Source organism: Pelecanus crispus, chromosome 3, assembly GCF_030463565.1.
Source record: "Pelecanus crispus isolate bPelCri1 chromosome 3, bPelCri1.pri, whole genome shotgun sequence".
Taxonomy (NCBI): domain Eukaryota; kingdom Metazoa; phylum Chordata; class Aves; order Pelecaniformes; family Pelecanidae; genus Pelecanus; species Pelecanus crispus.
Window position 1 is genome coordinate 45,245,300 of NC_134645.1, and position 72,089 is coordinate 45,317,388.

Below are 72,089 nucleotides of genomic sequence, written 5' to 3' on the forward strand. Positions count from 1 at the left end.
ACTGAAATCTTTTTTGTGTTATGACTGAAGAAGAGTATTGCAGGGTTTGGGGGTTTTTTGTTTCCCAAAGTTTGCTGGGAATCTTTAAGATTCTAAAGGCCATCTGGTAATAGGATTTGAGGTAAATACATTTAATTTAATCCAAAACCAGATCAGTATGAGGGAGATGCCCCTGGAGAATTAGTCAAGTGGTTTAATCAATTCCTAACATCTTACATTGATTAATGTTCTTTTATCTGATAGGGAATATTCAAATATATAAACCTATAAGCCTATAATATAAACCTATGCCTATAGGCATATAGACAAAGCCACATTCATGGCTCCTAGTAGTAGCTCTGTGGTTCCTCAGAGGAATTTGAAAAGCCTAGATGTGCCATTACCGCTACCCAAACTTTATTATGGTCACTAAACATGAAATGTAGGATGACTTCTAAAAAGACCTTTCTTGGAATTCTCAGCCATATAGAAACTGAAAATCATATTGGGAAACTGTTTTGTAAACATGTGAGTGAGAGGTGTTACATTTTTAACATATGTATATCTGGAAGATATTTCTGTTTCCATGAGAAATCGATGAGAGTTGAATTCTCTAAGGTTAGGCAAAGTACCTATCGGTCATTGTAACCACCCAATTATATCCTGGACTGATCATGCAAAAATATTTTCATTTTCTATTATACTACAGAAACTGGTAATACTGACAGAGAGTTGGCAGACTCAAACCTTAAGCCACCTTCTTTTCCTACATTCATCTGTGAAGCTCAGAACTGTGTGTTTGTCTGTTCTCCAAAGAAAAAAATATTAAAAAAGACCTGTGCCAGAAACCCAGCACTCACGCAACCCTTTGCTAGCAACCTGCTGCCAATGAATGGCCAGTGGGACTGGTGACACACTTCCTTTCCGAGCACCGACAATACGGAATTTGAATAATGCATTGCATAAGCTGAAGATTTGCATTCAAAAAAGTAGAGTAAAAGTTGCGATGATGAGCAAACTGAAATCCAAACACCCAGAGTATGAAATCAGCTATTCTCACAGGCCAATACAGTTTGAAAAAATTGCCAGTCTTGCTGCCCCACTCATTTTCCCAAAACATGACAAGCAAAGACTATCTTGGGCAGACTTCCACCGTCCCATTCTCGAATGGCTAAGCACTATTACAGCCGGGTATGTTCTGTGCATCTTTTTATATCTATATATATATAAGATATATAAACATACAGGGTTATAATTTAATGTGATAAAATCCCGTTATGGGAAATTAATGCTATAGAACAGTTTTCAGATTCCCCTCTTAACTATCCATAATACACATATGAATCCATCTGAGAGTGCAAAATTCATTTACACATGCAAATTGCATAACTGATTGAACAGTTACCAGACTTGTGTGCTCAGGTGGGGGATTATTTTAACATCTACCTCAAATTGTGTGGATGCAGTGTAGGCGTTCTGCTGAGTTTATGACTAATATCCCTCAGGGGAGAGCTATGAAAGGGAGAAAATAATCTGTCAAGAACATACTTAACTTGATTAGTTTGAGCCTAAACATTTGAGCAGCCTTTGAACCTGAGCCAAGATGGTTCCAGGAACCTTCTCTAAGACAAGCGCCTCTGACTGCAGGTTCAGGATTGGTGTATCTTCCTTATTAAAGAAACATACTGTACAAGTAAAAGGATATTATGCTGGATCTGGAAAATATTTTACAAGTATGTAGCAAGTGTGTGTTTAGATACTTAAATACTACATGCACTACTTTCAGATGGTATTGTGTATTTAGGGCATGACCCTGACTCAGGAGGCTACCTAAGGCAGGGTTTGCTTGTTTTTCAGTTCCATTGCTTTTTATGTTACTGCCATGTAACATAACAGATATAATAGACACTGTCATGTCTAATTGTTCCTCTTGCTTTATACATCTACTGACTTCATGCTTCTAAGAGAGTGTAGGCAGTCTATCTCTATGCAAAGAAGGGACAAACAGTTTTGGGGTTTTTTTTAAAAAGCGTTCTTTCTCCTCATATGCTGGACCTTGAGAGGGGAATGTACCTTCAGAAGTGAACAGCGCCCTTCAGATTCTTATCTAAAGGAATCCCACAGGAAACCTTGGAGCTCTTACAAAAATTTGGACTGTCTGTTATTTATCAGATTTACAAGGACACTAGTCTTTGGCTATCAAGCCCTCTTGGAGCCACCAACTGTACTCTCCCCTTCTCCTTGCTTTTAACAGTAGAGGTAAACATTGACTTAAGTTTGCTTCATGCTATCAATCTGTAGTACAAACAGGTTAACTATAAATGCTGGCAAGATCTTAGCTCGGTATTAGCCCTGAAGCCCTGACATCAGCGCCTGGTTATGTCAAGTTACAGGCTCTCTAGCAACTGACAACAAACATTTGGACCCAGCCTTTACTGGGTGGGGAAACTGTAAGAGCATCTTTCTTACCAGTGGTCTGCTATCGCTTCCCTGATTTGTTATTCAGAGCCTTTAACAGCTGCACATCTCAACACCAAAATAACATCATGTAAAGCCACGACAATATGTAACCTGACATCATGATGGTGAGGTAAATTACTGAGAATGACAGTGACAGAGAATATTGTCCAGCAGGAATAGGAGGTGAAACTCTCATGCTCCAGTCCTGATGGATTCCCTGGGCCTTTTCTTACAGTCCTTTTCTTGCTTCCTTTTCCCTGCCTGCTTTTGTTTTACTGGGTTTTTTTTTAGTTTTGTGACCTAGGGTAATTCACACAACCATATCAGACCTGCCTGTGAAAACACATTCCCACAACTCAAAGCTGTAGTTAGTGCTAAATAATGCTTATAAATTAATTTGGGACTATTAGATAAAACGTATAAACCCACTGTATTTCTATTATTATATTAATTCAAAGACCTTCTGATGGTATATTTTTTGGCCAAATCCTGCTCTGTTTGCAACTCAGAGCAGGGTAAAAGCTTTTTCAGCCCATGATCATTTGGTACTACTTCCAACTTGCTGAAATATGTTCTGTCCACAGCTGAACAGTTCCTGATGAATCCAGCCTGTTTTAACCTAAGAGTGCTTGAGTTTATGATGTGGTTATCTGTACAAAAGTAGAGAGACCTACATGGTTGAAGTTCACTGTTTCAAACACTATATTTTCACACGTACTCATCCCCATCTTTCTTAACCATATAATCTGAAGTGCTTTAAACAATGAAATTATTATGGCCACTGCACTCACAATTCATTTTTCTACATTTTTACCTTGAGTGATATCTTGCGCACACTATTCTATAATAAACAATCCACGACCACAGAGGTTAAGAGAGTTGACGACAGAGATGGGGGATATAAATTAGTCCTCAGCTGGGGCATTTGCAGCTACTTCTCTGAAATACAAGTTTAAATTGAAGCTGGGACTGGGAAGAGCATCTTGCTGGCACAGAAAAGAGAGCTGGTGGTTCAGAAACAGAGCTGGTGGTTCCTCTTTTTCTGGCTGGTTGAAGGAGCACTGTTCATCTCACTGACTCTCTTTCCTTCAGCTGGCACCATGAGACTTCCTCTCCTCTTCCACACTTCTGCAATTGCTGACACCCTTCTGAGAGCACAGAGAGCCACAGTTTCTGTCTTTGAATAGAAGTGCTTTTCAGTACTTTGGCTCTGAAACACAGGAACCCAAAGAACTTCTGTAGTCTCTGACCTCCTTGCCATAATTTTTTTTTTAATTCTTTAACCTACACTAATCTCTTGACAATTTCAATGTTTTTCTAGGGAAAAGGAAACAATATTTGCTTTGTGAGGAAGCTACAAGGAGTTTAGTAACCTGTATGGTAACAGATTCTCATGAAAAGAACCTCTCCAGCCTAGCATGAACAAATTAAACTTTCAGCAATAAGATACAAGACACAGCATTTTTAGGAGATTAGAGAAGGCCTTGGGCTGATCTGGTAAAAAGAAACCGAAGGATGACAGGTTACAGCCATTTGGCTAAGCCAAACAACATCCAAGTAGTATGTGGTTCACTATGTGAAATGTCTCCATTTTTCAAAGGAAAAGTCAACCTTGGTCATTTTTTCTGCAGTTGTGATGGCAGTGACATGATCCATTGGTAGACGCCAAGAGGAGCCCTGCTGAGCCTGAGGCATTTGGAGTGAGATTCACTCTGTTGCCGCTCCTCCACTGTGCCCATCCCTTCCGGTAGCACCCCCCCCAAGGTAAGAGCTGTTGCCAGCACTGTGGTTGCAGAGAGGAAGCACTCAAGCCTGGAGCTGGAGCAGGTGGAGGAGACCCTGCAGGGGCCCACATTCAAAGCAACCTTGTTAAGCAGCACGTGTCTGCCGGCAGTGGCATGCCCTGTGCATCTCCTCCGCGCATGATCTGACATGCCCAGTGTCAGATCACGTATAGGAGCTGAGATGTGGGCATGCATTCTCAAGTGATGATTCCCTCTGACCTCCTCCCCTCTCATGTGATGCAATTACCCGGAAGCCTCACTGTTCCAGGCTTTTGACAGTTCAGAGGTCTGCAAAAGGGTTGAGCCAGATTCGCTTTGTATTTAGGATGAAATACGTCTGGGAAGATGGTTAGAATAAGACCTGTCTGTCTATAAGACCTGGAGAATTTTAGAGGTATGGAAGGCTGGTATCCATCCTCTGCATAAACAGAATTTCTTTCAACAGATAAAACAGGTTCCTGTCTGGACCAAGAGGAGAGGAAAAATCTGAAAGAATTAACAGGGCTGTTTGTTTTTCAATGAGATGCTTGTCGGTTTTTGCTTGTCCTATTCCAAGATGCTATTTTTGGAGAAATCTATTTGCTTCAGCAAGTGCTCTTGGGTGCCTTGACCCATGTCATCACAGCCACTGTACTCAGCTGAGCCTTTTCACAGCTGATTGGAAAGGCAGACCAATGTTCTGTGCCAGGCACCATATATGACACAATGTTCTGCTAGCTATCACTGCATGTAGCAGACACTCAAGAGGGAACACTTCTGAATAGAAATTGCACTGTCCAAGCATGAACAATGTATGGAGGTGGACCACTCAAACAGGACAGAATGGTGGTGTAAAAGCTTTCCCCTGACATAGTAGTTGCAACCTTCATTCTTTGTCTTCATAGTTCAGTAGGCACAAGGGCTTCGGTGGTCCTTTGCAGACCGAGAAGAAGAAAAAATAAAGATCCCCACTCCTCCCAGATAATCTTTAGCTCTCTTTAATCAAAATTCTCTCATGTGCAGAAATATAACACAAGAGTTACATTCCACTTAGGGCCAACCTGAGGATTAAGTAGAACTCAAGTGCTGTATAAACTGTATCCTGGCCCTGTACACAGGGCTGAAATTCACTCAGTACTTTGTGCTGTGCACAGTCCTTCAGTGAGAAAGTCAATACCAGGAATCAAGAATATACCAGTATTACCATTCTTATCCTATGTATGTATCTGGTTCCAGTGTCTTCCCTGTTGGCTCAACAAGTGTTGATACTACAACAGAGGCAGCTTATCCAGCTAGAAGATGAGCTGGCTGCAGGACTGGCCATAGAGAAGATACTGTGAGAAGAAACAGAATATGAGAAACTGTCAGAGCTCAATGGGAATAAGTTGCGTGCCTAAAACTCCCCTCAGAAGAACAATAAATCTTTCTGGTTTGGATGACTTTTTAGTATAGAGGACTTTATAGCTCAGCTTTGTGAATGTGGCTGTTTCAGCTGAGGGTTTTGTATGTCGCAGGTGGCCTGTGTTGGTTTCAGTGGTTTTTCACAGGTGCCTAAAAGACAATTTGTGAGTTCTAATATATTGGCTGGAAGTGGCCTCCCATATGTGAGATAATACTTAGTATTACAGAAAGATCTGACTTCTTGTGTCCTGCATTCCAGTTCATGTGGAACATCACACTCTCATTTTTACCTACTTTACCAAAATATCATTTGGATAGTTTTAAGAAATATACATGTGCTGGGAGCGGGGAAAGCTCTACTGACTTTTTCCTCTATGACAGTGTAATGTCTGCCTTTCTGTGGAGCTGAGTTTAAATGTTGGATCAGGTGTGCTGGAATCTCTTCTCCTACCCAGCCTGTTTAAAAACAGGCATAAATAGTGTAAAGAGACTGACCAAAAAAGGCAGAGAACTGGATATGCAGCCTTGAAGTTAGTTCAGGAGAATATCAGTCATTCTTTCCATTGTTATTTGAACACTCTCTTTACTGCATGGTACAGTGTATTCTTTGGAAAAGAAGAGGAGTGCATATGGGGGAACAGATAGGACAGTGTTATAGTGTAAAGTTATTTGCTATTCACTCTGCAAGGTACAACTGAAAACATAATTCACTGCGGTGACTAACTGAAAGGTGCATACTGCTTCCGTACGCACTGGCAAACTGTCAAGCTGCTAGTGTGAGCTCTTCCTTACCCCTGCACCCTGGCCCTGATGTGGGGTGTGCAACTGTTGTGAAAAGCCTGTGTGGAACTGCAGAAGTCACACATAGAAAAGACCGAGAGGTTATTTGATCCGTCTCCTTAGCAGTGCCAGATTGCACCTTTTATATTATTCAAGGCGTTTTTCTCTCTCTGCCACTGTTTGAAGGTATTACATCCTGCTATCCACACAGGACTGAATTCAGGCTTTATGTCTAAACAACGATTGGTACAACAATAGTAGTTTTCTGATATGGAAAACTGCTGGACTCGGAGGCATTCTCCACGAAGTGGAAACCAGAAGGAAAGAAAAGGTTCAGATTTGGATTGTATCTTAAAACTTGGGATCTATGTTCAGAAACAGATATGAGCTTGCATCAAGATTAAATGGAGAAAAGACATTTTAGTTTAGTCACTCCAGATATGAAAGCAAACATTTTTCTGGAAAATAAAAATGATAGCCGTAGCATCTGTTCATTGTGTGGCCCTGTTGCCTACAACGCGTTCAGCGAAGGCCTGCAATGGCAGCCAGCCTGCACAACCCTTACCGTAGGCTCCAGTGCCATCCTTTCTTACAGTGCCCGACCTACTGCAGCAGCAGTCTCCCCACTGCGCCTTGCCAGTGAAGGACCATATCAGCTTTTCCTGCTCCTCTGTACTGGTGACATTAGGTATCAAAATCCCCTCTCTGCTTTACCTATGAGCCCCAGTAATGTCCTTCCCACACTGCTCTGTTATTAACAGGTGCCAGATTTCCACACATTATCATGATAATGGATATTCCAATTGTAATCTTTCCACATTGCTCTCCAAGCAGATTTAGATGCCAGCATTGCAGCATGCCCTGCAAGCAGTCCAACTATAAAGAAAGGCAAAGGAATTTAATCTCTCTAGATTTCATACAAGGCATCTGAACGCTCCAATAGAGAGCTGCAAAATAACTCACTTCCCACTGCTGAGAATAATTATTTGTTAGTTAATGTATAATTGTGTAACTAGGGCCTTTCCTGGCATTAGAAGGAAATTTCAGAGGCAGGTCTTCAGCTGATACATGCGCATTTAATGATCTTGTCCCAAGTGCTTATAAAAGACCAGTGTTGAGACAAGCCCAGAACTAAATGAGGCCTTGTTTATCAAGCAAGGCTGCTGTATTTGCACCAGACAGCACAGCAGAAGACGTTTGTGACAGTTCTTTTATTCAGCTGGCTTAAACATTGCTTATTTGTCATGTTTTAATAGCTTTGTGTCAATTATCAGTTCCTTTAGTCAAAATGAATATTTCACTGACATCCGTTTATCATAGCCACACACTGAAATAACATACAACACAGTTAACGTCAGCTGTCAGGTTCTGACCACTTCTGTTTAGTGAGAGCAGCACGGCTTCTTCAACTCAGATAAGCAAAGTCATGTTTCCGGTAGGGCAGAGGCAGCTGTCGTGTGGGCTGTTGTACCCGTAGTACAATAACTTCAGCAAGGCAGCCCGAGCCTGTCCATGTGCTTGTGACACAGTGGCAGCAATGCAAGACTGTACACTCCAGACTACTTTTAGACTTATCCTGGAAGTGGGGGGGTGGAGGGATGGGGGTGTTGTAGTTTCTGCAGGACACATTTCTGCACTGAAAGACGGGCTGTGGTAATCAGATCTCTCTTATGAGTATTACGGGCTTCAGGCTTCTTGGCCTATTGCCAGGACAACCTTAACTTGGGCAAAATGTTGCTGCCTCTCCTTCCCCTGTGAAAATTTCATCACAAAAGATGGTGATGCAAATTGCTTTATAGGATCACAGACACACCTTTTATTAACTCTGATTGTCATTGAATTGCAAAAGATCAGGGATGAAAATAGGGAGTGAAGCAAGGGTAGGAGATGAGGCAGACCTAAGAGCCAGGCTCCACAGCCTGGGGAATCTTTATTGTTACAACTATCCCCAATCAGTGAGAGTTCTTGAGCAAAGGCTGCTGACCTGAGTAAGTGTTTGCAGATTGGTCCCACTATTTGCATACACTTCCTTGTTCCAAAGAAATATTAAACACATGCAAGGAAAGCACTGAATTTTCTGTCCTGACTGAAGCAATGCCATCTACAGAGTTTACCCATCTCCTTACTGACTCAATCTTTTAAAATAAACTACCCCATGTAGTTTTTATTTCCTCCTCCTCCCTTTTTCTCCTTCTCTCTTTGGCAAAAAAAATAACTAATATTCAAAGGAAATGAGTTGTGAAACCTCTAACAGCCTGCTAACCATTAGTTTCTATAACCCATGTTGGCAATGCAATATTCACTGGGGACCTCTGGCTGTCTCAGGTAGTCCTCTTGAGTGAAAGAAGCAGCTAGGGATGTTCACCTCTGTTTGGATGGCCTTAGAGAGCACCACATCACTTGATGGGGTCAGTGTTCCCTTCCCCATCCCTCTTCTCTCCCTCTCCCCACCGACTGCTCCAGAGATTTTTGCAGGTGTACCAGATCCCCAGGTATAGTTAGGGGTTGTCTACTCTTATGCTCTCTGCCTTCCCTCAACTCTGATTCCTGCCAGGCCTCTCCCACACCTCATTGCTGGCACTGCTGTAAGTCCAAACTGGGTTACCAGGACTTCTCCATGAGCTCCCGAAAGAGAGCAGCAATGCGGGCAATTTGAATCTGCTCCCATTCACTCACTGCTTCCTCAGTTTCCCCAGACTTTGTTCCAGTTCTGAGACCAACAGGCCATTGGACAGAATTAAGAACAGAGTGCTGCTGAGGTGCTACACAATACAAGGAAAACCTCCAGCATCTACCTTGCTTTACTACCTCAGTCACAGGTTGTCTTGCAATTGACTGTGACCCTCCACACACATCCCTGAAAAGCCATTGAGAGCCAAGAGCATGGTGCCCACCGTGAGACCAGGACCAGCGTAAGTTATAACTTGCAGGCAGCTTTTATGCTTACAGCAGTGACAACAGTCTAGCTGTTGACCGAAGCACTATACCAGGTGGATTTTTTTCCTGATGTTCTAACTCAGTCATTTTTGTGCCAAATTGCCTCCCTAGAGTAATATCTGCTAGTGACCTGGCTTTGTTTGCTACTTCTACACCAGCTTTTGGCATGTGGGAGGCACCACTGGAAGGCAAAAAACACTGAAATACTAGTTTCCTCCAAACTCTCCTAATATTTCTCCTGATAGTGGTCTAGGAGGGTACAAACCATAAGTTAAAAGGCACAAATAGCTTGCAAGCACTTCACTTGCAGGACAGCTGTGGGTGTTACGGTTCAGCCTTTGCTGTCTTTTTTCCCAATACCACACATGATGGAGGAGGGACCACAAAGGACCATGTAACAGGCAAAAGGGCTGTGGAGGTAGACTATGCCAGGAACTCTTGTCTTCTTGCAAAACTCTTTAAGCATAGAAGGAAGAGGCACATGCCTGGAGACAGCGTGGGCCATGACACTTCTTTCGCTCTGGGGCACCAGGCACAAAAGCAACTAGTATCCACAGAAAAAAATTATTTGGAATTCATACTCCTTTAACTGTATGTAGCCAACTTGCTTGCTTGCTTACTCGATCTTTTTCCCCCCCAGATAAGACCCAAGCTAATCTTGCAAGCTGTTGCTGCAGGATTTGGAACAGGAGAATAGATGATAAGAATATGATCCTTTTCAATGTTTTTAGGGTGTATAGCTGTCCTCATTTGTTATGCACAAGACTATTCAACCAAGAGGGGAAAAAAAAGACAACAACATTCTCTCTGCCTTTCCTCTGCCAAAATTAATGTGGTGACTTTGTTTCTATAAAGGGAAGAGGTAGGTGGGAACAGCTCTTCAGGCATGTTGACTAACAAAACATGAGCATTACACGCTGGGCATGGAAGGGAGCCCAATGTGGATGTGGGAACTGCCCGGTCACACACAAGGCCCTCCATTGCACAACCTGGCACACAGACATGCAGCTGCACAACCCAACTGGGAGATGGGGGAGGCCAACAGCTCCTTGAATTCTCCCTGTAATTTTCCCCTGTCACATTCAGGCAGATGCCGTAACACGGGAGAAGACTTTTGCACTGCGTGACCTGAGATTGATAAAAGTTAATTTAAATTTGTTTGGGAAACAAGTCTCAGAGCAATGTGCATTCATTCATCCATATTACTGCACACAAATAGAATTTAACTCCTTCTTAATGACACAAAAATAAGACTCGACAGAGATGTTTTACATAACAAAATAACAGATTGTTGCATTATTCACTGATTCTGTTACCATGGTGCTCAGCTAGCCTTGAGCATACTATCTAAAATAGTAACGTGCTCCAGGTATCATGATGGTAAAACCCAGCCCAGGACCGACATTGTCTCAGCTGGGGTTTTTTTTGCAGCTGTATGCTGAACTGTCTAGGTCACTGACACGAATGTCAGTGTGAAGGACTATCATAAGCATTGGGTACCACCAGTGTTTGTCTGCAAGACTGAGGCCATGGTGAAGCAGAAAGAGAAGGCCAGAGTCTTTCTTTGTAAAATATTTTGTTTCTTTGCAAAATATTTTGAAGGAAACCACATTTCATCATCCAGTTCTGAAGATCCAGTGACTGCTGTGGATGGCTGAGGAACAAGGCAGTCAAGGAAATACATGCAGAAAAAATGTTGAAATACCTGGACTTCCTGATGAAGACATTTCTCTTGAACACTGCAGGTATCTCAGTGAAAAACAGATAATCCAAATACATATTTTTCCTTGAACACATTACAGCCATTCCACACAGGTATTGTACTCATCACCAGTTATTCATTAAGCAGTATGACTAACATCTGTCATGTGGTGTTTGTTCACTCATTATCTGTCCATGGGTGAAGAAGTCTGTTGCAGTGGTATGCAGGTTGTTTTGGTAAAGGTTTTTATTCTTTTTTTGTTATTATTTAGTATGTGTTACTGTACTTGCAGGGCACAAAACGTGCTATGTGTAAACACTTGGGCCAAGAGGTGTGAACAATCCCATGGAGAATTTTTGAACTTTCTACAAATGTCTCATATAAACTTCTGCATCATCTGCAGACCGGCCTTACCCTTTCTGTACGCACTGGACTGTACCAACAAAGCAAAAAGCAAAACTGCTTGTCATGATAGCCCACCCGTCAACTTACTTAGCATCATACATGGCTAGGTGTATAACACTTGAAAGCAATGTTGGAGGTGTCCAAATTTCAATGGATAAAGAAAAGTGAAAGACACAGAGTTGACAGGCATCATCGAGAACAGAGCCATCAGCCAGCCAGAAATAGGCCTCCAAGTGAAAAATGACAGAGGCTTGAAGAGACACAGTTCATACTCAGTACAACATGCAGTCTTTGCCACTTCATGACAGGTTTCCTTTGCCCAAATAATGTCTTTTATTTGCTCCACCTAAAACATTTTCTGACATTTATTCATTAATTTCAGGCTGTTCTAGGAAACATCTGTACAGCAAATGTGTCTTAGACATACAGCTTGGATGAAAGAGATTTCCTTTTGCACTGGACAGCCTGAAATAATGACCTATGCAAATAATACAAATGATTGATACTTGTGGTATTGCTCACCACAGTCCTATCTGCTGTTTCTCCCCTGATTTTTTAATGCGATTTTAAAGCCTTTGAGTGAATAGCCCCAGCCTTTTCATTAACTTAGCTAGCATGAAAAGCTGTGGGGCCTATGTGGCAGGTGCTGTGGGTTAACAATAGGGGTACTGTTTAATCCAAGGGAAACAGAGAGTAGAAAAGGGCCATGAATAAAAGGATATGGGATCTTTTATGAGGTCAGGAGAGGCATTTTAGATCAGGAGGTGCAAATAGAGGCCAGCTACAGAAAACATTCCTTCTTGCCACACGCACTTGGATAGCAGCGTGAAATTATGCCTTGTAATTTCTTGTGCAAAAGACAAAGGAATCAAAGTGAAATACCTAAATGCAAGAAGTTTGTTGATACTCAGAGGATAAGCTCTACTTGCGTAAGTAGTTGGCTACAGTTCCCTGGGGAATAAACTATTCCTCTGGATGGTGTTCCTTACCAGGCTCACCTCTTTGAAACTCAGAGAAACACAAGGAGACAGTCTAACAAGTGCAATAGCATTTCAACACACAGGGAAAATGGTATGTGATTTACAGGTCTGTTTGTTTTTAAACACTGACTCAGTTACTGAGAGCACTAATTATGCAATCAGTGATTGGGAGTTTAGAGTGGAAAGGAGAAATGTTGAATCAAAATTGCAAACAAACTTTCTATAAAATGCCTGAAAGTGGTTTTGCTCTCATCTGCGCTTTATAATTGCAGTAGGTTCAGGGTCATTTGTGTCATTCCTTGTGCCTTTAAGATAGTATTTCAGTGGTATAAATGGGCCTTTAGAGACAGATGGAGAAGAGTACTGTTTCCAAATTTAATCAAATACCTTCTAGTTACGAAGCACAGATGTTCAGGGTCAGGAACACACAAGTGTAATATTGCTATAACGTGTCAGGCTACTGGTGCTGCTGTTGGAATAACCTAACCATTTGCAGGTGACTCAGGAGGTGTGAGAAACCAAATGGAAAGTTATATCGTAGTTTGCCTGTGGGAATAGTTCTTCCTCAATACTTTCAGTCACTTGCCATAAGTATTTACATACCTTACAGTTTTTAACTTTACTTTTAAATCAGTAAGTGAGGCAATGATGGTTGCTCACATTATTCATTTATGTGGCCAATGGCTTTTCAAGTTTTGCAAAGGTCTTGGGCCAAGTGATAACACCTGGGAATAATTTCCATGTGGTAATTACACATCATGAAATTCTTCTTTTCCTTTTAATTAAAAGTTCTGGCTTACGACTTCATGAAACATCCCCTATTTTTGCCTTAATAAAAAAAGGTTACTGTAGTTTCTCTATGACACTTGTTATTTTTAAAATGTTTATTATGATGCCTTCTACTTGATCTCTCCTTTAGCATATATAAATACTTTTTCTTTTTTTTGGCCACTACAGTTTGGCAATCCTTTTCTCTTCTTAATGTTTCCTTTACATAACTGGGGAATCCCATGCAAAGACAGTGATGCTGATTGCTGATCACGTAACATGCTTGTGGATTTTGTGGTTTCTCCAGTCCTGCTTTAAGGCTGCCAGGAACATCTTGCAGATGTATTTTCACTGAGCACTATACACGTTAGTAGGAAGGACTGCTCAAGGGCCATGTAATTTTCTGTGGGCAATCTCAACAAGAGCATCCATTGGGCATGATTCAAAGTTTTACAGATAGATGTCTGGATACCTCCTAACCGAGGCAGTCCTTTGCCTTCCACATGCTCTCCTTTTTGTTTTCTCATGCTCTGTTGCGTATTTTCTACTTGTTTCCTTCCTCCTTCTCCCTCCTCCCATTTCAACTACATCCGCATGAGAAATTTCAGCTGGCTCATCTCAGCCCTTTGGTGTGTGGACTCCAGCTGACATACCTATACATCCTCAAATCCTTAGTGTTGATGCAGTTGATATGGACGACTGTATTTTTGAGTGTTTTCTTCCTGTTGGGGGGAAGGGGGCTGGAGAAGGCGGAAAATAAGTTATCCCCACAAACAGAGTGTTTTCTAAGATGAACCGCGTCCGCACCACGAGCCCTTTGCTGTGGTGCATAACCAGTGAATAACAGCGTGCTCTCTCCTTGACCCATTTAACCCCATTTCTAGCCCCATTCATTCAAATCAGTTGGGTTGCCTTCCTTCTGCCTCAAAGCGCGAACACGGAGGAACGTGCACTTGTGCGTGGCCGTAAGCTGCTCCCGGGGAAGAGTTCATGAACGTGGTGAGCTTCAGGAGACCTTCTGCCCAGATGGGGTTTCGAGGATCTCGTGGAAAACCACTAGCCGGGGTCTCTCCCTCGCTCCCAAACTCACAGGCGCGCACATGGGGGCGTATAGGAACATTTATTTATTGAACGTACGAAACGCATGACAGAAGGGAGATACAGTCGCTGCTGTGAAGGATCCGTAACGCACGCGTGCGGACACCACCTCGGGGAAGGGGTGAAACCTGCCGGCAGCCCCCCTTCTTTTCTCCTCCGAGCTCCTGCTTGCCTTCCCCCGTACGTCGCTGGAGCCAGGGAAGGCGGCTCTCGCTTCGCAGCTCTCCAGCGCCGAGGAGGAGAAACTCCGCTGAACCTGGCAGCACGAGGGGCAAAATAAAATAAAAAAACGGAGGGACGGTACCCCTTCTTCCCTTGGCCCAAGGGAAAATACGGCGGGGAAAACAGGGCTCCGGGCGCAGGGGCCAGCCCGGCTCGGGGGGGAGTCGCCCAGGGCCGGGCTCACCTCGGCGGCCCCACGCCCGCTCCCAACGGCCGCGCGGGCAGGGCGGGAAGATGGGGAGGTGGCGGCCCCGCTCCCCGGCCCCCAGGCGGCCCCTGACGGGCGGGCGATGCCGGCGGCCGGAGCCAGCCGCCGCTCTGCCGCCCCGCGGGGCCCGGCCGCCCCTCGGCGGGGCCGGCAGCAGCACCCCAGGGCGCCCCGCCGGCCTCTCCCCCGGCGGCAGCCCCGCATGCGCGGGCGGATCGGGGGAGGAAGCGGGAGGGCACCAAATTCAAATCGTTGCTGAGGAGGGAGGGGAGAGGGCCAGGGGAAGGAGGCAGCCGGGGGGAGCGGAGCGGAGCGGAGCGGAGGAGGGAGGAAAGGAGGGAGGAGGAGGAGAAGGCAGTGGGAGGGGAGTGTGGAAGACTCTAAGGGAACGCGGCAGAGGCCGGGAGAGGAGGCACGGCGGACGGCGGGGAAGGCAGAGGTGTCAGGGGAAGGACAGGGCGGCTTCGGGCACCCACGGCCGCAGCGCGGGGCAGCCGCCCCGGCCCGCCCGCCGCGCTCCGCCCTCCCGCCGGCACCATGGTGGACAGGGGCCCCTTGCTGACCTCGGCCATCATCTTCTACCTGTCCATCGGGGCGGCGATCTTCGAGGTGCTGGAGGAGCCGCACTGGCGCTCGGCTACCGACGACTACAAGCGGCAGAAGACAGAGCTGCTCAAGCAGTTCCCTTGCCTGGGCCAAGAGGGGCTGGACAAGATCCTGCAGGTACAGCGGGCGCCGCCGGGGCGGGGGCCGTGGCGGGGCCGGGGCCGGGGCCGGGGGGTGGTGGTGGGCAGCGGCGGCAGCGGCAGCGGCGGCAGCAGCAGGTGCTGCCGGGCGCCCCGGAGCGGAAAATACCGCGCCTTTGGGCGGGCGGGAGGGGTGCTGCCGGGCCGGGAAAACCCGACCGTAGCTGCGTCCCCACAAAGCCCGGTGCCTCAAAACTGCCCCTCGAGCGGGAGCGCGGGGAAAGCTCTTAATCATTCCGAACTGCTCGGTGGTAGAGTGATTAAATGGGTCCGCGCTTCCTTCCCCCCCCCCCCCCCACCTCCCCCCTCAAGTGGTAAAGGAGCTCGGGGTTGATTTCGGTTTTAGCTGGCTGGCCCTGGGGGCTGGGGGAGCTCACGCACGCAGTGTGCTCCCGCAAGCCCGTCTGCTGCTAAACCCGGTTAGCCGTGAATGCCGCTCTTGTTTTAGCACCCAGGGTGGTTTCTTCTGCCTCAATGGATGTTGTGTTACGAGGAAGGGAAGGTGAAGCCAAGCGTCTTGATCCTCTTCTGTTTGGTCTGATTTCCTTCCCTTCCTTTTTTTTTTTTTTTTTTTTTTTTTTCCCCCCTTCGCACTGAATACTCTCGTTGTGAGGAAGACGTGTCTGGGGGTCTGACTGCGGGTCCCGGAGGTCAGTCGGGGTAACCGAGGAAAAGGCTGAATGGCTCGCACGGAGGGATGCTTGCAACTCTTGTGCTGTTATTTTTACTTTAGGAGAAGGACTTCTTTCCAAGCCATAAAGAGCTCATAATAGTCCTATCTCGCTCATCTGGCAGAATGCCTCTTCAAAACTAATTATTAATCAATAGCATGTATTAACTCATAGAGCAGTATAAACTTGGTTAGTGCCTTTTTATGGATGTGATATCCATTAAAATGTGGTATCAAGCAATGGTGAACCATGAAAAAAAAGCTGCCTGGATACGTGGGGCTCCAAGGGGTGAGAACGAGTCATTTGGGACTTTTATTTCAGAAATGTTTATATTGACTAGATCTTCTGGTCATTGTGTATTGGGGTTTTTTTTAATTATTATTTTCCTTTTAAATTCACTAAAAGTCTACTAAAATGCTAAAATACAGAAGACTGGGAGAATGGCTCATTAGTTCTATTGGTGTAATCGATACTGTGCAAGCTTAGAAGAGGATATGGTTCTTGATCCTAAAAGTTTGTGGTTTAAATTCTCTTTCTTTATTTGGTGGCTGCTTTCTGTCTGCTTCAGATAGCAGAGCTTTCTGGTGGTAGTGTCCTTATTCTTACCATCTTGCTACCCTATTAAATGTGTTTTTGTGGTATACAGTGGAATGGGTGGATGGAGGCTTGAAACTATAAAGGGATGTTGGAAAATGAAAGACATGCTATGTTTTTTGAGTATGCTTTTGCTGTTCTGAAATCTTACTCTAGGTTATATCCCAAACCTGTTTTAATTAACATCCTCAAGAAAAAGCCCTTATTTGGATTGGGATGTATGTTAAGCCTGGCATGCTTAACTTGCTGTAGACATAACGCAGAATCTAGGTTCTGGCTCAATTTAGGATTAAATTCATGTTGGTATGAGGGAATCATTAGTTGTTGGTTTGGTGGGATTTTTTTTCCCCCATGATCCTTATCACAATTAGTGCTAAAGTAGCAGAAAGGTTTTTCTTAAAATACAAAATGACAACCAAAAAAATTATTGGGCAGTTCATTAGAATGGACTGTACAATAGAGCACACTGTAGAATGGGGATGGGTGCAGAAGCAGTGAGGAGACAAAAAGCAGTATAAGGCAAATTATGGCCAGACCAAAATATTTGGTTTGAGTATCTCTCCACAGCACGATGTGGAGGGCCTTCCCTCTTCAGTGTCTGTTAGCTCCTGGTGATATTCTCATATTCATGTGATTTCAGTTTTGCCTCTGTGCTACTTCCAGTCATACCTTACTTTCCATGTCCAGTCTTGCTGCTCTGATGATCCCTCATAGATACTCTGTTGTCTTAAGCTCAGGTTAGCTAAAATGTCTTACCTTGCTCTTATTTCACCCTGCGTAAGCTGTAAAGTATATCAGAAATAGTCTTTGCAGTTGTCCTTTCTCAACTGCTATCCATGCTACTTCTGTTGGGTTCTGCTGAATCTTTAAAACATTACTAACATCTGTTCTCTTTCGGCATATCCTGATCATCCTGTTTTCATATTAAACCTCCAAATTTATTCTCTTACAATACATCCAGAATGTTGTTGATTTGAAAACGTGCATTTCCATCCCCCGCCTCCCCCAATCGCTACCTCTATTTTGTTCCTCTGAGCCTCTTCCATGGACTCCCTGAACTTGTTCTAGGGATTTTGCGTGATTTGACTCATTTCAGTGCTCTTTTTTTTTTTTTTTTTTTTAATAAAATGGCGTTAAGTCTTCGTCTTAGAGACTTTCTGCTTGTGGTCCCCACTGACACTCATGCAACTCTACAGAGCCACACTGAGCTTTGCTATTGCTTCACTGATATTCTTTTTAATATCCCTAATTAAAATATACTGGATAAAGTTTTTCAACAAATATCACCAACTGTAGAATTTTAAATGGTTGTTAGTAAAATGCAAAGATGCCAAGAAATGTTCAAGTTGAACTAACAATACCAATTTTGTTTCCAGAAGCAGCCTGAAAGGTGACAAGGACTCACTTATTCAGAGACCGATCTCTCTGCTGCCCTTGTTCCCCGCCCGGGTTAGCTCTTGTGTTCATCTGAGCCTAATGTTAGCTGTAAGTGCAATGGAAACTCTGTGTGGAATGGCTACAAAGTTAGATCTGTAGTGTGATCTTAACCACTTAAAAACACAAGTAGGTTATCAGCACAGATTCTCAATTCACATACAGACTAGTATCTCTGTATGAACAGTTTAAGTGATTATTAAGTAGGCTGTATTAGGTCAAATACTGTCTAAGTTTATAGTCTGTAGTAAAGATTTCACAACACATTATAGTAGAAATACACTGCAATAAATGTTTATCAAAATGTGTTTAACGCACTTGCAGAAAACTCGCAAGCTGAGTTATTGTAGGATATGCTAGAAAGCAAGACTTTTTTTCCCCCAATCCTAAGAAATGCCTAAAAATAAACTTGTTTAAAAACATCTTTTGGAAGTCTTTTATGTGAAGAATCCATTTGCTTTTGTTTATTGCAAATACCATATTACTTATCATAACTATAAGGGGGTAAATAAAGTACTTAAACTCTTCTTGGAGTAATGCTACATAGACCCTGATTTTAAAGGTGATTCACTATGGACAGTGTATAGGCTGGTTGCCACCTGCCCATGGTCTTCTGCGTAAAGCCAATTGCTCAAATGAAAATGTGGCTGAGATGCTTCACATGACAATTTATGTAGGCCTCCAGAGACACTCAACCACAACCATGTATTGACACAAGGAACTGTGTAATCTCTCCTCGCTATGTACAATTACCTTGGGATAGAAATGTCTTGTAACACTGCGGAATATCTGCAAAAATAAACATCTTTAATAGTGATGTAACTGGGCCATATTTATCAGCATTGTAGAATCTTAAAAGTAGTGTAACACCTCTGTCTGTTGATAAAAGTCTATGGCTTGTCCTTGCCACTTCCTGCTGTGGCCTGAAGTCCTGGGACTCTCTAGGAAGACGGAGAAGGCTGAGATTCACAGTAATGACACCTTCACCTACCCTGCAGTAGGGATGAGTTTTGGAGACAGAAGCAAATGTAAAGCAATTCAGTCACTTCCCTCTTCTCCAGTTCCTTACTTTTACTCTTTATTGCTCCATCCTGATTGTGAAACATCAACTTAATGATAAAGGAGCTATTCATGCAAGGAGGAGCCCTCTTGACCTTCATGTCACTATTCACATGAGCAAAGGTTTGCAACACTGGGCCACATCTTATTTACTGGGAAATCTCTTTTACTGGCCCACCACAGCCATCAAAAAATGAAATGCTTCCCATTGATAAACATCAAGGCTGGTGAAAAGAAAGGGAAGAATTTGAAGATGAGTGAAAATGGTTACTTTCAAAACAGCAATAAAATGAAAAGAGAAACTGCTGGCTCCATTTAGGAGAAGCAGACAAACATACCAACAAATAATTGATGTCTTTATTTGAAAAACATACAAGACTCTAAACAGGCCTGAGAGATAACTTCAGAAACCTAAACGTTTAGACTTAAAGCCTATGCTATGAACAAACATTTAGAAGACTTTTAAGTAGAGCTTCTGCTAGGATATACATGGCACACAGGAGGATTATGCTAAAGGAAATAAGTGGCTTAATAGTAGTTTCTCCCCTCTTTTAAAGTCAGGATGTCTTCTCCACTCACAAATACCATCAGGTGCATTTACAGGATTATGGTTTGTGTTTGAGGATGCTGAAGTTTGCTTCTAGTTTTGTTTATTCTTGGAGTTTGTCAGTTTTATTATGAAACTTTAAAAATACTCTCTGATCATGAGCACTGTTTCCCTCAATGCTTTACTTCCAAGCTTGTACCTCAAGGTTTAAATCTATGTGCAATACTTTTGAGAGAGTTTGCAAGCTATAGTTTTCTTAAAAACTTGAGCTAGGTTTTAAATGCTTTTTCATTAGTTCAACATTCAATAAAGAGATTATGGGTTTTGGTTATGCTTTGTGGAGTGATTTGTTTTCCAATGGAAAGTTAATAGGGGCATAATCTTTCCCTTCCCCTGTGTTCTTCAGGAGGTGCATAAATGAGGTTCTAGACTACTAGGGTTTGGTTTGTTGGTCTTTAACCTCCTGATCCCTTCCATCTAAGGTATTGAAGGTGAGGGAAACAAATTGGAGATGGAATTCCTTCGTTGTAATGCCAGATGAGCTGTCCCTTTCAACACTAAGACTTTTGCATGGGCTGAACAAAGTAAAGCTGAGCAGCTATCAGACGAGGGCAAGTGGACTGCCAGTGGAAAATATTTTAACTGCAAAGTTAATAACTACATCTAATACCCATTGTATAAAAACTTGACAGTGCAAATTAAGGCTTATGCCTTAGAAATAGGTATCGCTAGATTTTCAGATGTGTATCTTTAGTTATGCACCCTCTAAGTTCAGCAGGGATGAATGGAGATGAAAATGTAGGATCACTCTCCACAGTGCCCTGTGGCATCTCAGACTATGAGTTATGGATATTGCCACTGCAGCATTAGGAGAGGAAAGCTGAGGATAGGCAGTACTACATTACTACACAGCTTTTCTCTGTGTGTTTCTACATGCAAAATCATATGTAAGCAGGCATGCTTTTCTATTGTGGTTTTGGTTTTGGTTTTTGGTGTCGTGTCCTTCTCCCCCCCCCACCCCGTTTAACCATTAAATTGTTTAAACTTTCTTGGAACATAGTTAAACAAAGCTGATAGTGCATACACTGCAACTCTCTCTGCTGATGGAGCAATAGCAATCGATCAGAAGTTATAATTTTCCTGCTGTGGGCTTTTCCTTTCTCCTGCTATGGACTATTAAGTCCTTGAGTGCTTGTAGTATGTTGTCCTTCTGTTACTTTAGGACAGAATGTTCGTATTACCTGACATGTTACCTTCTGCTACTAGGTGTGGTTTTTCTGGCAAGCTCTGCTTTAGAGATCATGGCATGCAAGCTTTGCAGGTTATCAACAGCTTGTTGACCTAAAAGATCTTGGAACCCCTACTTTGGTTCACACTGTATATATGGTTATTGCAAGATACCTTCTGTAGCCAGTGAAGATACAGTGTAATGATGACTTTGTACAGATTTCCTTTTTCAGAGTAAATTGGTTTTTTTGCTATTAGTACTAATGAAACAAAATTAATTGTTTTGCTTTTCTCTGAATGTTGTTGACCTTCAGAGTAATCACATTTCATGCTGGTACTGCAAGTAGATGTCAACATAGTAACATAAAACCAGAAACAAGCTGGTTTGCAAGTGGCAGTCAATAGTCTGATTAGCAGGGGAGCAAGTGAGAATGCTTTTGTGCTTTGGTGCTGTAGACCTGCTGATGACAGTGCCTATATTTGCAGGGATTTTATTTTGTGCTCACTCTTGTGTGAACCTATGGATTGCATGCCTATGAGCAAGTAGTTAAATTTCTTCATGGAGTATGTCTTTAGGTTTTGTTTAGTCCAAAATGAGTTCACCTCATAAGCTCTGCGTCTGCTCTGTAGTATGAAAAAAAACCCCACAGTAACAGGGGACAACCGGAAGAGTTACAATCTTCATCTAAATTAAAATAGCGCAGTGGTCACACCTGAAGTTCTTTATGGTGCTATAGACATCCTCAGGAGAGCCACACTTAGAGGCAGAGCGGACCCCTAAAATATGGCATGCAATATGAACTCTGCATTTTTACTAGCTCCATTTATTGAAAGGATGGCTTAGGCTTGAAGGCATAACTTGATCATCCTTTATTTCCTGTCTTCTTTCTGATTTAGGCTCCTCAACAGCACCGCCTGTTCTAGTGTTACTAGATCTTTTCTTTAAAACACCAGGTTCTTTAGCGGGGAACTTCAGACTGGCAGTTTGTTTTGTGTGTCTGCCCATCTTATTTTATCATGTCTTTATATTTAGAGGTCTTAGATATTACTGTGTTATGTGATGTACTTATCAACATTTTAATTATAGGCAGGAAAGATCCCTCCTAGGCATGCCTTGCCTTAGCAGCTATATTTATAGATAAATCAGTAAGGAAGTCATAATTTCTTTTTTTTCTTTTTTTTTCATTGTGTTGTGTGAACTCTAGTGGATCAAAGGCATTGTTAGGTGCAAAGTAGCTTCTGAAATGTTTTAAACTCAAACCTTGTACACTGTTTTCTTAAGAGAAAGAAACATGAGTGATGAAAAGGGAGTAGGAAACTAATAATAGGTTGTATATCATAGCCTCTGTTGAATCTGAAATCAGCGTGTATCTGGAGTGTTTTGTGTGATGGACCTGTTTCTTTAACCCCTGTTGTAGGATCGGTTGCTACAGATCAGCCCATCTGTAGGATGGTATTTCTGCCTTAATGAAAAGGTAGATGTGGATCGTGATTGAGCAAATACTAAATTGACTTTGTCCTGTGCCGGCATCTTACAAATATCATGTAAGCAGGTCCCAGCTGCTGAGAAACAGAACCCAGTCCTGTGTGTCTCTGAGGTTGCAACAGGTGCAAAAAATGTCCCAGTTGGACCTATCATGGGTCTCTGATCCTTCTTAACAACAAAGTTTTCAGTTATTTAACATTAATTTGGATGACAAAGTAAGTCATAAGATTGTCAGATAATTGCAGCTAATGAGTGATAGTTAATGGAACTTGAAAATAATTCTGCACAGGGTTATGAAGGTCGTGAGGTGGAAAGCATAGTCACAGTATTTTTGGTGACTTGGCTAAAATCTCAAATTCATCAGTAATGACTTCTGTGTGTGACCTCCAAGTACTCATGTTGCTCCTCCTCTTTTCTACTCCTAACCCACTCCAAGGGAGTAAAAAAAGCTTTGGAGGAAAGTTGCTCAAGGATCATGTGTGGTCTCTTGCTGGAGAAACAGCAGCTCTAAGTATGTTTGTTCTGGCCTATGAGGGAAGCAAGGCTGATGAGCCTTCTCCAGGCACCAAAGAAACAGGGGAGGTGTTTGAAGCCAAGCAGCTGTATAAAGAGAAGGGGTCTAATCAAACTCACTGGTGGTAACAACTCCCATGCCTTCTCTTGCAGCAGTCTGGCTGGAGCCCTCACCCTACTACATGCTCAACTGTGACAGTTGCTGCTAACCAGCTTTACAGACTGTAATGCAAATACGTTAAAATCAAGTTCAATAGTTGGACTGTGATAACTTGCCAGTTAAGTTAGAATTTCAACCTTCAGGCCTGTGTACGTGGTGTGTACGTGACTGCAGAACGACAGAGGGCAGTTCCATAATCAATGCTTGCCTTGGCGCAAGGGTTTTTGAAGGGCACTGGAATTTATGCTTAAAAAAATCACTCTTTCTTATTGGTATCAGTGAATTCTGAAAGCTTTTCACCTGTGTCACTATCAATTTTCCTTTTTAAAATAATACTTGCATGTTTCTGACTTAATTTTTTTATGGCTTTTGGGGTGGAAGGCAAGAGAAGGGAGAGGAAGAATGAAAAACTTTGATGTTGCTTCTGTTGTAGCAGCAAACCCAGTAGCTAACCTTAGTGTGTCTCTATGTGATTTGTTACAGTAATACTAGATTTTCAAGGTAGTATCTTAGCTGGACTGTGACTGTAGGATAACTGTACTTTTTCATGAAGTTGCTGTGTAGTCTTTGCAAGGTCCTAAAGCTGTCAACTTGATTAATGAAATGAGCATAGATGCCTTTATCTTACATTTAAGAGAAGTAAAATACAGATCACACTCTGAGAGTGCTTTGGCTTTATTTGTATGTGTTTTAAGAATGCTTGCTCAGCTCTGCTACAATTAGACAGTTGGTTATTTGGACAGATGTCCCCACAACTGGCTGCTTGTTGTTGTTTCCTGGTGGAGAAACACTGCAATAAAGTAGTTTCACGCTAGGCATTGACTAGGTGCTTTCCGCTGAATTCTGTGCATCTTTCTTAGGAAAACAGTCTCACTTATTTGAGGTAACTGCAGCTTTTCTGTAGTTTTGATGACTTCCTGAGCATCGTGGATGCCGAGCAGCTTTTAAGCTTGAGGATTCTCTACTTAGCAATGTGCAAGTGCTTCCGCTGTCTCAGCTTCTAAGAAAGTAATAGGTGCCTGCTGAACAGCTAGAGATTAGAGATGTCAATTGCAGGAAATCGAGGGAAGGAAAAGAGCATAAAAACCAGAAGGCAGCAACTACAGTGCTTCCGCCAGCTGATCCCTCTTCCCTTTAATACAGTAGCAAGAAGACAGCAGAGCGGTTTGGTTTTCATACATCCTCAAGGATGGGACAGTTGCGAAGTGGCAGGGCACAGAGTCCATTAATTACCTGCCACGTGTCAGTGCTGTACATTACTCTTTGCCTTCAACTTGTGTCGTGTTAGATGTTTAGGAGTGACCTGCAAATATATGGGGAACTTTACAAATCTGGAAGCATGCACAGTTTGGTAGTCTGAAAGCTGAAAGATTTTTCAGTTGACTACAGTTGCTTTTTCACTTATTCAAAACACTTTCTACAGGATATATGCAATGACTTGTTTACCATCATTTTTTGCCCAGGAACTACATGTGATACGGGACTGAAAAGATTATTGAAGAATTATTGAAGCAGTCTCTGCTCTCCTTTTAGTCAAAGTTATTGATTGTTATTGATTGGAAGCTCTCTTGGGAAGAAAGCCACTTCTGTGTACTTAGTAATATAGTGCTGAACATAATTAAATAGCAGAAGACTGTGTTCCAGTGTACATGTGTTGTGTGTGTGTGGTTTTTAATATTGTACTATTCCTGCAAAAATTGGGTTTCTGTGTATGCTGACACAACTTTATTTTAAGGAATATTCTAATGCATAGGCAGCTCTTACCGGCAAACTGATGCTATTACCAGTCTAATTCACTCACCCAGCAGAAGAACCAAGATAGACTAGGCAAGTTACACTATTACAGGTCTGAGAGTGTCTAGATCAGACTGTTTCCCAGCGTGCTTATTGTAGTTACTGATCGCACTTCTTTCTGTCCTGCCATAACTGTGCTGGCAGATCTCTGTATCTATATTTGAAAACATTTGGCCAGAGCAGCCTCCTCTCCTTCCCCAGTCCTCCTCAAAAATCAGTCTTGAGCTAATCTAGTGTTGAAGGTGTTTGTAGTAAGTAACATAACAAAATTTTGTTTCAGGTTAAGCCCTGGGTAAAGTTAAATACCTAGCAACAGAAATCTCAAAGCAAATAGCGCTTCTGTGGCAGGTTTTTCCCCCTTGTTACTTCTCTTAACATAAACCCATCACCTTGCTATTCATACAACGCATGCTGTCCGTGTTGACATTGGAAGTCTGCCGTCGCCTCCTCCTGCTGTCTGATGGACCAAGACAGGGAGAGAGACTAGCGTGGTTGAGGTTATGTAAAGTTTTTGGTTGGCCCTGGAAACTTCCTTTGTTTGGCCTAACAAGGTGAGTTGGTAAAGGTTCTACCCCAAAGAGTTAATAGCCAACAGTGTGACTCTTTCTTGCTCTTGTTCTGTAGTTCAAAAGCTACTTGATTAAAAATGTCGTTACACTTAGTACTCTGCTCCACCCAACTCTGATCACTTTTAGTTTTGTTTCATTGATTTGATGCTGTTGGGACAAAAAAGATTTTTATTCTAGCATGTGTAAGCTCACTGAACTGTCAGACAAGTAACAGTTGTTTTACCAGGACCTGCTTTTTATTTTTAATTGTTTGTTGGGGTTTTTTTAACTTGTTTCTCCTTGAGATAGGTTGTTAAATAGGAAATGATATGCGTGGTGCTACTAGCACACTTTGGCAGCAGCTTCTAGTTTGTCTTCTGAAAAGCAAGACCTTTAATGTTGTATTGAAATTTGGGGATGAAATACAAAAACGCTTGTGAAACCAAAAGCCTGTAACATTTTGGTCCTAGCTACTAAGAAACCAATTCCAAACAGTTTTTAGGGTGTTCTGACAAGGTGACTTTCTGTGAATTTCTTAATCTGAAGCATGTTTTTATGCATGGCTATAAATGGGAGAGAGCATAATATGCTTCTAAACGCAATGTTAATTTATGCTGCAGCTCATTCACTGAGTTGAAAAGTTTATTTAGGTCTCTGTAAGCAAAGTTGTCAAGCTTGGATCACCTGTGTTTTGACTTGTCCTAATGAACTATTCTTATAGACTGAAAGCATGGGGGGCAGCGGGGAAGCTTCATTTTAAACTCGGCTTCCCCTTTTACTTCTCCTGTGTAGTATCAAGGCTTTTCTGTCAAAATATTCCAGTTTATACCATTTTATGGGTGGATGAAAATCTGCAAAGATTAACTAGATTGCTGGGTTGCTGCTCCAGGTCTTGAGGCCTTGTTTAAATAAGCGGGAAAAAAATTGCAACACTGCAGAGATATGGTCCAACCCCTCCCCATCTAGTAAATTTACCTCAGTAAACTGTTTTTATTGACACTAGGATTGTTTTGGTTTAATTTAAATCTACTTAAATCAATTGCAGCTAAACTGAAATATATTATTTTGGAAACTCAGACCTGCTGCATGGGTTAGCATCTGCTTATGCAATCAGTACCAACTCTGTTCCAGCAGTCTCATGTAAACACTGGTTCTAACCCTGCTTAACATAGGTCACCAACTGGTGTGAGGGCTTGATTAAACTCTTGACTCTTCTTCTTCCACTTTCTTATCTCTAAAATGGGGACAACAGCATTTTCCAAAGCCCTTTTAAAGGGGAGTTGGCTACATTAGTCACCATGTATGTATTCAGATAGGAAGGAAGCCTAATCTGCTATTATAGATTATTCCAGTTTCTTAATTTCAGCTCGTGCAATGTAAAAGTTGTTGAAATACTTCCCCCCACCCCAACCAAGGAAAAGGTGTTATAAGCGTATTGGCACAGAAGCCCTCAAAATTAAGCTGTATTAATGAAAGCTATGAAATTGTCTGATAGGTTTTATTTCTGAATGAGAGTAATCAGAGGCCAAAGAAAAGTTGGGGCACTCGGCATCTGCAGAACAGCTGCAGTTCTCATGCAGCAGTAACCTTTAGTTAATTTGTCTTCAAAACATGTCTTGGGAAACTGAAAAGGAAACAGTTCTATAATTGCATTAATCACAAGAGCAAGGGAATGCTGGTAAAGCACTGAATATGCTTTTCATCAAAATAGTTTATTAACTAGTTCATTAAACTGGAATCTAGTCCTGAAATTAATAGGGGAAAAAATCTATATCAACTGTTAAATTCTGTAGTCATGATCTGTCAAAGCAGCCAGCTGCCTTTTCAAAACTGTTGGTGTTTATGTCCATTGCACATAAGTGGAAAGGAGAAATAAAGTTAAGCAGCATTAGTTCATTCAAGCATAGGATCTACAAGTATCACAAATAGGTAAGCTTCAGCATTCAATGCTGCAATGACAAAATAGTTCCAGTTAACTAATTTGCTGAATTATGAGTTTCACTTATTATTTAACTCTGCAGAAAGCCACAAAAAGGAAATAACCTTGTTGATCTCTTTCCATTAATATCCCTCACATTGTTTGTCCTATGAATTATGACTTATAGGAAAATTAGCTGTTCAGGCTATACATCATACACAAGCAAGTCTTAAACAGTGCATGCTGTAAAAATATTGACATGCCTCCAAGAGGTTAATATCCCTACAAATTAGAACTTTTTTCCAGAGGAAACAGTAACACCTATTTGTACTGCAGAATGGAAGTAGAGCCCCATTTGTTCAAATGATTTTTTTTTTTTAATGGGCTCTTACCACCTAAGTCTCACTTGACTTTACATTTCATCCTAAATTAGAAACTATTCCAAAACTTGGGGGTTTATTGCAGAATTAATTAATTCTCTCATTACAATAGTTTACCCTTAATCTACTTTTTCACACATCTGGGCTGGGAGATCACCAATAAAGCATGCTGTTAGCTAGCTGTTATGGCAAAGAGAAGGTTAGCAGCAGGACAGCAAGGGTTGGTAGTGAGAGGAAACTCATTCAACTAATGGTCCAATTTTCCAAAACCCCTCAAAATTCACCATGTAGCAGCTTACGACTGCTTGATTTCTGATCAAACAGTGGCTTTAAATTCTTCTGTGCTTTCTTTTAGGGGCTTGATTGCATGCTTGATCTCATTTCTAAGAATGAAAACTGCTGATGTATGCATGAGAGAGTTCATTATTACACACTCAAGGTATAGAAACGGCAATAAATATTTCTAAAGACCTGAATACTCACAGCTTTTCTGTCAAGTCACGTGAGCAATGCTGGCTTGGCCTCAACTTGCCATGGTAAGGAAGAAGGGGCATGTGCTTAGGTTGAAACCTTGTTTGGGCTGAACATCCTTCTGTGGCCTTATTCTTGAATTGACTGTGTGAAAACTGAAGCCTCAGACTTGGGCATTCGTTTCAGTAGAGGTAGTTTGGGAAAGCAATGGGGAGTTTCCATGAGGATGGAGAAAAAGGCAAAGCACAGAACTTGTTGCAGACTGTGAAATCAATAAGCATTATCCAAATCCCGGATGGGCTGAGTACAACAGGTTTCCACAAACACACATGGACTCAGTGTTTTTAGAAAACACTTACATGTCTTTTGACTGAAAATTTCTCAGACTGCCTATTTTTAAAATACCGTTTTGTAAAATAGAGGTTTATGATGGAAAGCTGCAAGGATAAATGTAACTCTTGCTTTGCTTTTTACAAAATAAAAGAACAAAGACCTACCCTTCTTCACTCCCCCCCCAGCTGTGCAGTGTTTCTGCTGCAATCTTGATTAGTGCTTTTTCCATTATCAGCTGGAATATTTTCATGCAAAATTTGCTTAATCTGAAGAGGATAGCTCTTGTGTTATATCTGTAGACGTAACAGCCATCTGTAAACCTTCAGTAGAACAGCACTTTGTGCAAGTAACGAGTGCAAATTATCATTACAAAATCACTAATCTTGATGTACTTCTCTTAAACGTGGCCTTAAGATGAGGCTTCACAAAATCAGTAGCGCAATGTGTCCACTTCGTAGAACCACTAGTGTACTCAATAAAGGAATTTTGTATTTTATGTATTTTATGATGCTCAAGCCTTATTGAAAGACCTTTTTAAACTCTTGTTAGAAGTCTGGCAGGAAAATATATACATTAAGCTGGTGCTGCAAAAGTTTTGGTGTTCTGTTTATCAGTACAGTTGTTTCTTTCCAAGTAATTTGTTTTACTCATCAACATTTATCTCTCACCTACTCTGTATCACGTCAATCCTTGAGGAACAACCTCTGCATGCCTTTGAATGGTGCCCACAGAAAATGGTGAAATTCTTTACTCTTTCTCACAACTTCTGGCTGAAGGGCTCCTTCTCTCTTACTAAGAGGATTTTACTGCAGGACAATAATATGGTCCCTGATGCATTATAATTGTAATAACAATTTCAGATACAAAGTCTTACCTGTAACACCACATTGTAAAAATATTTACATTAAACTAAACCAATCACTGTTAAGCTGTTTAGACAAGGAGGTTCATCTACACTACCATGCTAAATGCTTTGATTAAAATCTATTGCATAGGCTGAGAACCTGTTTTAATTTACAGCTTAATTTCACTCATGCTTAGCTTTTTTGTTTTGTTCTTATACCAACACTGGGTTTTTGTTTAAATGGCTTTTGTTTGTGGTCTTATGTTACAGTTTCTGATGTAGTACAAAAGAAAGCAATGCTATCCCTTCTCAGCCTTTATTTTTGCAGTACAAATTGCTTTGGCTGACCCACAATAGTCTCCTCATTCTTCTAGCCCTTGTCTGCCTTTTTCCATTTCTTGAAGGCGGATGACCAGAATTTTAGAAATCGTGCCAGCCAAGTTTCACCAGTGCTTTGCAGAATGACAGCAAGACATCAGGAGAGAGATTTCAGACTTCTAGCTGTTCCTTGAAGTTCTTCCCCCTTTGTTTTTATTGATGTGCTTCTGTTGTTGAGATGCCTAAACTGTATGACTGAACTGATGAGATGTAACAAAAAAAAATGTATTCCCCTTGCATTTACTGCTGTAGGTTATGATAGCACTTTTATGTCAGAGAATGGGAAAGGAGAGGCAGAATAAATTGCAGTGGGTGACTAGGACATCTCAAAGCTAATTCTAAAAATACCTGATTTTTGAAACATGTTTCTTCATTAAGATATGTTATCCTTGAAACTAAGCAGTAATGATTTAGTGTACAAATGGCCAGGACTGTTTGGTGGCCTCGCAAATCAGCTGAGCAATAAATGTTTGAAAAAGGTGTTTGTATGTTGAAGGCATGTCAAAGTCTATAATGTCACCAGATTTACAGGGTGCCCAAGTACATGGGTAATATGAATGAAAGGTCTGGTGCCATCCTTGCTAATGACTGAAATGATGCCAGTAAATGACTCTAAAAGATACAGCCAGCGTGCCAGCTGATTGCCGTCTCTTACTTTTTTTACGCTTACAGCACTGCTAGGGCTTATCACAGCCCATGTACTAGCTGTATAAGGCCTTATCTTCTCTAAATAAAATTGATGACAAAACCTATATTGCTTTCAAGGGCAACAACATCCAGTTTCAAGATACAGAAGTTCTGGAACTCTCGTCTTTCTTCAGGCTAATTGAAAGAGAGATTCAGTTCATAGCATAGACTGAAGGAGGAAATCATGGAAACTATATAAATTTTAAGCTGTATTTTGCCAGTCTGCTCTCTCTTGTGGAAGGATATAATTCAGCTAAGTCAGATGGTTTTCCAGTGGTTCTCTTCTACAGGCAGGCATTTTCTGTTGTTAAATCAACACCCTTTCCTGAAACTACTGTTTTTCTATTAATTTTCAGATACTGCAGAAGTTGGGAAGCTAGGAGGGTTAACTGGTACATTTGTTCCCCGCCCACTTGTTTGTCCCACAGGAGATAATTCTCTTGTCATGTCAATGGTGATTATTTCCCAGGATATTTTCCATTAACTTTAAAACTCTTAGCCCTTGTTCTCTATGCCAAGGAACAACAACGAAAAACCAAACCCAAACCAAAAAAGAGTGCACTTGCATCTTGGGAAACATCATGTCCTCAGGCAAGGTCTCTCAATTAGGTTTATTACTCAGCTGTAACTTTCCATGCAAAACTCAAAAATATCAATACATTTTGTGAAGCTTGTGTTCACCGTGGTGGGAATGAAGAGGTGATGGTGCTAGTTACCAGTGCTGATTGAGCAGGTAATCTTGCAGTACATTACAGCAATACTAAGACTTTGTTTCTCCAAGTAGAAGCAATCCTAAGGACTTGCTGTAGCTAGAGTAGAATTCATTGCAGTGAGTAGCATTTACATCTATATGAACTACGAAAATGGTCAGCACATGAATGTCTGGTTTTAATGGGGGGGGGGGCAGTGCAGGAGGAGGGAGGAGAGAAGAATATTCAATATATCTAATGCTGGCACTATAGAAGTGCCCAAGATATTTATGCTCACTTCTTCTGTATCCTGTTTCATCCTGCTCATGCATTGTCTAATTTTGATCATCTTTCCAAGCAGGGAATAGCTGGCACAATTATTTACCTTCTCTATTCCCAAGCAATAATATGGAATTAATTTGACTGTAGACTCACAAATTGTTTCAACTGGACTGTGTCCTGAGGCCTCCAGACTCATAAATATTAGCCACAATTAAATTTTTTATGAGTCTTTCAGGTTCAAGCAAGTACAAAGATGGTTCTTGACATCTCCTCTAAATTCATGATTTATTGCATGACCTTCAGATAACAAGCTAAAACCAGGGTAGAGCATGTATCTTCTAATTTTGCATGTAAAAACCTTTCCCCCCTTCTTGTCTCTGAGTGGAGCTATTTCTAGTTAATAAATTGAGATTGTGCTTGAAAAGCATGATTTCTTCTGTCTAGTATGGGTTAATTAATAGATTGCCTTTCTAAAGGATGACTTAATCTGGTTAAATTGTAATCGAAAAACAAGAAAACAAATGAGCGCTTGATAAAGTGAAATAACAAGTGTTCTATCTGTGACAAATATGCATTCTCTACCCTGCTTCTTTTTGCCAGCTAGGAAGCCTACAGAGTGAGAAAACAGAGCGGCAAGAAGAGATGCCTGTGCCTGTAGTACTGTCTTTACTGAGAATACTCTTTGCAGGTTAAACAATTTCCTGTCTTCACTGGGTTGTGCGTGTCAGCAGTTACGGATTATGAAAGCTTGATGCTTGGTCCCTGTTACAAATTTATCTTTTTAATATTGTTCCCACACACACATTGCACTTGCAAAAAGGTAAAACAAAACCCAGGAGAAAAAAACTGAAGAACCCAGACTAATTTGTCTCCACTCTGTTCCTTTTGAGACTCAGTCCACTGAAGAACTTCCTGCATTGTTTAACATGCATAATTGGTGATGTGTTAAAATAATGATGCTGTGGGGGGGAAGTGCTGTCATCAGTGCTTGGGAGAAGGTAGGGGAAAACTCCTTTCCACTTAGCAGAACAGTTAAAAAGAAGGTCTCTTCTGCAAGGTCAGGATGGATTTTTAGGCCACTAGCCTCATAAAGGTAGTGACCTCTGACAGTATTATTTCTTCAGTTTTATTTATGATGGCATTGCATCCAAATGCAAGTGCTTTTGCAAAACTTCTCTCACAACATTTTTGGGAAGTCCTGGAGTCTGTATGCAGTAGTACACTAACCCATAGCAAGGATGCTCTTGTTTAAATCCTTTCTGTACATACAGGTTATTCTGGGATTGGGTAGTGTGAATTTTTAAAAGAACAGCTAACCTCATATAACTTCAGGTGCAAATAGGAATTCATTGGCTTATCCAACAAACTGCCTCTTTTGCAGAGATATCTTAGAGCTCACTATCAGAACTACACTAAATGGCAAATATTTTCCAGCGTAAAAGTATGTGTGTAGGGTTAACAAGTGAATGCCTTCTAGTCCCTCCTCAAGCTCAGTCATGTTCTTCGAAGGACATACGCAGGCTTTCTTTACAGCAAAGTGATGCAGTTATTTAGACAAGAGTATTTTCCCTCTGCTGAAGACCACTTCTGTGTTTCTTTGTGGTTTGTATCTTGTATATCTTGTTTGCCTAACTGTGTTTAGTGCTGTGATCTTCAGGTGTTCTTACTAGACAGCTTGTTCTGCTTTCCTAGTTAATCAGTAAATTCAAAGGAATCCTCAGCTCTAATCCATGGCTTTCTTCATAACATGTACTTAATTACTTTCATTGGAATCTGGTTTCAAAGTCCAGTACAAGACAGTGTATCCTACTCTGTGCTTTCTCCATCTAATAAAACTAGCAAGGCTGCTTTAAAAAAAAAAAAAGTGCTAGGCGCATTGAAGTCTTAGGAACAGAATTTTCCCCAATACTTAAAAAAAAAAAAAAAAAAATCAATAAAGAATTGTGACAAAACAGCCTAATTAAGAAATCAAGACCAAGAAGCATGTAAAAAACCCTCTGGGTGTGCTGTATTCTAAATTAACAGACACAAATGATGTCTGGTTTGCTGTCCTGTTATATAACAAAACTATGCAAAGTGAAAACCAGGCATGTATTTACGTGCATTCTTTAAATATCAGGCTTAGATGTAGGGACAGCTCTGTATGAAGTGGCATGTGCTGGAGGCTCTATTAGGTAAGAAGAGGTATGCTTAGATGGAAGTCCAAGTTGCTGACAGACCAAAGTTAAGTGTAATGAAGGGAAAGCAACAGAGTTTCTTGGTTCTGTAATTCATTTATGCATTGAGAAGCACTGTTGCATGGATAGAATGAAACACTGAGAAGTCGTCTGGGTAAACCAAGAATCAACAAGATTAGCTAAACTTTCTCTGCAGAGCAAGTTCAATCTTGTTTTATAGTCTTTTGGATAAAACATGGTATCTACAGTGCATTTGACCTATATATGTACCTTTCTATTTTGTATGCTAAGATACTGGTGGATCATTTAAAGTCACTTTTAGCAAATTTAAATAACTTTTGTAATTTCCTTGTTTAAAAAAAAAAGGGTATGTTGAAGCAGTCAAACTTTATCCGAAGACTGTAGAAAACTGACAAGAGAACGTTCTGTCTGCTGTATCGGTAGGAGTGTGAAAATACCATCTCATTCTGGATTAAATCTTGCTATTGCTGGAAAGAAAACCCTCCCCTTAAGTATGTAAACATATTTTGCCAGGATTTTTTTTCCCAAGTGGGAATTTTCAAAAGTTTGCCCTTTGATAGGAACTGTATTTTAAGATTAAACTGTTGATTGAAAAATGCAAAATATGTTTTTACTTGCAATAACACCTAATCAACCATTTCATAAATGCAGTGTGTGACAGCAAGGGGAAAAATTGTCCCCTGCTGTTTGTAGTTGATCTATGTAGGAATGTAAACACTGGGACTAACACTCACTTTCCAGTGTTTGATTTTATTTTTGTTATGAACTGAAATTCATAGATAAGGGGGAAGGAATCCTATATACCCGTATTGATCTCTCTAGCTTTTCGGGTAATGTTTGTGTATGCTTTTGGTTAGGTTTAATATTTACATCTATCAACACCAAATGTGAGGGTTGTGGGTTTTATATTCTTTTAGAAGTAAAAGTTAACATTATGCCTTGATGCCTACTTCCTATTTTTTTTACTCCATTTCAACTTTGGCCTTGTGATAGGTGGCTACTGGCCATAACCCCATTTGCTATTAGAAACAAGCTGTTTCTGCCTCAGATTTTACGTTTGTTAAAATAGACTGTACAAGTTCTAGGATTAGTGAGAGTCTTGGAAAACCTAGCAACTCTTAGTATAGGCCAGCTGGGAACAAATGCCACGCACAGCAGTTGAATTAATTGCGGATTCCCTCCTGTATGCTCAGTTGATTTGAAATCAGACTTGTGTTGTCAACTCATGTCCTCTTTAATAGATGTGGAATTTATTAAACCCCACCATCCTTCTCTAATGCAGGTGGTGCTGACTCATATCCTCCACCTCTTGCCCCAACCACCTTCCAACTCGATTCTCTGCATAGGTCAGTAAAGGACAGTAAAACTTTCACAGGTTAGCAAGACACAAGGGTGTTGCCTGTTAGACCGAGACAATGTGGTTCAATTGTCTTATTTTTCTTTCTATAAAAAAGGTCGCAAACCATTCCCTACAGAAGTGAAGTAGGAAGTCCAGAACTCAGCTAAAGGACTTCTTTTTACATCTGGCATGGTTCTTGTCCTGACAAACATGAAATTCATATTGCGAACACAGATAATGCTGAGAGGGAAATGAAAGGTCAGATATCCTAAGTCCTGCTGATTAGCATAGTCCTGCAGAGACTGTCAAGTGGCTAAGGCAGCCTGAAAGGCTTGTTCGCTTGGCCCGGTGTGCTGGCCCTGGTCATACGCCAGCGCGATGCAGTCAGCTGGGAGCTTGGAGTCCAAGAGAGCAATCAGGATAAACCTGTCATTGCACTAGAGATGGGGGTGAAAAAAAGGATGTCAGGACCCACAAATGTATGCTTTTCTGGTTACTTTGAGCTGCTCTGAGGGGTGGATAGTTACTACCGTCCTTGCCTGAGAACTCTTGGCTTGTGATTACATACTAAATGTGCTAGGTGCCAAGTGGTTGGCAGAAATATGTGTGTCCATATAGGGTGCTGCCGTTTTGTATTTTAGGCTGTGGCATTTTTTGTATTCTAATCCTCAAAGGATTTCTTTTTTTGTCTCCAAGAAGTGATGAGCTTTTGATTTCTCTGTGCACAGACAAGTGTATAGCAGCACTCCTAAAGACGACATTGGAATAGCTGCTCTTTCTACTGCCTTGATCAAATCATTTAACCTTATGTGTATTCTCTGATCTCTCTGCAGCTCTGCCATGTTGTGTCTCTGGCTACCAAAGTGAGCATCGTGGCATAGCAAGATTTTCTTAGCATTAGTGCAGCTGTCTTTGGAAGTGAGGGTTGGGAAGAGAGGTGAAATATTTTAGTCTCAAGAATATATAGGTTAATGTGAAGGTTTTGGAGAACTCACACAGAAAATTTTAATAAATCATTACATGTACACACCTCATATAACTAGACATGAAAAGTAATTGGGGGAAAAAGTTTCTTTGAGTTTTACTCATTGGTAAAACTATTAGTTGCATAGTTGGCTTCTCTTTCCCTTTCCTTGCCCAAACCCCAAGCTGCCAAGATATTCTAGTGAGGAAAATATTTTCTCTGATGCGCAGTATCCTCCATTCAGTCAGGCCATGTTAGGGGGAACGGGGTGTTGGGGGGGAGGCAGTTGGCTTTGAATCTCTTTTCTTTTTTTTTTTTTTTTTTTCTCTTTCTCCAGGTACTATAACTCAAAACAATAGATTATGGCATTTATTATTATATTAAATATATATTTGCTGCTTAAAAACTATGACAACTGTCAGCCAGGGTTAACATATTCCTAGTTTGACTGTGAATCTACTACTTTTGATCTAGCTATAAAGTACTTACAAATTCAGACTGTGCCTGTGAAATAGCTTCTGCTGCTTTTAATATGCAAGCAGATGTCAAAGTGCAATATGCCAACGGGGCAGGAAATTTCTGGCCATGGCGACTGTGTTGCCTGTTTGCATGATGAGGCTGAGGAAATTATTCTGTCAATCTAGCTGTGACCACCCACAGACTTTTTTCCTTCAACAGGGATACTGACTGAGAGGGTTTCTTTTCTCTTTATTTACATGTAATCCTGACACAATATAATCTAGGTCAGCAGAACTTTGTGATGTATATCTAACCTGGTAGCCTTAACATGTGACCCAATTTTTTTTATTATTGGGAAGATAGACATTAACAATTAAATATGTTTTGATTGCATTTAAAAATCTGATTATTATAAGCAAATGACTGCTACTGTAACTTTATAGTTGGAACGAGAAAACCCAGGTAACTGCAAAAACCATGGGGGACAGGTAGAAGGGTGTGCAATTTGCATGGCATGGATTTTTATTTTAAAAGCCATGAAAAATGTCCATACAGCTTCTTGTACCGTTTCACGTATCTGTTTTGCTCTGCTGCTGCTGGCTTTGTTTAAAATTAAAATCTGCTTTAAGATGAACAGCAGTATAGAGTTTCATCTGATATTATAAATTTAAACCTTATTACCCTAGACAATTTTGTTATGATTAGCTAAATTGTCAGTATTGTATGTACCCATGATTAGATAACTACTCCAGGGTTTTCTGGTTTCTTCAAATTGTATAAAAGATTTGGATGTCAATGTGAAAAGAGATTGCTGTTGAAGCTTTATTCCATGTAGGAAGGTCTCTAAAGTACTTGGCAGATTTGTAATTCTCAGTGTTTTTCTGTGCAATAAATGTTTACATCTTCGATTAAAAGAACTTGAGAAAGAAAAAAAAATTACTTCATGTTCCTTCAGTTAGGAGTCCTGAAATGATGCATCAGCGATTGCTTTAATGGACTCTGCTTTTGGATGCAGCAGCCAGCTGAGATTGTCCTTTATGCACATGGTAATACTCTGAGAGTAGAGTGAAAGCCACTGGTTCTGATTTCAGGCTTAATAGTTCAATTACATTTCCTTTCTTATGGAGAAACACAGCGTTTTCAAAAGAGAATTGTGCATACCACTGGGAGAAGCTTAAAACTACCATTAGACTTAATGTGTCAGATCTCCAGGGAATACTTTGGATAACATGGGACACTTTATCCTCTTCAAAAGAGACGTGGCACTGAGCAATATCCGTCTGTTCTTCTTGTTTGTAATAGGGTGCCTGTGGGGTAGGATCTCTTGCTGTATTTTACATAGCCTGTTTATTGTCTTGCGTCTTTAGTCTGGCCTACCTGTCTGTCTGGCCATAAGTACCCCAGAAGTCCTTTTTCTTTCCTATTACACATTGTTATCAGACTCAGCTAATCCTTATTAAAGTGTCTAGGATTTCACGCCAAATATGAAAGTATTCCTACTTGATATGCAAAACCATCACAGCTTTCTTGCAGTCCTTAACTCTTAGAGTAACATCACTACTCACATGTGGATCCATGCACCAACACATGCTGGGGGCCACCCAGCTGGAAAGCAGCTTTGCAGAAAAGGACCTGGGGGTCCTGGTGGACACCAAGTTGAACATGAGCCAACAATGTGTCCTTGCAGCAAAGGTGGCTAAAGGTATCCTGGGCTGCATTAGGCAAAGCATTGCCAGCAGTTTGAGGGAGGTGATCCTTCCCCTCTACTCTCGACTGGTGAGGCCACACGTGAAGTACTGTGTCCACTTCTGGGCTCCTCAATACAAGAGAGACATGGGGCATGCTGGAGAGAGTCCAGCAAAGAGTCATGAAGATGATCAAGGGACTGGAGGATGCTCTAGTCCTCATAGCTGGGACTGTTCAGCATGGAGAAGGCTCAGGGGGATCTCATCAGTGTATATAAGTACCTGAAGGAATGGTGTACCCTGTATATAAGTACCTGAAGGGCGGGGAAAGAATATTTTCTTCTTTTCCTAGGAAGAAAATAAAGCCTTGTGCACTTGCTCACACTTACAGAGGCAGAAGGTGATAGTTCTGTCCCATTTTTCCTTCTTCTGAAGGCCAAGAAGCCAAAGTAAAATGGCATATTCAACATACTTATTTAGACAGTCTCCAATGTGCTTGTTCCCTTAGTTTTATACCCTCGCATTACTTCTGTAGGGATTAAATGTCATTCTATTGTGAACCATTTTACCTTGCAGTGCTATTGATCAAATTTCAATCTTAACCATCCCTCCTGCTAATACAAAGACAAGGGCAGCTAAGATGGGTCTGCTGACTATTGCAAGCTTCTAAGCCACCATAGAGACTTGCCCTAGCAAACCTTGTCAGGACAGTAGAAAAAAACAATTTGAACAAATGCATTAGTATGTGGCTTCCCAGTTTGGGAAAACCTTGCTGCTGTTCTGGGCTATCCCCAGCAGAAAATGGAGAAGTAGAATAAATAGAAGTAGGAACATATCCATAATACCTATGTGGGTCAAGGCTTCTCCTTGCTATTTTCAAATTTGTTTTGAGAACTTTTCAGCCCAACTGTTAGTCATATAGGGGATATGCAAGTGGCATGTACCTAAAGCATTGGAGAGAAACTCCTCTCCTTTGCCCAAGATAGAGGAGGTTTTAACAACTAGCTCTTGTGATATCTGGTAAATCTTTAGTGAACCTAGTTGTCAGAGGGTTAATAAAAATGTCACCAAGCCCAGGAAGCACAAGGCTGTATTGGAGCAGTGCTGGGGTTTGTCTGTGGGGAAGTACCTTCAAATGGAGCAAATTGTCTGCTTTATTATGATCAAATGCCTACCCTGGGTTCTACTTGTGTTAATGTCATCAGACGATGTATTAGTTTTATGTGTGTCTTAAATCTCCTTCTGCAATTGCAAGTCTGTTTACTTTCAGCAGTAGCTCCAGGGACTCTAGATCTTCTTTTCCTTTTTTGTTTGCCAAAGTGAAGAATTGGGGTGATGGGGTGGGTGAGGGAGAAGAGGAGGTTTGATTCCTGTGAGTCTTTTGACTGAAAATAAAGTCCTGCGTTTATCAGTACAAACTGTCATGAGGTGGGGTCTCAGGGGATGTGGAAATTCCAAGTTAGTTAACTGTTTTCAGCTTTTGAATTTGGGCCTACTTGAAAAGGTATTTTCTAAATTACTTCTTTCAAGATACTAAGAACACTTGCACTATCTACCCTCTTCTTCCTCTCCCTCCTTGCCTCCTATTTTCCCATCCAAAGGCTTTTTAGAGCAAATTTTCTTTAGTTTAAGAAATCCAGCACAGGCAACCTGGAGCATTCTGTATCCTAGCATATGAAAATAAAGGCATCTCTGACATTGCCTAACAGATTTGCCAAGCAAAAAAACATATTGGCTGTCCAGTTGTATAGTGTCCACTCAGATTGTTTGTTGAAGCCAAAAAGTTTAATTATTTCAGTATGGGCAAGAGTAATGCTGCTTGGAAAACAGCTACGTATTTCCCACCGCACCAAAGCTATCTAAGCATGTTTTGTGACCATCTTTGTTCCTGCAGATGGGATGCGGCAATGCACATTCAGGCTTACTGCAGGCATAAAGTAACTTAAAGGACTAGACTGTAGATCGTATGTAATTGTGTGCTAATAGCAGATAGCTGTGTGCAAATAGGGGCAGGAAGAGTGTGGCAGCTTTGGCTGGAGAGTATCTGTGGTTCTCTATGTTAAGTGTTTATGTAACTCAGAGAGCTGGCCATCTCTCCCCCAGAATGTTAACTGCCTGGGTGTGAAGGGCAGCTGTGTGCTACTCAGTCCAGCAGCTTCTTCCCCTTGGGTCTGGGCCCCCCTCACACCTCCAGACCTCAAACACTGGCAGATCTTAAAGTAACTGTATGTACTGGGAAGCTGAGCTCATCGGTGCAGACTGAAGGTGGAGTAATGCAATGAGATAATGGCCCAGTGACAGTGGAAACAGATACTTCAGTGCATCTCTCTGAGATCAGTTGCTCTGTGAGGAAATAACAATTAAAAAAAAATCCAAGTGCACTTATAGTGTGGAAAATGACTGGAAAATGGGTGTTTGATGTAACATTTAGTGCAGTATTGCTGGGGAGTGAAAGAAGTCAAGGCATCTTTTCAGGGATAATAGATCACAGATTGTATCTACCAGGTACTTTGGATGTCCTTTGGGACTTTTAGGAAGTTCATCTGCAGACCATAGCAGGAATAAAGTTACTTTGGTCTCTACTCAGATGAAGTCTTGTGATCTATTGTAGCTGCCTCAATTTATTTTTTTTTTTTTTTTTTTTTTTTTTAGCGGGTGGCATTGTGTGTTTTACTTGCCTAATCTCAACCTGCCCATTTTAGGGCTAGTTCTCATTTCAACATTACTTTCTTATGACAAATGACTGCCTTGGTGAGAAGTCTCTCTATATCCTTTTCTATCCAGAGCCTGTAGGCTATGGAAAGACACTGCATGCAGTTTTAAACACACATTGAGTTTACCAGGAGAAAAATCTAGTTCTGTACCTTCATTCACTTTCAATGCCTCTCCTTTTATCTTCTATAATAGCTTGTGTGTTGAAAGTGCATTTTTAATTAAATTGTTTGCATCTTGTATATGCACAATACATTCACTTTGAGGGCATTTTTATTACAGTAGGAGGGTGGTGATACGTAATAAGTCTCAAGAATAATTAAAACCTGTGTTAACTTGTGTATATTTTCAGTAGCAATTGAACTTTGTGTTGAGTCTCTGCTGGGTCCAAGATCTTAATCAAGTAGGAAGGAAGGAAGGGGTGACGAGGGAAGGAAGAGTTGGTTGTAGGTACCTCTATAAGTTCTTACCAGTTTAAGATAAACCTCATCTGTCATGTTTATTAAAAAAATGTATATTGCCTCCAGTTTTAGGTATTCAGCTCAAGATATTTTTTGTGTTCAACACTTAATGAGGAAGAAACACAGAAAGTGGGATAATGTTGTGAATCAACTTTTGGAGATATCTTCACCTCTCCTGTATATGGATGTAGCCTCAGAGTTTTGTTCAGACAACCTTGGTTTACACTGAAGGAGAAAAAAGCAGAGTAACCTGAGAAGGCCTTACCTGCAGCATGATGTGACAGAGCAAAGATTTAAATAACCAGGGATTTCTGGGAGAGAATATGATAAATTGCTTTTCTCTTACTTTGGGGAGGTAGAAATACATGTCATAGTCAGCAAGATGATTTTGATCTGAAACTTTGACTTTCTGCACTAAATAGTCATTAGACTTTTTATCCATGTGTTTTCTACAGTCTAGTTTTGGAAAGGCAGGGGAGGCTGGGTCTTCCAAGTCCCTTCCTACAAAAAGTAAAGATGGTTAATAATTCTGCACCTGAAGACCTGAACAGATGTTAAAAAATTGACTTGCTGAATCTCTGGAAATGCCAAAAACTACACTTGCTTCCCTAAAACATTGTAAAAGAGTGCTTTGCATTCCTCTTGGCATACTAGATTCAAAGGTGGGATAAGAAAGGGGCCTGATTCAAGGACAATGATTAGGGTCCTGTTGCATGAAATACTTTGGAAAAGTGTTAATTTGTCTGTTTTTGAAAAGTACAGTTTTATGCTGGCTTGTAGATGGTTTGACTTTGCCAGGGACAGCAGGTGAATTAACATTAATTGCACTAGCTTTGCCAAGGATTCTATGACGTCCTGCTCATACCCAAGTCAAGCTGAGGCATGTAACAGTGTTTTGAAATGGATAGTAGTTCTGAAGATGTCCCTAATGTTAAACCAAATTCAAGAACTGCACTGGAGGTTAAATGCTAGTTCAGTCTGGAGGAGTGTGTTTGGTCTCTGGAAGAGATCCATTTGGGTTAAACTGGTAAATCAAGTAAAAGCTTATCTAATTAAAACCCCCTATTTAAATGTCAGCGCACCTGCACTACTTTTTTGTAGGTGAAGCAAGTTTTTAATATTTCATAAAATTATTGTTAGTGAGTATACTAGGCTAGCCTTCACAAAAAACTTGAATGATTAATTTGAAAGTATGAACAAAGGGGGAGAACCTGGGAGGGACAGACACGTTTCTTTTTCAGGCTGCCAGGATTTTCCAAGAGTGACTGTAAACTGTTTTCTTACAGGTTGTGTCAAATGCTGCTGGACAGGGTGTTGCCATCACTGGGAACAATACTTTCAACAACTGGAATTGGCCTAATGCTGTGATCTTTGCTGCTACTGTGATCACTACAATCGGTAAGTATTTATTACATCAACTTTCCTCACTGTAGTTTTCTGTATGCCCCTAGTGTGTTTGTACTCTTCCATTTGTGTGTCAAGCTAGACACTGGATAAAGTCCAAATGGCCGGAGTTGCCTACAGTATGTGTTCACCCACAGGTTCATAGAGGGGAAAAAAACCCAGTTTTGGGGCACTCTCTCCATGGATATACAGAAGAGAAATGTGTGCCTTTCCAATAAGTAACTTAACTTGCAAACTCTTACCCTGGAAATGTACCAGCTCACAAGTTAAACGGGCATAGTGGATCTTTCACGTGGAAGCTAGCTTCAGGATGAATTTTGAGCTTTTATTCTGTAAAATTGGTTCAGTCAAGTTTTTAACAGTGCTGCTTAAGGTTGGGGAATCATTAGAAGTTTTGAGATGAGCTTTATTTCATATTTATCTCACCTTGTCCAGAAAAAGATGCACAAAATCTAGGAAACGCTTAAAATGCAGTAATCCTCTCAGCCTGCATTAATGGAATACACGTCTGCTAGAGTAGAATTGGAAGGTATCCAGATTCAGAAGATCAGCAGGCGGAGTAGACTAAACCTTTTATAGGTGGTGAAGTAAGGAGCGTCTGATACAGCAGAAGCCCACGCAATGTTGTTTTGTGCATAAGTAGAGTTGCCTTGAATTCTCTGCAACAAGAACAGACCGTGCACATACTTATCTCTTTTAGGTTACGGAAATGTTTCTCCAAAGACACCCTCTGGGCGTCTCTTCTGCATATTTTATGGGCTCTTTGGAGTTCCTCTCTGCTTGACATGGATCAGTGCTCTGGGGAAGTTCTTTGGAGGACGTGCCAAGAGGCTGGGCCAGTTTCTGACGAAAAGAGGAGTAAGCCTGGTAAGGCCCTCTCTTGTTTACCCTCGTGCTGTGTATTTTTGATGCATGAATTAAGCTTGCACTTCTTAACTTACTTGCTAATATCAGTAGTAAATGAACACTTGCACAAACATGAACTTTCCCAAATAGTGTTGCATAGAAATAACTAAAAGGGAGATTGAGTCTGATAAGTTAGTTCTGCAAGAAGTTTTAGCAAAATGAGATCTTATAGAAACCTTGATAATAAATATAGATCTTGCAGTTTCTATGGAGACATATGTATCTCCTTACATTAGAAACCTGTAGGACAAATGTAGGTGAGGCTCCGTTTCACAAACATTCTGTGCAAGCTCCTCTGGCACGGAAATAAGCTGTCCTGCTTTGTTCCCACCTGCTTCTATACTAGTATGAGTACTTCCTGATGTGCAGTGAACCAACTGGAAAATAATGTTTTGTTTTGAGTTACTGGCTTGTGGGGTTTTTTGTTTGTGGCTTTTTGTTGGTTTTTTGGTGGTGGTTTGTTTGGGGGTTGGGGTGGTGGTGTTTGGGATTTTTTGTTTTGTTTTGTTTCCCCGAGTGAGTTCTATCTCTGTTCTAACTCTACACAGAGATGTGAGGCAATGCAGGGCCATAATGCCTGGAGGACAGCGGGACTGCTTTAGGTCTTGGTTCCAGAAACAGAGCAAGAAATTTCTTGGTTCAGCACCTAGCAAGAAAGTACATGAAATGATGGTGAAATGCATGTGTGTGTGCGCAGCTTTGTGCAGAGGTTACATGAGTGGCAAAGGGTAGGCGGCATAAATAGGAAAGAAGCATCTTAAACACTTCTGATCCTCTATACTCAAATGAATAAAAGGAAAATCAGAGGTACTGACTGCTTTTTAGACTAGAGTGCTATGTCTGTATCCCATGGCTATTTATAAAATATCAGGAACTCCTTAAGCTTTTCAAGAGTGTAAAAAAAAAAAAAAAAAAAACAACTATGAGGAAATAATCCTGTTTGAGCAAGTATTTGTAAGAATAGCAAGTTCTGCATAAAGGGAAAAAATAGTTGTGTGTTTACTTCAGTCAATGACTTTTATTTATGGCTGATAAACTGTTAGCACAAAACTCGGAAATGTCTGATACTGTCCAATGATGCTTAATGCCATGGATGGGAAAAGAAAATTTGGAGATCTTTCCCTGACTTTTTTCTTCTTTCTTTACAGAGGAAAGCACAAATTACATGCACAGCTATTTTCATTGTTTGGGGTGTCTTGGTCCATCTGGTTATTCCTCCCTTTGTCTTTATGGTGACCGAAGGATGGGATTACATTGAAGGCCTCTATTTCTCATTCATCACTATCACCACCATAGGATTTGGAGATTTTGTTGCTGGTCAGTAATTGTGTTGTACATAATATTTTACTACATGCATATTGTGGCAATTCTATTTCCAAACTCTGATTTGGAAAGGTAATTTCTAAGCTTTTCCAAACACTTTGCTGAATAGAAGATTCAGTTAAAGCTGGGTACTGGTCCAATGGACCAGATCTGGCTCTTCAGTCTTGGGTTAGATACCTAAGGCCTTTATTGGACTAAATCTGGAGCCAAGTTCTGGAGTTCGTAACTCTTTTGGGTGCCCCAGGTCCCTATTTCAGGGAAGGAGCTATCCTATCCACCATGATAGTTAAGCACCTTTGAAGGGGATCCAGTATACTAAACAGGGCGCATAAGTACTGGGCAGTGCTGTCTTTGCAGCTGTCTAGAACGAGTCAACAGGAAATGCTGAGCATACTGGTGTCTGCTTTCGAAATCCTGTCTTTCTCTAAAATCCACTGCCTTGTTCAGGGCCTTGGAGATGGTCCTCGGAAGTGGAATTCTGAATCCTTTTCTCAAGGAAAGTACCTATATCGATACGTCAGTGGCAGGGAGAAGGCTTATAATTTTCAAAGAGGAAAATTCACTTTTATAGCTTGCAAGGAGTGGATAAATATGCTTCCATTTTATGTTGTAGTCCAGTGGTCAAAATACATGCAGCCAAGAAGTGGAAGACCTGGGATCAACTTTTTCTGTCAGAAGGGTTTCAGATCCCCACTTACCACCTCTCAGAGCAGTGTTCAAACAACTAGACTGTTAATGTGGAGGGGAGTAGTTCTCAGGGTTGTTAACTTCAAAGGTTTATCAGCTGCAAATCCTCTTTCAGTAACGTTCTTGGTTTTAATTCTTTGTAGGTGTAAATCCAGATGCAAACTACCATGCCCTTTACAGATATTTTGTGGAGTTATGGATCTATCTGGGACTAGCTTGGCTTTCACTCTTTGTTAACTGGAAGGTCAGTATGTTTGTGGAAGTCCACAAGGCAATCAAGAAACGGAGGAAAAAAAGAAAAGAGTCATTTGATAACCATCCTCGGTCTAAAAAACCCCTTCAAATGGGTACCTCAAAGGATGTCAACATCTTCAGCTTCCTCTCAAAGAAGGAAGAGACATACAATGATCTTATTAAGCAAATTGGGAAGAAGGCCCTGAAGACAAACAATGACAAAATGATTAAAGTTGAAAATACCAAACAGAATATGCAGAATGCCAGTATAGATGCCCAGGTGACTTACACAAAGACAGAGTCGTTTGAGTACGATGAGGTTTCCCTGGACATTCAAAATGGCCACGTACTGAGACCCCTGCATGATAAACGTATTGGAGACAGCCCTCTAGAAGGAACCATGTTTGTAAACCAGCTAGACAGGATTAGTGAAGAAGAAGGCGAAGTGTGGGATTCCAGAGACTATCGACCCTTAATATTTGATAATGCCAATATAACATTTGTAAATGAAGATGATGACGAAGAGGAAGATATCTCGGATGATGAGGAAACATCAAAATCCTCCATGGATGATAATCTCGCAGAGGAATCTGAAACTGCAAAAAAACTGGTAAAATTCCCATCCTCTGATGAATCTACCTTTACCAATAACGAGCTAGAACTTTCTGTGCCTTATGAACAACTGATGAATGAATATAATACAGTAAGCAATGTGAAGGCTGCAACGTGATATGTTTGACAATGGTTTTCTGAAAGTGGTCAGTGCGTATTGAACAAATTAACAGAGCAAGGAGAAAAGCATGTTTTTGCAGCTTCTCCTGTCTCTTTGAAAACAAAAGCAAGTCCCAAACTAATAAACTCCAGTGTCCTTTTCCCATCCTGAGTTAGTTTCTGAGCCCATCAGCTTTGCTTATCTGAAAAACTTGTAAAATAACAGTTGAATTTGGAGTCCTGCTCCTTCTTGGGATTTTATGGTTCTTGAACAAAGCAGAAAAGAAAAGACTAGTTAATACACTGGACCTGCTCTGCGCTTATGCATTTAATTGAGGAATTAGTTTGGGAGTGTAACTATACTGTTGCAAAGAGACTGTTTTGGGCATCAAATGTGTTCGGTTACTCCATTAGCCTTTCACTTATGAAAACCTGGATTTGAATTCTGCTTTGATCACAAATGAAAGCAAGGGGTTTGCTTTTTTTTTTTTTAAGTTGCCCATTGTTAAGTTGTTACCACAAAAAAATGGTGCAACCACTAGTTGTTCGTAATGAGAAACTTTAGGTGGAATACCGGGACACACAGATCTGAGCTGAGGTGCGCTGGCAGACTGAGGAGGAAGCATCTGAAACATCTGTCTAGAATATGTCAGTGCTTGTCAAATTATAGTGAATTGTAATTTCATAAATGAAATATTAAAATTAAGAATTCCAAAGGAATGGATTGAGAAGGAACCCTCTAACAAGGAAGAATCGTCTGGGATGAAGCTCACCAATTGCGCTGCTAAACTGCACATCAGCCCCAGGACTGTTGAGTAAAGTGACTGGAAGACCTATTGATCAAAGCATGTATGAGCACAAGCAGGATGCAATGAACTTTTTTAACGTTGAAAGTGTCCTTCCACTGTCCATTTCCTAGAGGAAATACTTGAATGAACTTTATACAGTATCTATGTACAGGTGAAGTTTTATTGACACTGTTCTTCTGAGGAAAAAATCACCTTGGGAGGCACGGATACTCTCCAAATGCCCTAATGCCTGTCAGAAGGGACCTGTAGCACTGCTGCTGATCTGTGCAGTGTGCTAATCAGTATTGCTATTTGATGTCCCTCCCTGCCTTGGTACTTCAGACCAGACTTGAATGAGAGATGGTTTTTGAAACAGTTGATTACACTCTGCTTATTTGTTTTGTTTTAAAGTATGACCTATGTACATATATCAATGGTTATTCTATCCCACTTTCAAGAAGGCCGGGCAATGTCGAATCTTGGGCAAACTGAGATGTGATCAAGTGACTTAAGGCCATAAGGCACTTTTTTAAAAGGAACTTTGGCTCTAAGCTCCTGTAAGTATTATCTTTTGGCTTGGAGATGAGCTTCTCGTTGAGAAGGAAGTATGTCTCTTCATAACATTTATGCCCAAATTGTTTTGGCTGCAAAGAAAATTATACCATGGTTTTATTTTTCTTTTTCCATATCTATGCGTTAACCCTGACAACTCTTTCAAATGAGGCTCTTGATTACATGTTGGCAAAAGGTACAGACATGAGTTGTATCCAGTATACTTGGAACAGAAAATAGCCAAGACCTTTGAACCTTAACTTGTCAAGTTCTGTTGTTCTGTTTAGTTTTACAGTATTTAAGTCATTCCAGTATGTCCAAAAGTTTCTGAAGTTCAGTGAATAGTTAAAAGTTGTCTCATTCTCGTTTTCAGTGTAATGCTGGCAGACTCGCTAGCTCTGTAAGAAGAGCTTATGGAATCTTGCAATGCTAATCTTGAATTACTAGATATTTGTAATAACTGCAAATACTGGCTGCAGCTTCAGTTGCTGGCCTCTTCCACAGAAGGAGGAGGACATATGGGAAACTGGCACTCTGGCTCGATAGCTTGTTGATGGGAAGTTTTGAAGTCATCTACTCTGAAACAAGGGACTGTCTTTACTCATTTCTTTTCAGAATTTTCCACGTGTATGACATTTTTTCAAATAGAAAGTGAACACAAGGCTAGGGCCAACTCTGTTATACTGGCAAAAATGTGGAATTGACATAATTGGATTTGGTAGTTAATCTGTATTTTATGATAATATTGCTGAAGAGAGATTCTAATTTGAAATCAAATTTTATTACATTACTGTTATTTGGAGCAGGGGTGGCTGTGGATTAATTTGACTTGTATCTGACAGGAAAGAGGGAAAGGCCCTATTGAGAAGATTCTGATTTACTTCTAACAGACACCCCCACCCTGATCATTTTAAAATGACTCCAAGCCCTTCAAGTATTTCTGTCTATCTGAAGGGTTGTGCTATACCTTGTAACTGTAAGAAATGGTAGGTAAGACTACATGCATCATACACAGGATGCTTGCGTAGCAAGTCTAGCTTAAAAACGTGCATATTAGCTTACAAGAAAACGAGAAAGCACTCCATATAGTTTTAGTTGTCCTCCAACTTGTCTTCCATTATCGATGCAAAGATCAAAGTTTTATTGAGTTAGAAAGCTACAGGACAGTGAGGAGAGAAAAGGCTTGCTGAAAGTGCATGAAATAGAAAAGCATAGTCCAATCTTCATTTAAAAAAAGATAATTTCTCTTTAATACAGAAATAATACAACCCAGACACTTGGCTGGGCTGCTTTGATTGGGAAGGGATGTTGCACACTGGAACCCAGACTCTCTGTTCTCCGTAGCGAAGTGCACTTGTACGCCAGAGCTGAGAATGGATGGGATCTGTTTCATATTATCAAGTTAGATGTGGCTCTCTGGCCTTTCCCAGTGTAGTCGGCATAGACTGTAAGTCTGCATAATAAGTGTCATGGGATTTAAAGTAATAGTTTAAATTTATTAAAACAAAGTACAATATTCCCGCTTTTTTGGGAAACATGATCACACCTCACAAAACTGTTCTCAAGACATCCCACCATGTGCCTTAATGTAATCCTAACACTGGGAAAAAATTCCTCTTTATGCAGGGGCCAACACAATCGGTCTCGTTAAGCCCTACTTGCTTTCAGTGTTTTGGAGGGGTTTAGTTGGCGCATAGCTTTCATACTGGCTCTATCCAAAAAGTTGAACCATTTCCCAGCGTTTTTAAAATTATGGTGCCATCTCAGAACTGCTGAAGTGCTAAGCAAGACAGCTTTTTGCCTGCCTGTCTTCCATGTCTTGAGAAAAGCAGCTGCTGGGGGGGATCTAAATTAACGTCTTTTTGCCTTCAGATTTACATGTAGTGAGTTAGAGGGGTGTCCAGGCTGGTTTTTGAGATATTCAGCCCCAAAAGTGCCTCTGAGTGAATTCCCCAGTGCTACTTGGTAAGGTCTTGTTAGTTATTTCAATTATCTGGTCAATCTGGAAACATTTTCTTTGGCTGCCATGTAAGATTTCATTTGGCTAACCAATGATGTTAACAGCTCTCTTAATGGTATGGAATTAGTTTTATAGGCGAGACAGATCTCTTCCTGAAAAGAGAGGAAAGGGGATTTTTAAAAAAAGAAGAAGAAGAAGAAAAAGCCTTAAAAGCACATATAACGAAGGGAGGGAATAAGAGTGGAAACTCTTCTTTCTAGCTATTGCCTACAACTAGATTGTATTTCCAGTCACATCATGTGAAGCATGGGTCCGCTTTCACAATATAAACTTTAAGGACTTTAAAATACTTTAAAAACTAATACTTTAAAAACTTTTTTAAAAAATCCTGAAATGTGACAATAAAAAAGTCTGTTCCTACAAAAGCCCTTTTATGTGCTATAGACTATGTGACTCCATCCTTCATGACATCATTGTGACACTTCTTGGTTTCGTCTTGTGCTATTGAAACCTATTTTTACCAGAAGGGCATAATTTTCAGATACATATCTTGCAGCAGGCGGTCTAGGAGATCTGATACACTGGTACGAAATCACTGAGGAAATACAAAAAGTGGCATGTTATATTTTTCTGAACTAATGATTTGTGAATCTGTTGCTGGCAATGGATGTCACAAAACGTGCGTAAATAAAACCATAGACTGATAACAGATCCATGGTGACACAGTTGTATATGTTGAGATTTTTTTTCTCCAGTTGATCTGGGAGAGTGTGTGTAGAGACAGACAAGCATCACTGATGAGGAGAGCAAAAAGCAATATACAAGTTTGTTGACCTAAACAAAACACCCCAAGAACTCTGTTGTAGACTTGTAATTTTTGTGCTTCATGAGATTCATTCTATTTGTGATGGATTTACCTTTTAAAAAACTAACTTGTCTTTCATACAGCTTTTGAATTTGTACAGTTCTGACTTTTATCACTCCATAATATGCCTGTCTGTCTGTTCTTTGTTGCTGATTGTCACTGGAATCACACTGTATGTAAATATTTGCTAAGTCTTTGTAAAATGTAATTTATTTTAATATTTTGCAATAAAAATTTTACAATTTATCCTCTCTGTCATGAGGAGAATGGCAATCAAGAAATAAGATTTCTTTTTACAACTACCTACACTTGTAATGCTCCTCACAGATGAGACTGGTCCTGGCCCAAAGAGCTCGAAGGTAAGGAGCCAATAAAGCAAGTTGTTTTACACAAGCAGATGCCTGTACTTTTATGCAGTATTGATGACTAGTTCAACAGCATCTGGTCTTCAATTAGATACAGCATAGCAAAGTATTATTCAATGAGGATTTTGGACAGCTGTTGAAAGAGAAACAAAAGTTTATTCTAGAGGCTGTGTTTTTTCAGGGGATGTTTTTAAAGAAGATGCACTGATACAGGAAGTGTTAGAATTGATCAGTACTACAATAAAATAAAATGGGCGTTTATGACTGCTATCTGAATCTTATGGCAGAGCTATTAAAATACCTGCGTAGCTGCTTATGAATTATCACAAGATTTCTAGCAGCAGTCCTCACCATTTTGTCATCTAGAAGTACTTGCAGACCTTCAACTCCAGCAGTTTCCTTAAAACACCTTGGAAAATAGATAACTACCTACCTTAATGGGTAGTAAAATATGACTTGGTGATACCCATGATAGAGATGGAGCCATTTGCAGAAACTGGGGCAACCTCAGCCTGAGGGCCAAGGGGCTGGACCTTAACTTTTGGGCAACTGAGTGAAATTGCTGAGGTGGGAGCTAGGAAAGTGAGGAGATGCATAGGCACAGGAGGGAAGGGTGGATGCTATCATGATTTGAGTAAGGGTAGCCGATCTCTAAATTTTCCTCCAGCCCCACAACAGAGGAGTAGTGGAGGAGGAAGAGGTGCCTGATGGGGGACTGATGCCAAAAACAGTCAAAGAGGGAGGTGAGGTCCCCTCATGGAGCTGAGGGCAGGACATAACATCGAGTCTGGTAAGTATCTGATAACACTTCTGTTGGCTCCCAGCAGGTTGGAGTCCACAGACTATTGTTCACCTGCCCTTGGTATTTTAGTAAAGTGTTAGTAATTTATAGGGGGTAGGGTAGCAAGAAGTAGGAAAACAGGATAAACCTGTATCTGTTAAGTGCCTGTTCTTATGGTCCATGCCTGGCTGCGGGTTCCTCTGAACACAATAGCTTAATAGATAAAATCACAGACCAGCTGACACTTAAAAAAACCTGAAATCTTTTCACTGAATGCTTATCATGGGTCTTTACAATGCATGGTGCAACATGATACCAGCAGCCTGCAGTTCATGGAAATGGAGAACTCAAACCTTTATTCTGGGAGATGAAGAGTGAGTAGCAGGTGGAGAGTTGCTGTTCAGGACAATTTTACACGGGAAAATGCTACTTCGCTCCCTTCAGGGCAATTTCCTATAGCTGCACTTAAGTCCTGAAGAACCCATGAACAATCTCTTCAACTCTTATGCAAGGACCTGAGGGAGGTGGGCGAGATCTGCTGCCCTATAGTTTGGGCAGAAAGAGTTTTCTTTTTAAATTCATGACTTGTACCTTGTTACCTTGTGCTTTTCAGCAAGGTTTGGATGGGTTTTGTTGGGTTTTTTTAAAACCTTTTTTAGCCTCAACCTCCCCATGGTAAGATAACTAATACTGTCATGTCTAGGAATAAAAGGTCAGGCTGAGCACAGCACTCATTAGATTTGGGCTTCTTTTTGTTCTAGAAAGCCCTTGGAGAAGTGCCTTGACCTGCACACAGACTGGGCCTCCTCTGTACCATGTCTGGCTTCATGGTGTGATTGTGGGCTGTGACTTTATTTCTACTCCATGCCTGAGGAACAAGAGGGAGCGATGGGTGGGTGGGAGCAAACCTGGCCCTGCCAGGGGCCACGCATCTCACTGAGAGCGAACCATTGCCTTTCCCTGGCAGGCCCTTAGCTCTCTGGTCAAACACGTTCATCACCTACAGGTCCTGTGCAGCCTAGAATACTTGCAGGGCTTGCTAAAGGGTTGCTTTTCACTTTCATGTTGGCAGGCACCTTCTTTTGTGATGCAGCCTAGGTGTCTCCTGATGACTCACAGCACGCAGGCAAAGTCTTGGGGAAAAGGGGTGCAGTACTGACCTTTACTGCCTTGACTTCCGTCCCAGCTCCCAAGAAAACCAGACTCGTAAGGGGTGGGGTTTTTTTGGGGGGTGATGTTTTGTGGAAACACAGATAGGTGTCCAAGCAGGTGTTTTGTGTCTTGGGATGAAAACAAATTGAAGCAGTGGTTATCTTGGACTACACAGCCACCCTAGCACAGGGAGTGGTACCGTGACTGATATGAGCACAGAGGTCCAAACTGAAACACCCACAAGAATTCAGCTCGCTGACAGAGGAAATGTGCTATTTCACATCAGAACGGCTTATCTGGAAAGGGAGAGTTGAGGTGGACTGGGATGCTGGAGGCATTATCCTGCACAGAGACTCCCTGAAAGCCAGGTAGCACGCTCTAGTTAGGAGGGCTTCCTCTGACAGCCAAGTTTCCAAGCACAGGCCATAGCCAGTACTCCTTTCGGTTTTTAAAAAAAAAAAAAAATTATGTATGAGAAATATTTTGATGGAAATATTTTAATAATCATCTTGAATTTTACAAGTTGAACTGAAACAACTGAATAAGAGAGTTTTAGTTTTCTATTTTTAGAATGTTTTTATGGGGTGCCAGAAGTTGTCTCCCTATTGTCACTCCTTGCTGCTCATAGGAAAGAGTAGAAGAGAGATGGTGACAACTCGCTCTTCGTATTTTGACACCTTCCATAGAGTGCAAGAGCTCTCAGTCCCCAGGTGTAAGAAATCAGGCAAGGAAGGGAAGAGACCAGCATGACTGAGTCGAGACCTGCTGGTCAAACTAAAGAGTAAGAGGGAACTGCACAGGCAGTGGAAGCAGGGACAGGTGTCCTGGGGGGAATACAGGGAAGCTGCCTGGTTGTGTAGGGAGGGGGTCAGCAAGGCCAAGGCGCAGCTGGAGCTGAATTTGGCAAGGGATGTAAAGAATAACAAGAAGGGCTTCTACAGGTATGTCAACCAGAAAAGGAAGGTCAAAGAAAGCATACCCCCCCGATGAACAAGAATGGCAAACTAGTATCAACAGATGAGGAGAAAGCAGAGGTACTCAACAATTTCTTTGCCTCAGTCTTCACATGCAACCTCTCTCTTTGCCCCTCCAGAGTCGATGGACGTCAAGATGGGGACCAGGGGGGTAAAGCCCCTCCCACAGTAAGGGAAGATCAGGCTCGAGACCACCTGAGGAACCTCAATGTACACAAGTCTGTGGGACCTGATGAGATGCATCCCAGTAGTCCTGAGGGAATTGGCTGATGTGGTTGCCAAGGCAGTCTCCATAATATTTGAAAAGTCATGGCAGTCAGGTGAAGTCCCCGGGGACTGGAAGAAGGGAAACATTGTGCCCATTTTTAAAAAGGGAAGAAAGGAGGACCCTGGGAACTACCGACCGGTCAGCCTCACCTCTGTGCCTGGGAAGATCATGGAACAGATCCTCCTAGAAGCTATGCTCAAGCACATGGAAGACAGGGAGGTGATTTGAGACAGCCAGCACGGATTCACCAAGGGCAAGTCCTGCCTGACCGACCTAGTGGCTTTCTGTGAAGGAGAGACTGCATCAGTGGACAAGGGAAAAGCAATGGATGTCATCTATCTGGATTTCTGTAAAGCCTTTGACACAGTCCCCCACAACATCCTTCTCTCTAAATTGGGGACATACAGATTTGATGGGTGGACTGTCTGGTGGATAAGAAATTGGCTGGAATGTCACATCCAGAGGGTAGTGGTCAACAGCTCGATGTCCGCATGGAGGCTGGTGACAAGTGGAGTCCCTCAGGGGTCTGTACTGGGACCAGTGCTGTTTAACATCTTCATCAATGACACAGACAGTGGGATCGAGTGCACCCTCAGCAAGTTTGCAGACGACACCAATCTGAGTGGTGTGGTTGACATGCCAGAAGGACAAGATTTCATCCAAAGGGACCTGGACAAGCTGGAGAGGCTTGTCAACAAGGGCAAGTGCAAGGTCCTGCACCTGGGTCAGTGCAACCCCCGATATCGATACAGGCTGGGGGATGAAGGGATTGAGAGCAACCCTGTGGAGAAGGACTTGAGGGTACTGGTGGATGAAAAGCTGGACATGAGCCAGCCATGTGCACTTGCAGCCCAGAAAGCCAACCGAATCCTGGGCTGCATCAAAAGAAGCATGGCCAGCAGGTCGAAGGAAGTGATTCTGCCCCTCTACTCTGCTCTGGTGAGACCTCATTTGTTTGGAGCACTGCATCCAGCTCTGGGGCCCTCAGCACAAGAAGGACATGGACCTGTTGGAGCGGGTCCAGAAGAGGGCCACAAAAATGATCCAAGGGCTGGAACACCTCTCCTACGAGGCCAGGCTGAGAGAGTTGGGGTTGTTCAGCCTGGAGAAGAGAAGGCTGCGGGGAGACCTGATTGCGGCCTTTCAATACTTAAAGGGGGCCTATATGAAAGATGGGGACAATATTTTTAGCAAGGCCTATTGTGACAGGACAAGGAGTAATGGTTTTAAACTAAAGAAGGATAGATTTAGACTGGATATAAGGAAGAAATTTTTTACAATGAGGGTGGTGAAGCACTGGAACAGGTTGCCCAGAGAGGTAGTGGAGGCCCCATCCCTGGCAACATTCAAGGTCAGGTTGGATGGGGCTCTGAGCAACCTGATCTGGTTAAAGCTGTCCCTGGTCCCTGCAGGGGTGTTGGGCTAGATGATCTCTAAAGGTCCCTTCCAACCCAAAGGATTCTATGATAGTTATACTGTTTTCTACATGGGGGAAGCTGTGGAAAATACACCCTGCCCCGCTTTTCTGCTTACTAGGGTGGGGCTGTGAATGACAGAGAAAGCAGAACAAAAAACCTGAAAATATGAATTCTGAAATTGGGGTGAGGAGGTTAAAACACAAAATATCTGAAGTAAAAGTTAACATTTTTCCTATAGACATTCTTTGAAATTTCCTATGCTAACCTTTAATAAAATTCTTTTGGATACTTTCCTAAATATGCCAAACAAAAGTACTTGTGTTTTCAAATTAGATCTATGCATTATTTGTTTGGGGGGAAAAAAAAAAAAAGTACTTTGACACACTTTTAATCTTATCTGAATATAAAGGTAGTATGTGGCACCATGATGTATGTATAAATGACCACAGTCCCACATCAAGAGCAAAAATCCTTTTCAAGGTCTGTCAACAGCTTTGCACTGTTCTGTGGACTTACGGCTTTGGGCACTTGTTGATCACACTTTTGTTTATCTAGTTAAGTTTCTGGGTGTATAAGGAAGTATCATAATTCCTAATGCTGCTAAGATCAGAGACAAAAATCCTCTTGTGTGCTTATTTGTGGGTTGGGCCCTACCCATACTGATCAAAATAAACTGAGTGCAGAGGAACGCTCATTCCTACATACTCCTGGTTGCTGGGCAGAACTGCAAAATACGTGCATGCAAGTGTGAAATAAATCCATGTTCATGTTGAAATTGAAGTCACAAGCTTCTGAAGCTGGAGGATAAGTGTTTATTCCTAAAGCTGTGTTGTCCTTCTCTGGCAACCTTCATATTTGCTGCTTATCGGTTGTACATTGGCAGTTAGCAAAAAGTAAAGGAACAAATCGAGACTTGAGACACAGACAACCTCTTTTGATACTTTCTATTTGTCTCAGCCTGGGACTTTTGCCAATTCTATCTCTGGCACAGCTGGAAAGGAAGGAAAAATAGTAAGCTAACTGGTCTGCTTTTTAATTGCTGATTAGAATGGGAAATGAATACAGGAGCAGGAGTAAGCAATATGCCTTGGACATCTGAGAGGGATGCTGCTCTCTTTGGCTGGTTTTGTGGCTGTCAGTTTTTAATAAATGATAGAAAAATTGGTCGCTTAAAGTGAGAAAGGCTTGCAAGGGGGGCTTGTTTTCATATAAGGAAGGCGGCCCAGGTTTTAAGATTTTTCTTCTCTGCTGCGTTTCTTCAGAAAGTGAAGCTCTTTAATCTAAAATATCAGACTAGACTCTGAGATGTACAACAGTGATTAGATGAAGGCAAGGAAGGTAAAATGAATACCTATTTTTAAACTCCAAGTCCTCTGTACTTCTGTGGTGCAAGTTCTCCATCCTTTACAGCTGCTTAAATTGAGGAGAGAGCCTGATATTTCACTCCCACTCTGAAAACTCCAGCATGTCACTCAAGCAAAGTTAAAGGGATGTGGTGCTGAATTGAGAACGATTTTTTAGGGCAAGAGACACACTTTGTGTCAAGCACAGGAAGAAATCAGAGACCCAAAACTATAGTAGCTGAGGAATCTGTTATTTGTGGGAAGATTTGCTCTAAAACACTAGGAAATAAGTTTTCTGGCAAACAATTTCAAGCAGCTTTCTGAAGATGTTATCTGGCTAAGTCATATTGACTTCTGTGAGCGAGCTTAATTCTATGATGTTTATCAGAGGCTGAAAAGTATAATCTTATGGGGGCATAATAGCTGAAAGCTGCAAAATCTGCAGGAAAGAACTGGCAGCCTGTTAAAATGTGTAGGCTTGAGACAGACATTTTCTTTCAGAGAATGCAATAAAAATAAAAAATAAGGTGGAAATGGATTGAAGCTCTAACTGGCTTTTATTTAAAAATTTCTGACCCCATATATTACTGTGCCTTCAAATGCTATGTGGTTTTGGAAATGCTTGGGATAAACTTAGCTTCCTCTGGCACAGAGAGGGAGGAAAAGGCTTTGGGGTTATCACAGTTTATTTACTTTAAAATGACCATTCTTTAAAACAACAACAAGATGATTCAGGATGGGGAGAGCAGTGACTGGTTTCAAACACTATTCTACTCAGACCTATGCAGTAATGACCAAACCCATTTTTCATGGAAGCATACCACTTCCATCCCTTTTGTCTGTCTCTTCTGGCTCCCACCACTTTTCTCCTTGCTTATGTGTCTTGATTTCCCCTTTCCTCTGCTGTGTTGCATCTGTCCCATTACAATTCCTGTGGCCCCCTAGGAACATCATGGCTGCCTGCAGGCATGACACAGCGGCCGCTTGGCATTTCGGGCTGACAGCCAGAAGATAGATTTGGCTTCTCCCACTCAGAGTGCCAGCCTGAACTGCTTCAGCTAAAGGAGACAGAGGTTGAATAACCAAGGCACCCAGCTGAGTGGTCATGACTTCTTTCAGTGAAAAAGTTAAAGCTTTTGTACATTTTCAGCCGTGTTATTTATATCTGCTGTGGATTTAGATTTGTAGGGATGTGGTTTGGTAAGGGCAAGGGTAGAGTTTCACCATGGGGCCACGAAGTGGACTAGGCAAGCCTGTCTAAATACTCGCAGAGACTTGTTAGTGAGGCCGGGGTTCAAAACAGTTTTTGAAAGCAGCTGTGCCTGTTGTGAGTTGCAGTTACACCCTTTCCAGCTCCATATTCCTCGTCCCCTTCTTCCCACTCCAGTTCCCTTTTACCACCACCCTTATGCTCCCCAATCCCACTTTATGACCACAGTTGTCCCTACCGCTCCAGCCCCTGGACTGGGAGGATAAAGCCTAGCTCTTTTTAGTCTAGAACTCTCCAGAAGACTTCCAAAGCCTTAGAAACACTTTAGCTTGTTGCTGTGTGTTCAGACTGCTTGACATGACTACATTTGTCATGTAGATGTGACCTAAAACTATGTTCCAGTTGCACCGAGTAAGCAGCAAAGTTATCACCTGTTTAAATAAACCTTTGGCTCCTAATCAACAATTCAACAGAAGAAAAGAAATTGAATAGAACCAAATATGTTTGATTATTTACTAAAGACATAATGGCCTGGAGACTGAAAACAAAGAGTGGGACTGAGAGCCAGATGGCAACCAATATAACCTAGACAGCCTACATGTTGAGTCTTTAGGGTACAGAAAACTCCCACAGTGGAATTTTTTTAAGCATTGGAGAAATCCGTATGTGCTACTTTTCCAGTTACAGTTTTTCCCAATAAATGCCAAAACTGTGACTTTAAAAATGTCCTAGATCGATGTCAGGAACCATTTGTGTATTTCATAACACTTGAATCTAAGTGGCCCCAGAACACCACGGGAGGGCAGGAGCAGGATTGGGGTCTCACACCATATCTGCACAGAAGCTCCCATAGAGAGATTTGCCATCTGTGTTATGAATGAGTCTACAGAAACCTAGTAATGCATGAGAGCACAAGCTCATAGCATGGATATAGCTGGTACCATATGCCATAGTTGAATTCTAGTGTATTATGGTGCCAGGGAATGTAAAGGGAACATTTAGACAGGGACAATCAGCTGATTACAGACACAAAAGAACAGACCATGAATAGCAGGTGCCACTGGCCCCAGGCAGAGTTATTGGTGGCATTCATGTAGTTTGCATATCCCTTGGCTGGCTAGTCACAAACTGAGTTAGAGGAGTCTTCTTCAAGTATCAGGGATACCTAGCACCATCAAAGTAATTGTATTTGTACACAAAAATATAACCCTGGGAACGAGAAACAAGGCTAGATGGGGACAGTCATCATCTAGAGATTTGGGAAGGAGGAGGGCAATGGAGTGACACTCACTCCAGAATATCTGCACACAGTAGGTACTCTACACAAGGGGGAATAAGAAGCCTTGTTAACTATGGATGAAGAAGATTCTTCTACATACTCATGTCCTGCTAAACAGATCTTTGCTTTGGCTTACATTTAGGCCTTGCTGATATTTGAAATGGGAAGGATAAGAACATGAGTTTGTGTGAATGCAGCAGCTTTAGGACACTTTCTCTTGTTTCTCTTGCTGGAGCTGAAGGTCCTTTCTTCAAGTATCACTGTGCACTGGCACTCTGGGATGTGGCATGTTCCCTTAACAGGAGTCTGCAAGAGAGGAGGGCAGAGCATGTGCTGCCATATGCCACCTGCTGGGAAAGGAGTTTGGGGAAGCAAAAATTAGCATCTACTCACAAGGAGCAAACAGTAAAGAGAGGTGTTTCTTCTCTTCCACTGAATCAGCACAGTGATCTTCAAGGGTTAAAAGGAGATAAGCCTACATCTTCGTACTGAAGGTCTCCATTATATGAGATTTAAACAAAAACTGATGTTCATATGCTGCTTGTCTGGTGGAGAAGACTCTTCAGGAGGGCAGACAACAATTACTGAGGAAATAACCTTGTTCCCTGTTGCTCCAAACTGTGAGGTGTCTCATGTCTTGTTGCTGCTTCTTCGTTCACCCATCTTCTCACAGGGGAGGCAATGGTACTGTTTCCCTCAGGATCAGACCAGAACCTAGGTAGGTCTCCTTCACAGGATCCCTAATGCAAGCTTAGTTTTCCCTCAGCTGTTCAATGCTATTTATAGCCTTAGAAGGCCAAAGAGTGTGAGCGGACCTCTTTCCTCCCTAACTTATGACTCTTCGCAATAAGCAAACCTGTACAACTGTGTGCTGGCAATGAGCAGCCAGCTAGTCCTAACTTTGGCAAGATTTACTGGTGGTGTTTCCACCACCTCCCTTGGCAGATTTTTTTTTTTTTTCAGGTAGCCTAATTTTTCTTATGTGTAATATGCAACTCTCTGAAGTTTAATTTCATGATCATTTTCTGTTCTCATTAGCAAGTAGAAATAATTAGTTCCTGTTCTCATCTCAATTTTAATTTTTGGCTGCACTTGGTGCAGAGGCCTCTGGGCAGCAAAATAGGAAGAAACTAAAAACAGAATTCATGAGAAAAAAACCCAGCATGCGTCAGCATAAAGCCCATATCGGAAATTCTTAAAACCCCATCCTCCCACCTCAAGAAAGTCACCCCAGCACTTTAAAGATGATTAAAATCAAATAAAAGGTCTGGAACAACGTCAGAAATACTACTGCATAAAAGGCTCTGGAAGGTATAAAAGTTCCCAAACCAAACAAGTGTAATGTCTTCCAAAAGGATGTGTGTTATCCTGGGATATATGAGCAAAATTAGCATGTGTGAGAGATGGGAGGTATTATTCCACTCTCTAGGATAGTGGGGCTAGTATGGGCTCAGATCATCAGATTTTAGGGAAGCTGTAGATAAACTGAGAGTAGTCTGTATCACAGCAACAAGAAATGTTTTAAGAAAGCATGATGTTTGAGAAAACCATTACAAAAGTCTGAAAGAAATGGGTTTATTCAGACTAGAAAAGAAAACAAAACAGGTAGTACACATAAGTTTTCTGATGGGTAAAAGACTGCTGAAGAGTGCTAAGAGGGGGCTAAACTGTTTCTTGTAGTCCTTGGAGAAAATAAAAAAAGAAATATGTCGACATTGCAATAAACAAGACAGACCCTGATGCTACAAAATGCTTTCCAAATGTAAGAGCAATAAACTCTCCTAGATGCACATAGACTTCAAACTGTTGCTCCCTAACATTATTCCTATATCGTATAATTAGGATCACTCAGCATACTGAGTGTCTGCTAGAAATCAGATGCAGTATTTCATACACATCTGAGAAATAAAATATTCTCTTCCACTTGCCAAGATTACCAACCTGGTTCAAATGTGCTAACATGAAAAAAAATGAAACTGTGTAAATAATAAAAAGACAAGGAGATTTCGTATCATTTCTATTTCCTGAGCTTCCTCAGTTGTCAAGGCCATTGAAAAATGATGTTGTATGGGATCTTCTAGTTCGTTGTCTGGGTCCCCTTTCCAATAATGTGTGTTTGGATATAATAGTGTTAAGGCAAAGTTTGCTATGCCTAGGTCAGTATATTCCATCTGTTTTTCTTCTTGAAAAGAAACAAGGATTTTTTCCTTTTTGAGCAGCTTCTCCTTGAATAGTGTGTCCTCCTCGCCTAGCTTTTCCTCCCAGTCCTTATTCACCTTCCTTTGCTTTTCAACCACATGTATGGATTTTTGTGACTTGGATGAAGTGGTTGTACTGTATGTTAGTTGTCATGCATGTAAAGTTACAAAAGTCATCTCTTGATTATAGTCCTCTGGATTCTGAATTTGGTGGCCTTTCACTGCTGTGTAGCAGGTCCCTGCTCATTTACCCCACTGTTTAATAGAAGGGATGGAAAAAGAGGTAAGAAATTCTGTGAAAGCTTTCTCAGGAAAAAGAACAAGCAGCTTGCTTAGAATTCACTTCCAATTTCAACCCTGTTTTTTTTAATTTTTTGTGAAAGGTTTTACATCAGCTCCTGAGACAGACTCCTACAGTTTTACAAAATGTTAAGCTATTTCTGTTTCTGGAGCAGAGGAATAAACAATCTTCTCAGACATCTAGGATTTGCTTGTATAGAAGAGAAGCATATTATAATGAACTGATAAATCAGCTGGACATATGATTTGAGATTGCAGTGAAAAGAGAAAAAAAATCGCTTTACGATGGTATTTTAGAGACCATCTGAAATTCTTACTGATGTAAATCATGTTTTATTCAGCTCAGGGAAAGGAGCTAAATAAGATCTGAATTTCTGAGTCTTAATTTCTTGGGTTATTTGGATTACAAGGCCTTTAAAGGTTGTTTATATTACAGCTAATTACATTTCCCCAGACTTGAGCCAAAAAACCTATTTACTCTTGTATTCAAGCTTTCCTGGTAAAGAAATGGGAAATATTCAGCCACCATGAGGTCCCACATGATACCAATGAAAGACCCTTCCTTGTACCCCGTGTTAAGCAGGCTGTTCAGGAAAGACTGAGGGAAAGCTGATGAATAAGTGGGGGTTGGACCAGTGTAACAGAGCAGCCTCTGTTCACAGCAGATGCAGCAGCTGGGCCTGTCCCTTTCCTAGGCATGGTGGGGACCGACAGCCAAGGAGGGGCACATCTGTCCCACTGAGGACAGACGGGCTCCTCTGGGTCCGAGGCTGACAGCCCTTTGGGTCCTGCAATGCTCCCACAGCTGCTTGGGGCTCACCACCATGATTCATGGTGTTTTGCTGTGTCACATGGCAACTTGTGTGCCCAAGACAGGAGAAAGAGCTAAGAAAGCAGTCCTTGGACACCTCTTTCTCCCAAACTCCCTTTCAGTTTTGCATTTTCCCCTAACTCATGTAATTTTTCTGCTCTGCAGGGCAACCTGTGTGATTTCTCACATCAAGCCTAAAGTCATCTTTGCCCTCTACTGGCACCCTGTAGAAATACAGGAGCACATCAAGCAATAGCTTCATCACTACAGCTGTTCAGAATCACCAGCCAGGAGGAGAAGGTACACAGAGACTACATGCAGTCAGTGGTGGGACCATGCTCTTGGGGTGGGGAGCAAACCTGCGTGAAAGCCCAGTGAGCAGCTTCCTACAGCTCATCTAGCAGTAACATCCTAGTAAGATAGGGCATGGCAACCCCTTCCCCTCACTCTCTCCAGATGTTTGCATGGGAAAAATCTGTCACTTTTTAAAGTGGTGGCTGATTTCTGGTTATTTATGAACAAGCCAGTCTAGAAAATGAGAAGTGCCTCTGCTAATTGCTGTTCATAGTGTTTCTTTCCTTCAGTTCTAGGTATAATTCACTCCAGCTGGTTTGCAAGCTCAGGGAATGAGAGAAAGAGTGATCAAAAAAAAAAAAAAAAGACTTGAATGGCTACCATGGATGTGAGGGCAGGCTGGTAATCTTAGATGGCATTTTTAATACTGAAGGATCACACAGTGTTTGAACATAGTACAGGCTTGAAACATTGCACTGAAACCTGTTGGAAAGCCAGCTTTGGGGTGGGATGCAGTGGCTGCTTAACGGTATGTAGACGTTTGAGACTAAGTAGAAAAAGCATTTTGTTCACTTGAAGATATGTGGACACTTTAGCTTGGCAACAGATTACTGGATAAATGGAGTCAGCACACCAACACTTCTGAAAATTTAGAGCACAGTTTCAGTATTCAGGCTGACCTATTCCTGTCTTGCAAGGTGAATCCAAGTGATCTTTCACATCAGCCCCAGCTGTAAAATCCAATAGATTCCCGTTCCTAATAAAATACACTATGAAAAGACTCACAGAAGAGCTTGTTAATATGAAATAGCTTGCAACTGTTAGGTAGCTAATGCTAAAAAAGCTGCTGTTAGTCACTATCATTCTTTTTTATTTTTAAAATTCAATGTATCAGAAATAAATATGAAACTACATATGAGTAACAATTTTCAGAAAATAATTGTTCTTTTCCCTCAATTTGTGCGTCAGTAATAACAACTAGTGAGGGACACTTTCAGCAATGGTTACGAAAATAACTTATTTTAATCATGGCTTAAAACAGCAATTGGAAAACCTGGATTATTCTTTGAGACATTGTCGATGTGCACATTACTGTGGATAGCAGACATATGTGCATACCATGTGACAAGTGCAGATGTTTTGCCTTGTCAAAACCTGTAAAGCAGTGCCATTGATGCTATGTCCTCCTCAGCCCTGACAACAGAAAGGGCAGTGCAAACTCTCCATTCCTCAGTTTCTCTCAGGCAGCTCCTAGTGTGCTTTTCTGCAACCCATTTTGATCAGTCTTCAGCCTCCACACTTAGGATGGACTTCTCCAACTTTTTCCTCTGCTTCTGCTTTTTGAAAACACAAGTTGACCTCAAAAGCTCACAAGTGACTGAACATCTCTCAAATCCTCAAAGGTAACAAGATCTTCACAAGGCACCTTCCACTTTGGCCTTTGCCAGCAGAAGCTGCCATTGTGGTGGTATATCACCCTGAGCCAGAGACAGAGGGGGGCTCAAAGCTGCCAGTGGATCCTGCCCCAGCACTAAGTCAACTTGTTTTTTTCCCTGCTCAGCCTGGGAGGATGTCTTTGTCCTGCTTATGTCCAGTGACTTAACTGCAGTACAAGCATTTACCTTGAAACTACCTGATCTATCAACACCCGACTTTTCAGGAACACTGGATTCTCCAACCCTTCCCATCACCTTGCCACCCAAATTTGTGTCTCAGATAGATGTGACCAGAACTTCACCAGATTCTACCAGCACCTAGTGCAAATATTCTGCATTCCCCATTCTCCTTTGAAACTGCATCAGTCTTTACAGTAACAGGTACTGGTCCTTGGAACATGTTTTGGCAGAGCCAGCATGTTTAACTTTGCATCCCAGACACCATTCCCATGTGGCTTTGACCTTGGATGCTCTAATGCTGTGGTGGCTCACAGGAAGACCATATATCTCAAAAAGCTTTTGAGACCTTGGCATAAGCTTCAAAAGCTGTTTCTTTTCTGTCATTGCTTTTCTACCTGAGATCATAAGGAATTTGTGGAACTGATTTACTACCAAAATCAAACCGTTACAGCCCTTGTGCCCTGTAGAAGTGATTGCTCCTCTGAACTAAAAAGGCAAGTATAAGTATCTGAGATACTCCATCCAGTTACCCCAAAGACCATGTCTTTCCTCTTACTTATGCAGACCTTCAGAAATGTCCCATACTACCACTTGTGAACGGGTGTAGGTGCTCTGCTATTTACATCACCTTGATCCTTATCTCCAGCTTCTGGTCCCACCCTTTTCAACCTAGAGATCTTTCTCTCAAGATTCCACTGCATTGAGATGTTTCTTTGCTACTGTCTTCTCTGCAGCATTGAAGAAGCAGTGGAGAAGCTCTGTTTTGGGATGTGAATGTTCACATTAGCATCAAGCTTCACCACAGAAAAGATCTAAGGCTTTTGGTGAGCTTGCATTAATTACTAGAGCTTTCATGGGAGAGGCAGCCCACTGGCCAACAAATTATATAACAAGGTAGTCCAATAGACATGTAAAAAATTAGTCACATTATCATCTTATTTATCAAAGGAACGACTTCTGGATTGCTTCTTTGCTTGTCTGTAATAAACTCCAAATGTAACCTGCTTCCATAGGATCTAAGAAATGACGTCTTAGGTAATTTAATTTAACAGCTGTGAAACTTCAATTTTTTCCCCTGTTTTTGTATAGGGTAACAATTTCTTTCAGATTGACCCTTTGGTCACTAATTTCTTCAATTACAACGGAAGAGAACTATTTTTCCTCTGTAATTCACAAATGAGGCTTTTATTCCCCAGTAGCAACAGTTCCCGAGATGAAAGTGAAAAAAGCATCTGGTCTATTGAAGTGACTAGCAGAACTCCCACTGCCTGCAGCATTGTCAGAATTTCACACTAAGGATTAGGCATATCCTACTGTCCTGATCTTTTATGCAAAAGACCGGTAAAACAGCATTTAAAGTTTTATCAGATTAAACACACACATACTTAACAAATCTAAGGCCTTTTAAAGATAAAGCTTGTTCCTCTAAGAGGCCTGAGTCATGATGTCTGAATGTTTGGAGACTGTGACTTAATTCTGCTGAGAGGGATACCTTGTTCAGGCTAATGATCTCACCGGAGCTGATGCCTGAGGAATCGTGTTGGCAGCAGAAAAACACAAGAGGCAGTTTACCTCAATAGTCTGATGTAGCAAAGGTTTGGCAGGCCTGATTCTCCATTGAGTCTTCTGCTCTTCAGATTCACCAACTCCCATTAAATTAGGTATTTTGTTTTCTCTCTCTTATTGGTGCCTAAGCATACTAGGGAGGATTGCTTATGCTCATATAAACATCTATTAATAACTTAATCTTTGCAATTGATAGACATAAACCAATACTGTCTTGGACGAACTCAGCAAGGTCATTTCCAAAGTGATAAAGCTTCTCCCTTTTATCCTTCCTGCCAAGGGATTACATTCCTGGCTTCTTTCTTTTTGGGACAAAATACAGCGTGGAGGGAAACAAGTAACTAAAATACAGCGTGGGGAGAAACAAGTAACTTTTTTCACGTGTTGAAGATTTGCTTTTGCTTAGTTTGACTGATAACAACTCTGAGCTTGAGTAAGGCCACATTTCAACTCCTACTGGCAGATGCGCAAGAGGTGCACACATACTGCCCTGTAACTGTATGGCGAAGACATCTCAAGGTGTATATATGACCTGCGTACTTTCTGAGATTTTTTTCATGCTGCATCCAAAAGGAAGGGATGAAAATAAAAATGTCAGCACAGAGACTATCTCCTGTGCCATCAGGCATATTCCATGGGCATCACAGTTATCATTTGCACAAATACATCCAGCTTCCTTTTAAAACTAGTGAGCGATTTTGGCCCTAGAAGAAGGCTGTTCCAAATATGCATTCCTCTGGGGTTTGGAAACCTGATTTCCAGCACAGATTTATTCTTGACCAGTTCTTACCTATTTTTAGTAAGCTAACATTGTCCTTTAGCTTAAGTATTCTCTTCCTTTCATAGTGTTATGTCCTGGTGTATTTATTTACAGTAATTGTATCCCCACTCCACTAATTTCCCCTTATTTTGCTAGACTAAACAAGCTGATGTCCTTTATCTTCTCCTTAACTAGCATATTTTTCTTTCTCTGTTCCACTCCAGTGTGCACAGGAGTAGTCCGGTATTTTTACAGATCAAAGCTCATCAAATAAAGACTCCTTTTTCACTCCAAGAAATTCAACAAGGAAAACTATATTGTAGCAATAAACTCTTGGTACTATTGATACTATTGCTATTTTATCAATAGCAATAAACTATGCTGTATCTCCTGTTCATACTATAATCAACTGATGCATTTAGTTCTTTCTTCTTCCCTTTCAAGCTACTCTGAAAAATGTATCAAGGTTGAAGTATCATTCTGAAGCCTTAGTTTACTGGCTCTCATTTTTTCCAGCTAGAACCATAGTCTTGGAACCAGAGCAACTTGCTGCTTAATGATTCAAACTGTATTCTTAACAGACTTCAGTGTATGAGAGCTAACATCACATTTTAGGTCAGCTTTAACTCAGAATCTAGCTGAACTTTCCTGAGCTTCTCTAGGCGAACAAAATCAAACCCTACGTATTCCAGGGAACAGCCCCAGAAGATGCAGAAGGAGAGCAATTAAAAGCAAGACTTGATTTCCTCTGCAAAAAAATTTGGTTTGTGTCTCAATTAGGAATGTGGGAGGGAAAACCACAGTAACTACAGCTGCAAAACTCTTGATGCAGATGAAGTAATAGCAAAGAAGTGTCCTTTTTTCTGGTATAGCTTACATTGCATGGGGGATTGACTGGAGCTGTGTTAGCAAAGAACTGCAGTGTTGTGCCTTCTCTAGTGGGTGCAGGTTGCTGACAACACCCCAAGTCTGGAGAAAAGCCCTAAACCAGGGTAACAGTACTTGGGACTACAGCAGGAGCTGGGGATGCAGGCTGAGCACTGAAGGCAGGCCCAGAAAGGCTCTGCACATCTAAAAAGTCTCTCCTAAAAGGCTCTGAAGACCCCATATAAACAGGGATGCTGTCATCAGAGGGGCGAGAGGATTTGCTTTCCTTGTGGTGCCTCATGCCACTGATAGCTGGACACTGCCAAGGTGTGCTGCTCTGGTGACCCCTCTCTCCTCCCAGACACTGAGCTCACCTTTCCCAAGGGGGAAGACTGTAATCCCCCAAAAGCCTGGAGAGGAATCAGTCAGGCTTCTCATGTCAGACCTGTGCACACTGCATGACTTCTGTGACCCTGATATATGGCATTCACCCTTGGTGTAAAATCTGTGCAGAAATTAGCCTTCATTTATTAAAAAGTTAGTTTCCAGCCACTGTGATTCCAAGGAAACCTGAACACAAGCCGATGCATTGGTATTTACTACCTGAAAAATAGCACTCTAAGCCACTCTGCTCACCTTAGCAGGTATATGAATGTTAATGCTTTGTGATCAAAATGAAATATTGGTGGATTTTAGGAAGAAGAACCAACTTGTTTATCATCCCCATCCCACGCTGCCTCTCATTCCTTCTCAGCTGCTTAAGTAAGCAGCTGTCCTCATTCCAGCTGTATGTCCTTTTGATAATTCTGCAATACTGTCACATGTTTTCAACCTAGTTTTGCAGCACACTGAAATTTTGAAAGTGTGGAGGACTTACAAACGAAATTGCACTTATGCATAGAAATGTTGTTTTACCAGCTTTCTCCAATGTATGCTTAGTTCAGTAAATAAATACACATTTAATTGACCAGCAGCTGAATTGTCTCTCTTTCAATTTGATGTGCCCCCAGTTCTAAACATCTTGCAGTCAAAAGTTGGTCTAATTTGCTAGAGAATAGTTGATCCAAGTAAATATCCATTGTGACTGCACCGCCAGGATCTTTGTGCTGAAGACTTTTCGTTATGGAACATCATTTTCCTGTCATAAAGAGGTGCATATGACAAAGACTACAACTCTCTGAGGCCTCAGTGTGAGAAACAAAAGCTGAATTTCACTGGCAAATAGGTGAAACCTATTGTTTTGGGTTTTTGGGTTTTTTTTTACGTCACCCAGTGTGTGTACTATAAGGAAACATGTAAGGCTCTACAGTGAAAAAGTATAAAAACACCAGAAACTTCTTCTCCCCACCAAAATGTTCACTCTGTAAACCTCTGCAAACACAAAAAAGTATTTAAAGATGTGTCTGGCTATGCTATTATTCAACAGTTTCTTTGCCCCTGAAACACAAAACAAATGAAAATACTTGGAAGCGCTTTGAGGAGAAGGGAACACCAGCATCACTGAATGAGCCACTTAAGGGAACCTGCTGTTATTCCAACAACTCCTAATATCTTCAAGTGAGACTTAAAGGCTTCCTTGGCTTCTGGAAGAGCAGATTCATAGAAATACCTAGCACAGTGGTAATCTGAGTGTTGATGTTAGCCCACACTGGATCAGTCTGGCCTATCTTTCTTCCCTCCTGGGGATGGATGCCTTTGATAGCGACAGGTCCTTATTCCTACATAGAATTTCAGGTCTGAAACAGACTTTCAGAAGCAAGGATTCGGCTTTGAGTCTCAGTAAGGAATTGCTGAGCATCCATCATGAAAACACTCATCAGGCATTTTTGAATATATGTTTCAAAACATCTAAAGGAAGAGAAAGCAACAGGCAGAAATATTGGGAGAGACTTGAAAGCTTGAGCTTGAAAGGAGATGCCAGCTCATACAGAGTCCTTCCTACTGCATATGTGACCCTTGGAAAGACTATGTTTGCTTCTTTGAATGTATCTCCAGGCCTGAGTTACCCACCGTACCTTACTTTAATTAATAGAAAAAGCAAGTGTTCTTTGGAGTGTCGGGTGCACCGAGTTCTGGCTCAGAAGTCCTGTGTGTGTCACCGGGTAACTTAGAACATGTTCTGGTACATCTCTGTGCCCCAGTTGTCCCAACAGAAAAATGAGTAAAACACTCCAATTTCACCCTGGCGTGAAGTACTTTGAAATCTGCAAGATCAAAAGAGCTTCAAAGCAAAGAGCAGTATTATCACTCTACTATGTAGGCAAACTCCTCATCTGTGTTGCTAGTTTCTGATTGCTTCTTGTCCCCATGTGCCCAGAGGGGCAGCTACAGAAAAGGCAAGTCAGCTACCACATATCTTATCAGCAGTTTCAGATGAAGACAGGAGGAAATGGAAGGGGGAGAGCCAGAGACAAAGGTGGGGGGGTGAGCAGGAAACACCCATCCGTTTGCATCCCCTCTTCAGATGAGATTAGTCTTCACTGGCTCCTGGCATACATCTAATCTGGATATTACCTGGAGGTTAATATTACACTGATGAGAGGACTACAGCCCAGTGTACCACAGCTTAGGCTCCCACCTAGTTGTCAGTGTAACTGACAGAGACGGTAAATTATGACTCCCCGATTTAGCCTGAACTTGCTGGTTCTTGCCATCTGCAGGAACATGTCCTGAGCACTAAGTGATTTAGAACAATGCTCTGAATAAGCAAAGGAATAGTGTGTGCACCGAGTAGTATATTACACTGATGAGTATGATAAATAAATTGACGTGTAATTTCCCACAGCGTTAGCTAGAGCAAATGTTTCCTTTTGTAGATTGTATTTATGGAAATCTAACTGTAGCAGGTCAGAGTGACTTGATACATGGCTGAGGCAAGCAAAGATCTTTTTAAAGTCAGTCAGGCTAGGAAGGAGCTTTCCTCCCATCAGGCTCAAACATGGTTCTATCACTTGTCTCCTGCAACTATAAGAAACCCAGGTAGCTGGTTGCTGTCAGTCACACCACAATCATGCAAGAATTGTCACAGCTGAATTGTTTGCAGCACTCAAGAGGTATCTATTCAGAAAGGCCTTTGAGAGGATCACTCCAGGGTGGTGATGGTAAAGCACTGGCACTGGTACCCAGTTTCAGTTTAGCATAGGCAGAAATTTGGACCAGCCATAAGATCCAATATTTTTTTAAAAGAAATTTGACACAGCACATCAGAAGAATTTACTGCCATTGATCTAAGTAATGATTTTTTGACATAGAGTATACAGAAATGTGACTGTGTATAAGGAGATTCCTACTCTCATATATTTGGGAAACGAACAAAAAACCACATAAGAAAAAATAACATGCTAAAGGCAGCTATCAGCTGCCAGCTACTGTCTCCATGCAGCTAAAATAACTTAATAATCTTTCTGATTGCAGACAGTCTTTTAAAAAACCTAGGCACTCAGTATCACTTTTCCTGATTCATAACAAAGCCTACTTAAAATCCCCAAAGGCCTTACCAAGCCCAGACTCAAGCTTCCAGGCACACTCCTTTTCCACTTCTGTGCGCCACTGGGACCCAGCTGTGCTATCAGGTACCTGCCCTGGACTGTCTCTAGGAAACAGGCAACAAGAATAAGCACTACCTGAGCAAACTTCAGCACAATTATCTTTAGTTAAACAAACAGTTTACTGTAGTGGCAGTAAATTTTTCACCCCGTTTTCCTATTTGTCTTGCAAGCAGGGGCTGGGGAAAACATTCCCCACCCTCAGACATGAGCCATTTTTTGAGCGTGAGTTGTACATATTTCGAAACTTTTTATTATGAGTAACTCTCCAGAGCCCGGTCACGTTCCAGCCTAACTCACCAATTCCAGCAAATTTCTAACGTGCCACCCTACATCTCCTGTGCTTTCCTTCAGTTCCTCTTATCTTCCCTCCTCCCCCTGCCCAGACTGCTGGGAGGGTTATAGTAGCTAATAGGAGAGAAATGGGGAGCTCCCCGGGGTGTGGGTTTTGCCACAACCCTGGCTCTGAACCCTGCCCTTCCTCTGCTTCCTTCCTCCCTTCTGCTTTTCATCTTGGGGCATAAGGAAGTGGCATTTGCCTGCAAAGTCTTCTGCTTTATCTTCTTTAGGGCAAGATAAACCAATCCTCCTCATGCTCAAATCTGGTCCCCTAGCAATGACAGGAAGCTT

The 72,089-nt window shown here is 41.5% G+C and overlaps 1 protein-coding gene across 1 annotated transcript; it reads left to right on the forward strand.

The window, feature by feature from the left end:
- The first annotated feature begins 15,240 nt into the window (after nucleotides 1–15,240).
- On the forward strand, nucleotides 15,241–46,566 carry KCNK5 (potassium two pore domain channel subfamily K member 5). Its single transcript, XM_075707172.1, has 5 exons — nucleotides 15,241–15,426; nucleotides 42,569–42,680; nucleotides 43,387–43,553; nucleotides 44,741–44,909; nucleotides 45,746–46,566. The coding sequence occupies exons 1-5, from the start codon at nucleotides 15,241–15,243 to the stop codon at nucleotides 46,564–46,566; spliced, it is 1,455 nt and encodes a 484-aa protein (XP_075563287.1).
- The last annotated feature ends 25,523 nt before the right edge of the window (nucleotides 46,567–72,089 follow it).

Excerpts from the sequence above, each read along its gene's own strand:
- KCNK5 (XM_075707172.1), top strand. The coding sequence starts at position 15,241 with ATGGTGGACAGGGGCCCCTTGCTGACCTCGGCCATCATCTTCTACCTG. Across the intron at positions 42,681-43,386 it reads TACTGTGATCACTACAATCG|GTTACGGAAATGTTTCTCCA; the intron begins GTAAGTATTTAT and ends TATCTCTTTTAG. Across the intron at positions 44,910-45,745 it reads ATTTGGAGATTTTGTTGCTG|GTGTAAATCCAGATGCAAAC; the intron begins GTCAGTAATTGT and ends AATTCTTTGTAG.